Below are 72,089 nucleotides of genomic sequence, written 5' to 3' on the forward strand. Positions count from 1 at the left end.
CGTCAAGTCTTGTTCAACTTATTACTGTTATGCACCTGCATTCGTACTGAGGTTTCCTTCCTGTTGAGGTTTCTTTCCTTATATGGCTCTCTAGAAGGAGGGAGAAAGAGGGAGGGAGGGAAGAGAGAGTGTTATACCTGTGGTTCCTCTCAAAAGTTCAAACCTAAGAACTGTCTTCACACCATTGGATTATTCCTCGCTTCTAAACACTTCTATGTGGATATATTTTTGTCCCTGAAGGCATGGAGCATGTTAACTACATCTGAGAATGAAAATGATTCTGTTTATAACGGGACTAGATTATTGTTTAATTGCATTTATTCTTCTCACATGCAAGAGGAAATTATATATGCCTGTTGGAGACAACTTGATATGTGAAGAATGATTCATGAAGCAACTTTATTCTGTCTGCATTTATTGGTCTTGCGTGGTATGTGTTAAATATAATTTTCCTGTTCAGAGTAAAATAGAAATTGCATGTTAAAGGGGTCATATAATGGTACATGCACTTTTACAAGTTGATTGTACTGAAATGTGTGTTAGCAGTGCCTGTACACAACCATCATAAAATGATAAAAATCCATCCAGTGTTTTTTTTTAATCTCCTTATTTGTTTTACCCTGTCTCAAATCAAGCCGTTCGACCGTGTGACGCCACACGGTCGGACGCCCCTCCCACGATGGTTGATTGACAGCAGTGTTTCAACACAGACCCGCCCTTGCTCGTGAGCGAGCTGTCAATCATAGTCCGCGCGTCATTGTTGATATACGCTGGAGCTGTCTATGAGCAGAATGGCGTCTAGCGATTGTGGTGTTCTGTTCTCGGGTGCAATAATGAACACAGCAGTCATTTTGATGTTCCTAAGTCCGAACCGCTGAAGACACAGTGGCTGAGTTTTGCTTTTGAAGGAATATTCCCCACGAGCAACGTCAATGTTTTCATGTTTGCGAATCATTTTTCACCAGACTGCTTTATAAATGAAGGTCAGTATAAAGCTGGTTTTGCTAAGAAGCTGCTCCTGAAAAAGAATCGGTACCAACTATTCGTGTTCCTGCTGAACCTCCAGAAGAAGTGAGTGTAACGTTTAATTAACCTTTATATTAATCTTTATATTAATCTTTGCAAATCGCTAGCACGCTTCACGATGTATGTGGCTAATGTTTACATTCAGGGTACATGCATGTTTTCTATTCTGACGTTCTCAATATAATTAATAATCCCACGTTTATAATGAACAAAACGTTATGGTTATTGTGTTATTACAAACTGTGTACGCAGGTATTAAAGTTAACATGATAACACTACACTAAGCTTACTTTTGTAGATGGTTTATAACGGTGTCTGTTAAGAAGTAATGTAAAAATTTAAATAAATAAAAACAGTTATAACTGCATGAAAATGAATGGTAACACAATACCTGCAAAATACTGTTTACATCCTGCAAATGCATATGATCCAAGACTATAAATACTCTAATTGATGTCTTCTTCGGGCCGTCATCCTGTTCCGGGTCCGACTCGGTTCAATTGATAAGATTGCACAGTATCCTCAGAGACTCCGCTGCCATTCTTCAAAATATACCCTCAACTGTTGTCAAGGCAACACTCCACGTGTGTTGTGTCAAAACGCCCCACAGAACAGAGGCGGGCGAGCAAAGCTCATTAGCATTTAAAACACACGCACTAAAACTGTGTGCTGAAAACAGAGCTGTTTTTGAGCAGGTAAAATGAGTGTTTTCTTACAATACTAATGAGAATTTTTTATTAAAGTATATTACAAACTTTCAATTTAGACCCTAAAGAATCATATTAGCTTGTACAAAAATGGCATTATATGACCCCTTTAAAACTGCTTTCGTGTTTTTCCATCATATATTGTATTTGAATATTAAGTACAGTCTTGTTGAAATGATTAGAACCAATTTTATCCAAGACAGGTTTTTATTTACTGACTGGGACTTTGTTTACATTTCAGGTGTGTTTGGTTCTGATATAGATGAAATTGAGTCAGTATCAGCGACTGAAGGAGATTCTGTCACTCTAAACACTGATGTTACTGAAGTACAGAGAGATGATCATATACTGTGGATGTTTGGACCTAAAGAGACTCGAATAACTGAAATATATAACCAGTTTGTTAATATGTTTGACAGTACTGTGACATTTGGAGACAGACTCCAGATGGACAGTCAAACTGGATCTCTGACCATCAGAAACATCAGAACTGAACACACTGGACTTTATAAACTTGCTGTCATCAGTGGAAAAACCTCATTGAAGAGCTTCTGTGTTACTGTCTATGGTGAGTAACTGATGTCCAGCTCATGATGATCCAAATTGTGATGAAACAAAACACACAAAAAAAAATGAAACAGGGGTCTTCTTGCCAAGGCTGATTTTACTTTATTTATTGATAAGATGACCTGCATGTTTAATGATCTTTAAATATGTCTTAATTAGTAAAATGTCAACAATTGTTCCTGAAATAACATCGTTTTTTTTTCTCCCCCAGCTCATCTGTCCATTCCTGTCATCACCAGAAACTCTTCAAACTGTTTTTCATCATCTAAAAGACCATCAGGTCAGAATTGTTCACTGCTGTGTTCAGTGGTGAATGTGAGTCATGTGACTCTCTCCTGGTTCAAAGGAAACAGTTTATTGTCCAGCATCAGTGTATCTGATCTCAGCATCAGTCTCTCTACCTCTGGAGGTGGAATATCAGGATAAAAACACCTACAGCTGTGTGCTCAACAACCCCATCAGAAACCAGACTCAACATCTGGACAACAGTCAGTACTGTCACACATGTACAGGTACGTCAGCGGTGAAATTAGCGATTGAAATATTGTTCAGAATTATTTTTATGAGCTACTACCTATGTTTTTGTTTTAATGAACTCGTGATCTCTGTAATCTCAGTTTGAGCATTTTGGAGAGTTTTCCTGTTCTGTGTAGTTTAACACCTGCCATTAAAACTCTCTGAGCAAAGAGATAAATCAGTTGAGTGGAGAGATGTTTGATTTACATTTTATTTATATTGTCTCTCTTCACTCTCTAATGTATTGTGTCTTGGTTGATGAAGGTTGAAGTAAGACTCTTTTTCATGAAGTGCTGTTTTGTATTTGTTTATTACAGAACCAAGCCGCCATCTCATATCGCTGATAGTTGCTGCAGTGCTGCTAGCCATAATTGTAGTTTTTGGACTCGTGTTCTGCTGCAGAAGGAACTGTAATGAGGCCAGAGAACAGGGTAAGTATCATTACAAGTGATATGAGTCTTTAAATGTGTTGTGCTTTAATATAATTTTCACCAGTTCAGATTAATAATGTTTTATAGTTTGACTGTTACTAAGTCTTCAAGAAGGCATGCCAAAGGGGAAACGGTGGTGAAAGTTTTGGCAATGAATATCATAATTTGTACCTTCTTGGTGAATTTTCTGTCTGTAGTTTGTTATTCTCACAAAGATTTCTGACCTTCCCCAGTTTTAGTGTGTGTTGCTATAGCAAGCGAATCTTCCTTTTTTCCCTTTTCTAACTTGTACCTGTTTCTGATTCTTACAGAAGCCTGAAGGATCAGATTACTTATGCTGTGGTTATGCTTATGGTTGTCCTGAAAATGCAGTGGTCCTGAAAATCTGTTTTTAGATTTAAAATGCATTTATCAACCTCATTAATAACCAAGTTGTCTGTGATTGTAACACTTTAAATTGACAACTGGACTGAAAAATTAATTCTAGTACTGTGTGAATGTAGTCACAGTATAGACAAGTGTTATAATGAATTCAAAGTGTTTAATACTTTTAATGATCACTGTGGTAGTGTATTAAAATGAAACATGTTTTCTGTTCAACTTCAAAGCACTACCTTCTGCTTGGTGAAGCCACAGAGGCTTATTGTTTATACATGTTAATGTTAACTGAGGCTCAGATGAAATACAACACTTCCCTATTTCTCAGAAAGACTTTTACCTTTAAAGAATGCTAAATAATAACAACTGGAGTTAACAGCTTTTTGTTTGGATTATTGGTTTAATATAGCAGCATATGCTTTTAGTCTTTCTGTTTGCTAAGATTATATGAGCCTACTGTATACTGCAGTCTCCTTAAACAACAAGTGTCAACTGAACTTTCACATTTCAGCATTGATTATGTCATGGATATTGCACTGAATCAAAGCAGACAATCAAATAAACATTTTTTTTCACAAACTTTAAACTTACAAGTGTCAGAATTGTGTTAGTTCATCTAGTTAACACATTAAAACCGGCCGGTTGTTCAGCTTTAACTTTCCCAACACTTTCCTGCACAACTAGACATGTTTCCACGTGTCTGACTTTTCTTCAAAGCATGAACACTGGAATGTTTCTGCCCTCATTCCCTCTGGCAGGCACAGCTGAAAGCTATTCCTATAGGAATCTTGCCTGATTTACTTTGGATATTGTGTGTAAACATACAAAATAGTATGTCAATTTGGTCTTAAATTTGGTTTTAGTATTTACATTGTGATTTTAGTTCGTTAAATCTTTCTTAAAGGTGAAGTGTGCACTTCTCATGTCTCACAACAGTACAAGTAGAGGGATAAAAAGAAGATAAAAACCAATTTGATGAGATTATAAAATAAGCTGCTCATTTTCTTTTCTTTGGCCCTGTAATTTGCGGTCATGTATTGGCTGTTGTGAAAGTACTGATGTAATAGCTGTCATCATCCCAATTTAAAATCCTAAATATTAGGTTAGGTTAGGTTGACTTTATTTGTCTCCCATGGGAGAAATTGTGCTTGGACAAAGGGCGTGCTGCACAATATAACATAAAACATACAACATAGACATAAAGGACATTTTAAACCTATATAGAAAATACTCAAAATGCAATACAATTTAACCAGGTGAACTTAAGTAGATAACACCCCTGCCCTAATCCCCCCAAACCCTCAAAATACATTCCCTTTTGATCATTTAAAAATGTAGCTGACAACGGGATAAATTTATATTTATACCTATTGTACCTGCACAATTGGACCCTAAACCTCCTCTCAGGGTACAGCACATGTGTTTTCTCAGATAAAATACTTCTAGCTTGTCTGCATATAGCCTGCTCAAACAATTCCTGTGGATTAAGGGGACCGGGAGTACCCATAATTTTACCCGCTGTCCTAACTACGCTGGAGATCTGTGCTTTAGATTTAACTGTTAAATTACCAAACCAGCTAGTCATGCCATACCTCAATATCGATTCAATCGCTGCTCTGTAGAAAATCAACATAATATGTTTACAAACACCAAATAATCTAAATCTGCGCAAGAAATGAAGGTGCTGGTGAACTCTGGCACAGACACTTGCCACCTGTGTACGCCAGCCCAAATCGCTATCAATGTGGACTCCAAGATATTTAAATGAGCTCACCTGCTCGATCTCATGGCCATTAATGGCCACAGGGCCATAATCCCCTACTGAGCCAGGGTCCACCAGCATTTCCACAGTCTTTCTTATATTAATCTGCAATTTATGTACATCACACCAGGCCACAAGGTTTTCTACCGCTGCATAATGAGTGTTCAAGTTGGAGTTTTTTGTAAGTAGGCTAAGTAGAACAGTATCATCGGAAAATTTCACTATGTATTGATTTGGCTCCACACTGACACAGTCATTTGTATAGAATGCAAACAAGAATGGTGAAGATACACACCCCTGAGGGGCGCCAGTGCTACTGCTTTGTCAGATAAAGCAGAATTAAACCCCACTTGTTGTGGCCTATCATACAGAAAATAATGGTACCACTTAATTAGAAAAGGATTTACCTTTGCCTGAGCTAACTTTCTAAGAAGAATGTGTGGCTGTATTAAATTAAAAGCTGAACTAAAATCAATAAAAAGTAGTCTGGCATATGCAGTCGGTCATTCAAGATGCTTCAAAATATGATGCATTACTGTTGCAATAGCATCACTTGTACTTCAATTTTTTGTATAAGCAAACTGATATTTATCAAGCAATGGCTCCACATCTGTGCATAACTCTTCTATCATAAGCCTCTCAAATGATTTAAAAACATTTGAAGTGAGTGTCACCGGTCTGTAATCATTATCCTCCTGAGGGCACACCTTTTTGGGTACTGGGATGATAACAGATTTTTTCCACAGCACCGGCACAGTATGAGTGTCTATAGAAAACTGAAATAGTTTATGCCAGGCAGGTGACAACTCCTCAGCAAAGGTTCTTAACACGAACACAGACATATTATCTGGACCTGTGGCTTTGTTAGGGCGTATAGTTTTAAAGACCTTAGTAACAGCATGTGGTTCAATTAAAATTCTGTCCGAGTGTATATCACAAATCACATTATTTAAAACTGCCATACATTCCTTGGCATTGTCATTATCTGTATTAAAGCGCAAGTAGAAATTGTTCAGTTCATTGGCCCTGGCAATTTCATTTAGGGCAGACAGTGACTTCCTTTTTGTGTCCATTTTGGTCATCTGTCTAATTGAGTTACACAATTTCCTTGTATTCGATGTCGACAATTCCTGTTCTGCCCGCTCCTTAAACCAACGCCGAGCCTCTCTCATTTGGAAATTGAGGTCCTTTTGAGCATCACGAACACCTGCCAAGTCACCAGATATAAAGGCCGCTCTCTTTATATAAATATCAAATATCAAACTTGTTTGTTATGCTTGTGTTGATGACGCAATTCCTGCTAAAATGCTTATGGCCTGAAATGTCACCTGGAATAAAATGAATGAACTGTGTCGAGATTTGATCCCGGAACAGAAGGAATAAAAGTGAGGTGAGGTGTGCCTCATTTACATATGTCATGTTATTTACATTCCTGTATTCTGTGATGTATTTGACTGTGCCTTCCAGACTACAATGATAAACGGAAGTAGAACGCCTTATGAAAATCTGTTCATGTTTGTATCCAATCAATTTTGAAAATCTTTGTTCAGTGATAAATTAATATGGATGACAGGAAAAGTACATAAACTATGTATCTGTCCAGTAAACGTTGTGTGTGTATCGGTTCTTTCCCCAACCATGCATACCATTGATGATTGTGAGAGACTAAAAAAACAGTAGTTATTTAATAGAATAAGAAGAGAAAATTAAATATCACATGAATACAATTTCCTGTTGGTCTAGATATAACAAGGTGTTTATATTTGTATTAACATTATTAATTCATATTGAACAGTGAAACTCCAAGGAAAAAATATATTTCAGATTGGCCTTGGTGGATTCAGGGTTATCTCATAGTGTACTTTGTGTCTTACTAGAGAAAGACTGTTTGACACTGTTTTTTTTTTTTTTTTAATATACCATCCTTCCATCCTGCCGTTACTTAACTTGTCAGATCAGTCAGGCGCTTGCCCAATTTTTGACATTGTAACTTGAGCTCTGTGTGTGTTTTTTTTTTTTTGTGCCTTCAATTTATGAAATAATTACCATACAATTATACTATACCATACTAAATTTTTGTGTAGAGCTACTATCATAGACCAGAAAGAGCCATTTCCCAGTACTTGAGTGCATGTCCAAAAAACACTGTTATCCAACAATAGTCGCAGGTTTGGTCATTAGCAACAAAGTTAAACAGTTCAGTGTTTCTCAAAACCATAGTTAATTTTCAACATTTGCAAAGAGCATGCAAATTTGTGTGGTGGGAACTCTCCAGTTTCTTGCTACTATGATTTGAGTAGAAAAAAACAAAAAAAACGGGGAAAAAAACAAACATGGAGTACAACATATGCTATTTTTCTTTCCAAGTTTTCATAATTTTTATTTTACTTCTTTTAGGTTGTGCAGTATTTTTAAAGAGTGTGTATACATATTGTGATGGGCATATTGTTATGGCAGTGGTCGTTATGGAGATGGGAATCATCTGGAGCAGGAACTGTGGAGACTTGATTTCGGATCCTGTGCAGGACATATTATGTATTTGTTTATTATGTATAGTGACTAGATACTGCACTCGTGTGTTACGCACCCATCTAGGGATGAGGTGAAACAAGTAAGGACTTGCGTAGAATTGCATCATAATGAGTTTATTTTAAATTGTGAGTTTAGGTTTGGGAGCTGACCAAGCCAAAATAACAAACAAAACATTTTTGATTTTAAACCTCTACCTTACTTCATCAAAAGAAAAGGAAAGAAAATACAAGTCACTACCCTAACTGCCTAACCCCAAAACAGAGATCAAAAGTTCACAATAAAGAAAAATGGTGTCAGGCTCCCTAATATCCCAATTCTCAATATTTACAAAACTATTTACACATTTCAAAGGGCAATCCAAGGTCAGTGTAAAGGGGTCAAATAAACCAACGCATTCCTTCTGATACAAACACTCAAACAAATAGTACTCAGTCTATAATTCCCCCTTAACACATACAAACTCTCACTATACAATCAAACTCTGCTCATAACAAAAGATGTCTCCTGAGGAGGTGATGACATGATTTTTAAAGTGCTGTGCACCAATCAAGACAGAGCATCAGTGAGCTTGCAGTAACCAATCAGATGATGTTACTAGACAGACACATACAGACATTCACAAAACAACACAGATATAACATAACACAAACCAAAGGGTTGTGACACATGCACATAGCAGGATGCTAGTTTTGTGTTAAAGATGCTGCACGGTAACAATCAGCAGCATATACTAATAACAACATGTATTTTACAGAAAGTTAATTAAGTGCTTCTTGTACAAACTGTGTTGACATTTATAATGTACTGTAATAGAAAATAGCCTGTAGATCTGTGGAGTGCCCTCAGGAAGCAGCTCTATGTTGTAAAAATACACATTTAATCAGAAAATTATAGGCTATATTTTGTCAGAAAGCTATTTTATTAAAATGTTATTTTGTTTAATTTTCAGTATCTTTATGAATATATCTTTATGCATTTATAGAGTTATGTTTACATCTGCGATGTGATGCAAAATTCTCTTTGCAGTTGCACGGACTGTGATATATATTTTCCACAAGTGCTGATTTTTGTTTTTATGAAATATGAGATTGACAAAAGCTATATTACGGGCCAGTGTTTTCGCTAACTAAGTGGGTTAGCTAACTACAGAAGACAACCCAAAAGCTTACAGTGCCTGGTATTCCTATAAGCAGTCTCCCATCCTCCCAACAGTCATTTTGTTTATTATTATTATTATTTTTTTCTATCTTACTATAATCATTTGTCTTTATGAATATATCTTTATGTATCTACAGATTTATGCTTACATCAGCGATGTGATGTGAAATAGGTAATGTTCTCTTTGCAGTTGGACGGACTGCGATATAAATTGGCCACAAGTGCGCAAACTTGGGCCTGTTGATTTTTGTTTACATAAAACATTGTAGATTGACAAAAGATATAGGCTATTATTGTATTTTGCATTGCATTAACTTGATTTTCCAACCTGGTCTCATAAAAATACGTACCTCTGTGCACTTTTTGTGCGACACCATTTTACGTACCTTGCTGCACGTTTCACCGCAGTTTCAAATAGAAATGTCCACTGAGTGGCGCTAAAACACAGGTTCAATATGTGAACACTGGCACATTTTTATTACGTAGATATTGGTACGTATTGCTGTTTTTTCATTACGTTGCTTCAGATACGTATTGCGGCGGTTCAGAATTCAAATATCCGGGGACTGTCGCTAAAGGTTAATGCTCTATCGTGTTGGAAATATGCCCTACACCAACTCCAGCCCTAAACCTACCCGATAGTGTTAACAAATGCAAACCGATATAAAAGCGTTTTAGCTGATGCAACTGTGCCATTTGAACTTCCTTTTACACAGATTTTAACTGCTTTGTCGAACCGTAGTTACACGGGATTCGAACCGGTGCTTCTCTTCTCCTAAGTCCATCTCCGTACTTCGTGAGCTACCGAACAACCTAACACCTATGAAAACACCTTATCACCTGGATGTGTGCGACGCTAATGTTCAAAAACATCAGTTTTCAAATCTCCCAGCATATTAATATTGTTTGAAGTCATAGCATGATATTCTTCAAGTAATTGTGCGAAAATTACGCTTTATTAATCGCAACTCTGTAAATTTGTGTGAAAGTGTTCATTTATTTTGGAAACTGCAGTGATATGTACTTATTGGTACGTATTTCATGTCACGCTAAAAAGAGCACCCAGGTACGTAAATGACATGAGACCAGGTAGCGATTTTCTTGTGTAGGTGAGCTTAAACAGTAGTTTGTTTTTTAAATTTAGAAACACTGGCTCAATTTTGAGAATCATATTAATGAAACCAAAAAGAGCCATTTAAGTGCCATATAAGTTTTAAAACAGATTAACTTTAAATTTAAAATATTTATATTTAAATGTATTTATTTATTGAAAATAAGTGTTTGAATTTAATCACACCTTTTAAGTGTAAGTTTGTGTGTTTTAAGGCACTTCCACAGATAGTCAAATGGCCAGTCAAGGAACTGATGAAAGTCTTATCTCAGTAAATGAATGAATTACAGTAGTATACTGATAAATCAAATGCAGTTTGCTACTGTAAATCTTAATCTGTAAAAACCCTTTGAAATGTCTAACAGTGTATGAGGCTATGGTTGGGTCCTCTGATTTGATCAAAGGTGGCTTGAAATGTTGAGAACCGTTCATTTTCAGAGAACATCTGAAAAGTGTTATTAAACATAGATATTAAACATACAAAAATAAGTCCTTCATTTGCATCATGGCTCAGTGAAAGTGCTTGCTAAATCAGATGAAATGTAAAAACTATAGAGGTCTATAGTTGTTACAGCCCTGCTTACATATAAAAAAATACTTCATAAAACAACAACATAAAACAATACAATATATTTATATTCAAAATAAGTTCATTCCAAAATTAAGGAGCCCTTTACAGGACATTGTGGTGGGAAAAATTCGGGGTGAGTGGAAAAAATTCAGGGTGGGAGGAAAACATTTTTTTCAAATGTTTTGCGTTCTCTCGCAAAACTTTTGCGTTCTCTCGCAAAACCATTTGAGTTCGGACAAACGCTTCCTTTTTACTTTACAGCTTGCAGTGGTTACAGCTCGTATGTTCACAATGAGCGGTTCATAGAGTTTTATTTTGAACTTGGACTCAAATAAATTAATAAGTCAGTGCTTAGCTCAAGGCACGGTTTTTGGACATAATAAAACGCTTAATGTGGCTTAATGTTTTAAAACAGTGACTTGGAGGACCAAATTCGATAATAATAAAAGCTGATACAATTATTAGGCTAATATTAATAACCTTATTAATAATATTACTAAGCAGAATAGCCCAGAATATGAACGCAACGCCCTGCACGTAGCCTAAGCTTTTTCTCCCCCATAAAACGCTTAAGGTAGGCTATAATGAAAATATTATGAATAAGGTTATTAATATAAACCTAACAATTTTATTAGTATTTATTATTATCGAATTTGGTCCTAATGTCACTGTTTTAATACATTAAGCCACATTAAAGCGTTTTAGAATGTCCCAAAACCGTGCCTTGAACTAACCACTGACTGTATTTCTTTATACTTGAGTCAAAGTTCTAAATAAAAACTTTATGAACCGCTCCATTGTGAACATACGAGCTGCATGAACCTTTCTTTATACCCTACCTTAAGCGTTTTCTATGGGGAAGAAAAGGCTTAATGTGCAGGGCGTTGCGTTCATATTCTGCTTTATTAATAGCAATATTATTAATAAGGTTATTAATGTTAGCCTAATAATTTTTATAATTTATTATTATCGAATTTAGTCCTCCAATGTCACTATTTTGAAACATTAAGCCACATTAAGCGTTTTAGAATGTCCCAAAACCGTGCCTCGAAATAAGCACTGACTGTATTACTTTGAGTGCAAGTTCAAAATAAAACTCTGTGAACCGCTCCATTGTGAACATACGAGCTGTAACCACTTCAAGCTGCAAAGTAAACAGGGAGCGTTTGTCCGAACTCAAATATCTTTGCGAGAGAACGCAAAAGTTTTGCGAGGGAACGCAAAGTTTCTCGAGGGAACGCAAAACATTTGAAAAATTTTATTTCCTCCCACCCTGAATTTTTTCCACTCACCCCGAATTTTTCCCACCACAATGTCCTGTAAAGGGCTCCGTACAAAATATATATTTGATACTGAAATAATAAAATACTGTAACAAACATTAAAAATATTTATATGAGATTAAATTAATAAAACATATTGCACTGTTCTATACATTGTACAGAATAATACATTGGTATGACATCATATCCTTCAAAGAAAAAAAGCACTTAAATACGGAAAATTTAATAAAATCTTAACCTTCTGGTGTTGCACGTGTGGCAGTCAAAAATCAGTATTATTATTTTTGTTTGTTTGTTTCGAGTTAAATGAATGTAACATGTTTTAGTTCTTTAATGTTTTTTCTTTAAATTTAATATTTTGATATTTTGTATTTGTAGGGGATTTTACGCTACTAAATTATATGTTTGCAATCAGGTGTTAAATTGGGATTTGTAAATAGGGGCTCTGTGACTTCAGGCTTTCAAGGGGTGCACATATACAAAAGCTTATATCAATTGACAAACTGTAAAACATAAATTGAGAGAACTTCAATTAGTAAGAAAAGGAGAGGTTTTTTGAAAAAGCCTATATTGTTTAAAATGTATAAGGAAAATACACTCATAAGGGCCCTATGAACATTTTTATTTTTTTATTTTAATTTTTAATTTTAATTTTTCTGGACTCTGTTTAATGGTTAAATTAAATTTTATTAATAAAAAAGCAGGTCTAATTAATTGAAATCATAAAAATGTTATTACAAGTTAAACAAAAATCTAAATTTAAAATGTTAAAATGTTTTATTTTTTCTTAAATTCTGTTTCATTCATTCATTCCTTCATTCATTCAGATTCATTTTCCATTTTCCAAAACATTTTTTAAACAAAAATTGGACCATTTTATTTTTTTATTTATTTATTCATGTATTTATTTATTTATTTCAGAAATGATGTGCTATGTAAGCTACTTTAACTTTTCTGATAATCAAATGATGGCATAAAACATTTAATTTATATTTTGATCAAATTAAAATTAAACAAACAGTCGTAAATCTTGAATGCATTGGAGCACAGATTTAAATTTGGTGGTTTCCTGGCTTAGTCTATGCCCTGTCTATGAAACCAGGCCTATGCAATTAAAAGAGTGAAATTAAAAAAAGGTAAGTTTTAAGTTTATTGTCATGAAAAATGCATAAAAATAGTGTGTTCCAAATTTGAGGTCAATATCTCAAAAAAAAAAAATAATAATAAAAAAAAAAAAAAAAAAAAAAAAATATATATATATATATATATATATAATAAAAAATAAGCTTTCAATAAGATTTTGTTTGGGCGCAGTATCAAATGTTTCCACTACATGTTTTGAATCATGACCTTGATTTTGTGTGTGTGTTTATATAGCAAGGGGCAAAACTTTAGCCTAGTTTCCTACCATTCCGAGAAAGAAGAAAATTCTAAAAGAAAAACTAAATTTTGGGGGCAAAAATGAATGAAGAACACCAGAAGGTTAAAGAGATCCATACCACAGACATACCACATTCCACATTCCAGACAGACTGAATGATTGATCTCTCTCTCTCTCTCTCTGACAGAATGGTCTCTCTCTCCTATGGCTGCTCCCATTAGGAGAATGGCCTGTTATTTAATTCTCTTCGTTCATCAGAAGACACTGAGCTCTCTTCACTCAGCCTCCTGTAAGAGAACATAGAAATAATCTTAAAAGAGAAAAGGTCCCACTTTATATTAGGTGACCTTAACTATTATGTACTTACATTTAAATTAATCATTTGGTACAATGCGCTTATTGTGTACATACATGTTTTTACATTGTACTTATATTTTTAAAAATACATATATGTAATTACATCTGTAATTAATATCTGTAATTACATTTATAATTACACTGTTGACCCATCCCTTACACCTTAACCCACCCTTAAACCCATGCCACTAAACCATTCCATTCTGATAGTGTGTATGAATTCTGTAGCATGAATGAACACATTGAGTCATAGCACTTTATTAACATACAAAAAGCACAGGCATAAATATCACTTGAGCAAATAAACACTAATCTGAAAGGCATGGCTTCATATGTGAAGGAAGGATGAAGACCATTTGAAGAGTTCAGATGCAAAAGCCTCTAAGATAATTTCAGACGGCACTTAAAGGCTTTTGCATCTGAACTCTTCATTTGTAAATCTAAAAATAGTAATTAACAAAACAGCTGAGAAAAGAGATACTTGCCTTCCCTTTTCACGCTTTCTATACCAATTCAAACCCTCACGTCCTATAAACAGCAGCAGCAGCAGCAGCAGCAGCAGCACAACCACCACCACTGTCACGAGATATGAACGCTGAGGTATTTCTGTTATGGACAAATAGAAAATAGTAATTAGTGTAACTGGATCCTGCCAGTCCAACTTTCTGAATAAGGGAAAGAGATGAATTGTTCTGCATTTTAATCATCAACTTTAATCATCATCGAAAAAAAAAAAAAAAAAACATTCATTTGGTGCGATATAGTCATTTAAAACAGTAAATAATAAATAAAATACTGACTACTTGTGACATAAATTTTACTTTTAAGTCAATAACAGATCATTTCTGTAAATGATCAGTTGATATCAGCAGCACTGATGTACCTGCACATGTGTGACAGAGTCCACTGTTGTCCAGATGTGTGGTCTGGTTTCTGATGGGATTGTTGATCACACAGCTGTAGGTGTTTTCTCCTGATATTCCACCTCCAGAGGAAGAGAGAGACTGATGCTGAGATCAGACACACTGATGCTGGACAATAAACTGTTTCCTTTGTACCAGGAGAGAGTCACATGACTCAAATTCACAGCTGAACACAGCAGCGAACATCTGGACACGGATGATCCTGATGATGATGAAGAACACTTTGAAGAGTTTCTGGAGATGACAGGAACAGGCAGACGAGCTGGAAAATATGAGGGTATAAAATAAGAAAATAATATTTTAAATTAGATTAATTAAGATTTAAATTAATCTTCTACTTTTTCACTATCTTAAAGGTCACACTACAATGAGAGGCTGTTAATCTTGGTTCATCATAAAATATTGAAGGCTTTTTATTTTCCTTCCAAAACTCTAAATAACACTACCACCACTTTCCTAAACAAAATTGCAAAATGTTCCTGATTCATGAGTTCATCACATGCATTAACAAAAATGCCAATTATTTGATCAAACACTCGAGACAAAATACTTTTTCATGATTTCCCCTTTTTTTTAAGATGATCAGATCAGTGTGTCTTTTCCAGTAACTCTAACAAAAACACAGACAACTCTAACAAAAACAAAAACAAAAAAAAATCTATGTACTAAATATACAAAAATATAGTATTTGACATTTTGATATCAAAAACAGATCTAAAATCGGAAATGTAATAGTGAAATATGCCTGTGTTAACACTGCAACTCCAGATTTTTTTTAAAATAAAACCAGAATAATAAAGGTGTTGTGATTCAAGAAACGGTTGTCAGAACTGCACTATAAAAATTACAGTTATAATGTTTCAGGCACTATAAGATATTGGTATCTATATTTTACAGTTTATGTTATTAAGTAACATAATGATACAAAATCAAAACTCAGGGTAACACACACAACACTAGAATAATCATTACATATTTTCCCTTTTACTATATGTAAAGACAGTAACAGAAATAATTGTTTTACTGTAATCTGTAATGTTTGGCTAAAACTGATTATTTTCTATTTATTTTTTTGAGAAATGTGCACAAGGTAAAATATACTAAAATACTTTACTCACCATAGACAGTAACACTGAATCTCTTGTATGAAGTTCCTCTGTTGCTGATGATCTGTAGTGTATAAAGTCCAGTGTGATCAGTTCTGATGCTTCTGATGGTCAGAGATCCAGTTTGATTGTCCATCTGGAGTCTGTCTCTAAATATTTCATTGGTGTCAAACATACCAATGGTCTGATTTTTGATTTCAGCTATACGAATCTCTAGAGGTCCAAACATCCACAGTATCTGATCATCTCTCAGTACTTCAGTAACATCAGTGTTTAGAGTAACAGAATCTCCCTCAGTGACTGATACTCCTTCATCTGTATCAGTGCCAAACACACCTGAAACACATCAGGAAACAGTTTAAGTTTCTACTTCTACAAAAGACAAAAACCTCTTGCCAGTACCTGGCATAAAATCACCCTCTTGATGTGGGGCTAAAATGCGAACAAAAACTGAGAACACAGGAAAATAGTAAATCATGTCAAAAAGAATTTGCAAATCACCTGAACTACTATGAATGATTTTACAAACTGAGTCACTCAACATCAACACGAATCACTGGCATGATCTTTAAAAGGATTTTTAAAAACAAGGACTTTACTTGACAATTTGTATCCAAAGCCATGTAAAACAGCATAATCGTACACGAAAAAACATTGGAGTAGGATTTACTTGAAAAAAACTTCGAAACAATTTTTCACTCAGAAAAGGCTACTTAATTTACAAAAATTTGTAACATATTATTAAACATAATTATTAGCAGCTTTCTGAGAATTTACTGGGAATTCCCAGTAAATTTTATTGACTCTTTGTTTATAAATTTTACTTAAGTAACGCTCATCACTGTAAAAAAAAAAAAAAAAGATTTACTTCATCTTTCTTTTGCACACATATATTTTAAGTAAAATTTAAGTATTGAATTAAGTAAAATCTGCAAGTTAGTAGACAGTTTGTTATCCTTTTAAGATGATATGTCCACTTAATATAATTATTACCCCAATGAACACAGAGACCTCAATACTTGGTACACCATACACAATGACGGTAACAATTAGTGAATAGTGTATGAGTATGAATGGATCATTTTGAGTAGAAAATGAACTCCAGATGTCACAAAACAGCAAGTTACTTAACCTAACAACAAAAGCAACCATAAAACAATGTAAATACAACTCGAAAACCGAAAAATTTAACATTTTAATTATTCATGCCATAGGAAAAACGGGATCATAACTTTGATATCTACTTAAATACTCCTTGTAAACATAACAAACAATTCCAAGTAAAATATACTTATAAGTTATTATAAATTATGTACTTATACATTTCTACAGGCTTAAATTGAGTACTAATATAGAATTCTTACATTTTTTTTAAATTCTTTTCTGAACTAAATTATTTAATGTAGAAATTACATTTGTTTGTATTTACTTCACCACAAAATAGTTTTTACAGTGATATATAGAACACAAAACCATACACATTTGTGGGGTTCACTTGTCTTCTTGAAAAAAGAAGAGGACAAGGCTACTCAGTATGCAAAGCATTAAATATGCTGAGACATGCGCAGTCATTTTATGAAAATCAGTGAACTCTAATAGCCACATAACCAGAACTGTATATGTCCTTCCTTGTGCTCTTGTTTTGTAAATTTCACCATTTAGTTTGTAGTTCTGTTCCTGTTCTTTTGTTATTGGTTTAATACCAAATCTCATTATCCACCTAATTTTTACAGTGAGATTGGGTGCCATCGTTTGTAATTTGAATGTACGAGGCTTCCGGTGTAACTCGCTTCCAGTTATTTTTAGCTTCCCAAAACAGATCATTAAAATAAGTTGAATATGCTATTGTAAAAACAATTTCTTTTAACAGCCCAAAAACTACACTACCCAAAATCCTCAAAAGAGGAAGTAATGGCCACTGTTTGGACATGACTATGTATTTTTCATACACATTTAAAAAAACAAACAAACAAACAAAAAAACTCTGATGCTCTGATATCACAACATCATAACAAATCTTTCTGAATCAAAAAGTACATGAAAATCGAAAAAGAGACAAAAACAGATAGGTAGTCCAGCCAATCATATGATGACACGATTAGTGACGGTAAGCACGTTGGGGTGTATGTGAAACACGCTTTTGATGTATCACCATGTTGGTTTAAAGAAAAACATGTTCTTTTGTTTTAATTTTTATTATTTTAAGTAGTTTCACAAACTAAAGTATAACCATATCTATGTTGCTGTAACAGATTACAAAGCTGATTGGCATGCAAAATACTAACAAGTTATAACACCAACTTACTTGGTGACTTCGTATACTGCAAAACAAGGAAACAATCTTAACAGTGTTTACTTGTTCTTATAGTATTTTAGAAAAGTTAAGGTAAATGGGAAGAACTGTCAAAGGAGTGTGATTAAAAGCAGTTTGATGCTTTAAAGTAGCTAATAGCTGTATCTGCTACATTGCGGCGTTGTGATTGCATGCCATAAAACATTATACAGAGCTTCACATGTTTCCCTCATTCTATAATATGCTCACAGACACATCAAATTCAATATATGTTGAGTGTCTGGATCAAAAGACAGTTGAATAAGTAACAATGTACTGACTGTTGAAAATATTGCATGTTTTCAGAATCAAAGCTCTAATGTAGAATCATAAAAACAAAGCAAGGTCAACTTACCACCTAATAAGCACAGACTAAACAAAAGCCAATGCTTCATTTTCAGAGAAAGAGTGTCCAACGGAAAAGCAAGTCTGCTCTTCATCAAATCACGCATCGATCTACACAGCCCGTTATGCAACCTAGTAAAACAGGTTTTGAAGTGATACATAATATGCCCCACTGAAACAAATGAAGCAATTACTGTTTACATAGAAGACAAAGTGGGCTTTCAATGTTCTAGCAAGTCTGGTTGATCTGGTTGATATCAAAGATGCATATCAATATTTTCAGATTTTCAGATCAAAGTGATAACATTTTGTTGCAAAAATGAGTACACCTTCCTGAAAGTTAAAGCTTACCCCAAAAGGTGCATATAAGTACTTTATTGAGTGTACATATGTATTAATAACTAAATGGTACATATTTGTATCTTTTGAAAAGCACTGATCTATTTCTCTATTATAGATCAGTAGGTTGGAGGAAATAAGAGAAAAGTTTACAAACAAACTGAAGGCACAGTATAAAGATTTTCCTGTTAACACCATCTTAAAAATATATGAAAAGGACAGTGTTTTACAAGATGGACTGTAAAATCCCATTTTCAAAGTTGGAGGTTATTACTTTTTAAGAGTACCATAAAGACTGGTGGCTCAGGTCACAGCCAGGAATTATCTAAAATTATAATTATATGTTGAACGGCTACAACTAATAATGTCTCTTTGTAAAAGGAGGTGTAAATTGATATCATGCAATGGACAAAATACATGCATAATTAAAGGCACAGTATGAACATTTCTTGGCTAATGGTTGGATATTCAAAACAACAATGGCATAGCTTGATGACGCTGTGAAGGAGCGGGGAATTATGGCAGTTGTTGTCTTCACCACTACAGCCGATGGAAATCAATCAGACAGGAATCATAAATCATGTTCATGGATGAGATAAAGAAATGAAATAAAGTTGTATAACTGTTGTGTTTGATCACATGATTTTATTACGTTCTAATGAATTAGTCGAAAATAACGTAAGGATGGAAATTTACAGGGAAACCATTAAAAATGGAATTGTTTGCCCTATTACCATGCTTTGTGTTTGTGAACTGTGTTTATGAAGTGACAAAACATGATTGTTTATCCACACAAGAATGTACTGTAGAAACTACTGTAGTTAAAGCGCAATAAACTAATTTAGCCTTTTCCAAGCACCATTTTTATAAAATATAGATTTCTGGCAACAGATACTCTGGTCTCATGAGGCCAAGTCAATCATTTTCGATCTAACTGCATCAAAAAAAGTATAATTCTAAAGGAGAATGAGAACAGTGAGTATGTGATAGGCTGTGAATTAAAAGGTCTTGTTTAGTCCCGGTTTTCACCCAGTTCTTTCCCTTTATTCTGTATAGACTTCATTTCCCATTATTCCATTCATACACCTGTTAACTGTTATTATAATGCACATTGACGGTATCACCAGCTCATCAAGGATTTTGTTTAATCACAGCACAGCACACACCACGTCTTTGCATAGACTTGTCTTTAACTCTATAAGCACTGACTCATTTAAATGTATTGGAATCCTTAACTGTTGTTTGCTATTAGAAACCTGTCGTCATCTTCTGTCTGCTCGTCCTGTTCATCACCCCGCTACTCATCCATCAGCATCTGCAATGCAAAAACTGGTATTTTAAATGAATTAACATACTAAATAATATACTAACATATACAATGGCGGCTTCTTTTTAATTTAAAATTTAACTTTTAATTTAACTTTTATTTATTTATTCATTCATTCATTTATTTATTTATTAAGCATTCTATACACAATTTAATGTTGTTTGCATGTACTTAATATAGCTGATAGACCCTGATTTCAAAGGAAAGACTCGACTTGATATTCATTGTATTGCATTAACAGAAAGTCCTTTACTATATGTCATTCTAGTATTTAAAGGTGCTGTATGTAGGATTTTGACTCTACTAAAGCATAAAAATACCATAATATGTTTGCAGATATTTAAGAAACATGCTAAATTAACATACTTGTTTATCTGAAAAACAATTCTACACTCAGTTATTCTCCTTTGAAAATGTGCATTCCGGCCCCGGCATGTCTGTGTTTGTTATGGTTTGTGAAACTCGCCCACTGCCAGTTTACCCAAATGTATTTTGGCACCCCGGGTTGCCAGTTGGCGGAAAACACAGCGTATTTAATTTAATTAATCGGCATGTGCGCTCGTTTCTGTTGGTGTCCTTAATCTGGCAACCTGCATGTGCGTCAAGTCTGTGGAGGAAAGGCCGGGTGAAAAAAAACCTCTCCAATATTATGAATTTGGACCGCAATCCTGTCAATCCTACATACAGCACCTTTAATTATGAGGAGGAGTCTAGCCTACTATGAAGGATTGGTATGAAGGACACAGCCTTGCTAGATGCAGCCGTCCAGCTGAGAAACACCCCATAATAACTCACTCCAGCTAAAACACATTTAACAAACCAATTGCAAATATTTGTTACTGAAAGTGTAATCTATTAAATGCAATGAACAAATTATCATATAACATTAAATATTAATTTCCTGTGTGATATTTTGTAATATATATATATATATATATATAGACAAGACCAAAGTTTGGTTGAGCCTCCTCTTTCTACTTTGGAAAAATATTACACTTAACTGTTTGAAAGGTAGAGGCCAGGTATCGGTGTTATACAGTATAAACAGTTTGTGGCCAAATCTAAAGAATCATTTAATGACAGACTTCAAGCATGGGGTTTCTGACCTGCAGGCTGATATAACTGAGAAAGAGTGGCAAATAGCATGTTTAAAAGCCCAAACTCAGATAATGACTATACCATTTGAGACTGCTTCAGTATAAATGGTTGAGTAGACAATATATCACTTCAGTTAAGTTACATCACTTCAACCCGAATATTCCTGATAATGTAAACAAGAAAAGGGAAATTTATTCCATTATATGTGGGAATGTACTAAAGTTAATTGTTTTTGGGTTAAAATATTGAATATTATAAGTCAAATCATTGGTAAAGTAATTCCTCTTGATCCCAGGTGTATATTACATATTAGTCCTCTGAACTTTAAAATTGCCAAACATGAAAGATTGTTGTTAATTCTTTGTTTGCTGGAAGCTAAACGTGTAATTGCATGTTCTGACGTGTCTCAATGGATAAAGGGGATGACCTCATGCCTTGCCTTAGAAAAGATTACATACTTTTTGAAAAACTGTATTTTGGTCCATCTGGAAAGTGTTCTATGACTTTTTGGAGAGTCTAGATGGAGACTCTTTTGTGGAATTGATGGACATCGAAAGTATATAGACAAGTATGTGTCACGGATCAGTCAGGCCCTACACCCCACCAATCACAGTGTTCCACATCACCAGAATATTAATCATGCTCACCTGCACACAATCACATCAGCAATCAACACCAGTATTTATACCCTCACGTCACACACACCTATGTCCGGTCTTGTTTATACAAGGTGGACTCCTTCCTTGGAAGACCTGCTCTTCAAGATATCCTTTGTATGAGCATACTTACCGTTTGTGCCTCACCTTTTGTCTCTGCATCCTTGTGTTGTCCACTCCTCCCAGAACTTCTGTCGTCTGAGTGTGTGTGTGCCGTTGTGGAACCCCTCGTCTCGTCATCCCGACTGCCCTGTGTAAGAGAACGCAGTTACTATCATCCTCATTCGCCCGGAGGCATTCTCAAGATCAACTACTCACCTCAGATCACCTACTCACTTCTCTGCTTGGCTCAACCTGTTCAATAAACACCATTTCTGATTACAACTTACCTCAGTGTGCGGCCCTAACTGTAACAGTATGTTATTGCTGTATTAATTTTTTTTTAATTATTACTTATTTTAAGGCTATTGAGTTATTGTTGAGTTCATTTATGAATTATTATTTATTTTTTAATTCAGTTATAATGAAATATTGAACTGTTGTCTTAACCTTTATGATTGAAAATTGTTGTTAAATATATAAATGTTTTTTTTATGAAATATGTTTGTCGGAACTTATGTTTTTTTTTTTCTTGAAGATTTGTGACTTTTTCTCATTTAGGGTCATGAACATGCATGGAAAGTTTCAACAAGCTGATGTGTTTTGACATGTCCACAATTTTTGTTACGTTCGTACTGTTCCCGGGTCAATTTGACTCGCCTGTTTTAATGTTCTAAGGCAACTCTATAGACCCAAAATAATATTTATTGGTTATATTTCATTGTTTTAGTTTTTTACTATCCTATGAAGCTAAAAAAAAAAAAAAAAAGCTTTTCCCCGCTCATTTCAATACAGAAAAATATTTTGTCAGCCACAGATGGTAAAAATTAGCTATCTTTTTTTTTTTTCAATCTATCTGAAATACTATTTAACTCATGTTGTTTTTCTTGAAATTTTGTTACTTTTTCATTTAGGATCATGAACATACATACACAGTTTCAACACACTGGTGTTGTGAAATGTACATACAGAAATTTGTATACGTTTGTGATGCTATTATTTTATCAATTTGACCCGCATAGACAGCCATTCAAAAGCAACTTACAGACACAAAATAACAAATTCCTTTGTTGTATGTCAGAGCTCCTCAACTCTAGTCCTGAAGTGCCTCCTAGTGTCAGTGTCTAGATCAGTTCAACAACTTTTTCATTTAAAAGTTTGTGAAAACAAAACTGTTTAGCCTTTTAACTGTAAGTCCTACTTTTTGAGCATAGACATAAAAATGACTTTTCCAGCTAAAATTGTTATAAAACTTGAATACTTCGGAGCACAGACTTAAGATTGGTATCTTTTTAAAGGTGAAACATGACAAATTATTGTAGAAAAAAAAAAAAACAGTTATAAAAGTAAGTTTATAAAAAGTTATAGAAGTTTAAATGAATGAAAATGTAAAATATAAAAATATATATTTTATATAAAATATAAATTTTACAAAACATGTTTACCTCCAAATCTTCAAGAAAATCAACGCCAATCATCTGAACAAGTTTTGTGCCAAATTTTAGGTTGATATCTGAAAATAAAATGAACTTTTAAGTACGATTTTGTGGCTGCAATTTCCACTAGATGATGCAGGGACACTTGATTTCCATTTATTTTTTGAGTGTTCTGAGCCATATATTTCCATAATTTTCTAAATATTTATGAAGTAGACATCCTATTCAGAAATAGTTTGGGCAGTAACTTTAATATTTGATTTGAATTCAATCTCTAAAACACATAAAAAACATACGTATAGAATAAGAGTGTGTTTGGCACCATATCAAAAATGGAGAATCAATATTTATCTATTGCTCTGTCATTTTTTGTTTTGTTTTGAAAAACAGTCATGAAAATGAAAACTAGAGTCCGAAACCTTTCAAATGATATATAGTTTGTCAAGATTACTTTACGTTTAGACTAAGATATTATCATTGAAAAATGTGTAATTGCAAACATCTCACAGATGTGGGGGAGGGGGGCAGTCAGAAATAGTGGTTAAAAACATTTTTATAAATCATAAAATTAAGATATTCTTTCTCTTTTTAATGTGTGAAAAGTATTGATGTTAAAAGTTTATTGATTGTATGTTTTTTTTTTTTTTTTCATATCGTAATTTTTGTGGAATTATTGAATCCAATACAGGTCAATTTGAGTGCGGAATCGGCTATAATAGTATGCCTAGCCTATATTAAATGATGGTTTAGGTTATTTTATTAATCAATTTAACATAAACGTGCGACTAGTTGACTAGAAGAATCTTTAGTCGGGCACAGGCCTAAGTGACCAGACTTGTGGTTTTTGCCCTGGATAGTTAAATGGATAAAAAATCCCATAGAAGGAACAGATCAATTTTTAAAATAAAATGCTATGACATTAGGAAAAGTGCGACTGCAAATCATGTCATGTTGTATTGCTTTGCATGTTATGCATGCGTAATGAGTCAAATGTTTTTGTTTGTTTGTTTTTTATATTTTGTTTATTTCATCTTCTTTATTTTTGGGGGTGCTTTGGTCTTATTATTATTATTATTATTATTATTATTAATAATATTAATTATTAATATTAATATTATAATTTACTTACTATTATTTCTGTAAAGGCTAGGGACAGAAAAATTGACATTTCCATAGAATGACCCATTAGCAAGAAATCCATCAAAAACAAAACAAAAAAAAAAAAACACGTACTTACGATGATGATCTGGTGGGATAGTGATGAAACCGAAAGATCTGGGTAGTCACCCTAAAGGTTGTACTAGGGCACAATATTTGTTATTATTTCCTCTTTCCTACTACTTGTTTCACTTCTTTTGGAATGCACACTGGGCATGCGCACATCAATATAGCGTTATTTTTGTCACACTGTACAACAATAATTACTGTTTTTGCATTATTGTAAGGGGTAGGTTTAGAGTTGGGGTAGGTGTAGAAAACTTAATTTATTGTTAGTTTCCGGTCGGAGCTGTATCCCTTCTAGCCACAACCCCTTAACCGAACAGCGGTTTGAAAAATAAATGGATGGATGATTCAGCTTCTGGCGCCATCTTCTGGTGAGATTGCCTGGTGAATTTGCCTTTTCATATGACTGGACAACACTCATTCACTACGGTTACAGTCTTTATATATCAAACACATTGAATAGAACTATTTTGTTTAGATATTGTTAGCAAATATCCCATATCAGCCCCACAGTGAAAACTCATGTTTTCTGTCCGTGTGTGTTTGGCTTGAAGAAATACACGACATTAAAAGGCTACTTTCGGTAGATGTTTGGAACGAAAAACATCTACCGAAGTGTGTGGCCTACTGTTGTTGCAACTTAATGGCCCGTTTTCATTACGTTAACAATATCAACTTACCTGACATACCTAGAATAAAAACGTGTGGTAACACATGTAGAAATAAGGCATAAACTATTGTAGGCTACAAAGTAAAACTTTCTACGGAGTGTGTGAGCTGCTCATCCCACAGAGCTTCACATGCTTTTGGCTGCTTTATTTTTTACTAACCTACCAGATGGCGCTGTTTCGACACTCTAGAAACGTTGAACCTTTTCCCGGAATAATCAGAGGAACTCTCAGTGCTTTGAGGCTTCACTTCCCCATCCCTACTAACCGCTAATGCTGTTTCGCGTACACAACACCAGTCTAACGCAAACCACAGTGAACAGGTTAAAAATGAATACATTCAAATGTTGCTTTATTTCTAATGTTTTTAAAAGGTAAACAGACAACATAAATAGTTAATTTGTATGAAGAAAGCTTGCTTACAATGAAAACAAAACAAAACAAAACACTGTTTTCTGCTAGTAGGCCTATACTCAGTAATAATCGAGCCACAGTCATCTGATACACATGAATGTACACAATGCATAAGCCCAGTTGTTCTCTTAAATGTATTCATGCTTAACAAAACCTAGCTAAAAATTATGTCTGGCTGAGTTTCATCTCAGACTGAATCCACCCCATAGCAGTAGCAGTAATGACGTCACCAGTCATTGCCTAAATTTCACTCCACTTCACTGAAACCACTACAGAGACTCACAGCAATACAAGTCAATCAGACCTTAACCAACATGTGGCTTTACATCATGTTTTTCATTTGTTTGGGGGGTAAGATAATTCTTATTATTTATATTGCTTTTTGTCTAGTTAGTTTACAGAAAAGTAACTTTTAATGATTTGTAAATCAGTCCAAATAAGCATTAAACGACATGCTGTTGTTGCTTATATACCTACACTTGTTACATGTTACCAATACACTAAATAATAAACCCTTCATATTAATTTGCTCCAGTTATTAAGATGCGGTTTTATTTTAGGTGTGGATACAAATGCAGTTAAGTCAGTATCAGTGACTGAGGGAGATTCTGTCACTCTACACACTGATGTTACTGAAATACAGAGAGATGATCAGATACTGTGGATGTTTGGACCTCGAGACACTCGTATAGCAGAAATCTATAAGCAGATCATTTCTGTATATGACAACAAAGATAAATTCAGAGATAGACTCAGTGTGGACAGTCAAACTGGATCTATGACCATCAGAAACATCAGAACTGAACACACTGGACTTTATAAACTACAGTTCTTCAGTCACAGAGGAACTTCATACAAGAGGTTCAATCTTACTGTCTATGGTGAGAACTGTTCATTAACTTATGTCATGACTATACACTTCATTTTGCTTTTGAACTGAAAATCTCATATAACAATAATATTTCTCATAAAAAAACATAGCAATTTTGCCCTTTTTTAGCCCATTTGCCCATTCCAGTCATCGCCAGAAGTACTTCAAATTGTTCTTCTTCATCATCATCATCTTCAAACCAGTATTGTTCGCTGCTGTGTTCAGTGTTGAATGTGAGTCATGTGACTCTCTCCTGGTTCAAAGGAAACAGTTTATTGTCCAGCATCAGTGTGTCTGATCTCAGCATCAGTCTCTCTCTTCCTCTGGAGGTGGAATATCAGGAGAAAAACACCTACAGCTGTGTGATCAACAATCCCATCAGAAACCAGACTCAACATCTGGACATCAGTGAAGTCTGTCACATGTGTGAAGGTACATCAGCAGTGATGTAAATACAGGCTATGCTGATTATATTAGAGATTATCTGTGGCCCTTACAGGTTTATTCATGAAAAATGTTTTGTTAAATTTACTTTATTAATGAAAATGATAAGATTAATTACAGATTTCTGGATTCTGTACTTTCTAGATATCTAGTTATTAAAAAAATAAAATTAATTATTGATTTATAACCTGAGTTGTATTTATGCAGGTATCCAGCATAAAATATATTATTATTTTAACTTGCACTCAAAAAAGATTCAGCCAGTATCTGTTTAAAAGAGTTAGTTAAACTGCACTAATGTTTCCGTGTTCTTCAAGTTCCTCCCTCAGAATCTGTCCAGTGTTGTGGTTTCACTGAAGCTGTGATCCGATTGGTCCTCTCTGCTGTGGTGGGCGTGGCTACTGTTGCTTCAGTGATTTATGACATCAGATCCTGAGCTAAACAGAAGAGGAGAGCACAGGTATATGAGGACTCTAACAGACAGTGTTTTTGAAAAAGGAAAAAGGTTCTAATGTTACGTTTTAGATGAATATTATATGAAAAGTATCTGAAAACATTACAATGAAAATGTGTCTATGGCCAATGAAAATAGGCATAGACGTATAGCAGTTCAATATTTCTATGCATATTCAACTCAGTTATTTTTATTTATTATGGTCTAAATATAAAAGAAAGTAACTTTAAGATAAACGAATGTAATTTTTCACAAAACTAAAAATATTTGTACACTTTTTTTTTTTTTTTTTTTGTAGTTCTAAATGGGTTTTGTATAACGTATTATTAAATAAAAATTGGGCCTAGAAGCGTGCTACTTATCATGATTTTAGTACAGTTGTGATGCATTTCTGTTATCCAATAAATATATAATATTTGCATCTCTCACAGGCCAATCATAGACTCTCTTTTACCCTGATGTATCACTAAGTATTATAGCGTCTCTAATTAAAAAGTGAGATATGAAAAGAACCGGTGGTGAGTTGAAAAAATTTGTTTGTTTAAATGAGTTGGATTTCTTATCCTTTTCCCTTTATACACCTTTCATATTTTATAAGAAAATGAAACTCATTAAGCTTATCAGTCTAAGAAAGGTAAATATGGGTAGATAAACCAACTTGTTATAGTCTTGCAATGTTCAGATATGATATAATGTAAATAATGGTGTTGCAGTTTCATTTAAAAAACATAGTATGTGGTTTGTGTATTTTCTGTGCCTTCACTTTTACACATTATCTCTGTTGTTTGTTTGTTTGAGAGGGATATTTAGAAGCATTGTCTGGGGAGCCTGGATGACAATGATTGAAGGTAAGGTGGATTTGATACAAATTTGATTTGGTGCAGAGCCAGTGGTGGTTTTGTAGGCAAACAATATTGATTTTGATTTTTTTTTATATTTGTGTCCATCTCATTGGATTCTTTCATTTCTCTGTCAGCTTGGCATTGTAGTTCAACTGTTGATGGTTTCACAGGATGTGGTTTGTAAAGTGAGGGCTGTGACACAAAGACAAAGTCAAGGACCCATAAATAACAAAGCAGATGTTTGTATGTGATTAAAACTGTACATACATCAATGTATGCTAAAGGAAAATTGCATATTTTTGGAGCTATAAATGGTCGTCAGACTGCTAAAGTCTGTAGCCTAAATATTGGTGTGACAAATGAATTATATCGATGTGGTATCGGTTTATGAAAGGGACAGTTGAGATTACAAAAGAGTCTACTTTGCATTGCCAGTGGTTTGTTTAAATTTATTTGCATTGCACGGTGCTGCTTTGGTAAATTCTGTGTGTGAGTTCAACCAGTATGACGAGCAATTAAGATACAGTGATGCATATCTGCACAACGCAGTTAAATGATATAGAACACCAGATGGAACTCTTTTAAATTATGTCTATCAGGAGTATCTAATCAATTTTTAAAGTCTGGTGTAGGAAAAAAATTGCTAATGGAGGGAATACTATTGTAAAACAAAAACTCAGAGTAGTGTAAAAACTGTGCTTACATGTTTTCTCTCTCTCTCTCTCTCTCTCTCTCTCTTAAAAGTAAATCTTTGCATCAGCATTTCTGTATACATGTCTGTGTACCACTACTGTAACATGTATGCAACCCATGACTTCAGATTTGCAATATAGAGCTTAAGCTTGAGTGTAAACTGTATGAACTAATCTTTTTAAAGAATATAATGTTATTGTTTTTATATGCATTATTGAGGGCAACTGTAGACACAACAAATTATATTTAAATAGACAGTTCACCTAAAAATTAAGCTTGTGTCATTGACATGTTGTTCATGGAAAAAAGAAAGTCATCAGGTTTGGAACAACATGAGGGTGTGTAAATTATGATGGAGTTTACATTTTTAAGTGAACTGATATTTTAAGAAAGAGAAGCTTTTGGACAAAAAGAGAATGCTGAAAATAATATGACTCATAAACTAGAACTAAAAAATATGTGAGAATCTTTTTACACATCAGTCCACAAGAAGCTAGCACGTCCTCCTTTCTAATAACACCACTGGAGAAAACACATCCTTGAGTTAATAATAAATGATAAATTGTTACATTTATATAGCGCTTTTTTTGTTGCTGCTTTGTTTATATTTATTATTAATAAAAATTATATGTAGGATTTTAAAAGCTATTTATGTATTCACAACATGGAGCCAGTACTGACTTTAAGAAGCTTTTTCAAATATTAATCCAGCAACAGTGTGATGAAAACATTCAAAGATGCCAGAGAGATGTTGTCTTGTCACTGCCGTTTACTTCTGTATGACTTCGTATTCTGTACAGGATCAGAGTGACATACTTTATCATCAGTACTAAAGTTATTGATAGAGTTTTTTGGGGTTGCTAAAATGGATCGTTAGGTTGATCAAAGTGTAATATGTAAAGTAAAATAAAGTATATAATTTTTATATAAAGTTACATAATTTTTGAATCAGGCCTTCACAAGGCCTGTGCTGTTCTTTTTTAACAGAGGAAAAATATGCACTGTGTCACAGAATCAGCTCGGTTTGTGTGTCAACGTGATACTTGTTGTGGTCTGGGGTTTTTTCTTTGGTATAGGGCAGTGGTTCCCAACCTTTTTTTCATGGGCCCCCCATACGTACACATGGTAATCACACAGTGCTTTTCTGCTGTTTGTCAGCGCTGTTTTATCTGGATTTAAACTAGTTTATATCAGTTGACTGATATCGACTGATACTAGTTTATAGCAGTCATTTGTGTTATTTGCTGAATTCAAGTGCTTCTCACTGGATCTCACAGCGCTGTTTAGTGGTTGCGTGATCTGCTCTAGTCAGCTCGCTCTGCGCTGTGCCACTGTTTGAACCGAGCAGATATGGTCCTTGTGGCGTGGTTCAAATGAGTAGCGCTGTTTTGTTCCGCTTTTCCCGCATAAACATTGCATTTAATGTTTATCAAATTTGTTTTATAGAGGAAAATTATATCACTATAATTGTAGTTATCGTTTTATCGCCCAGCCCTACTCAAAGTATATCTGCTCCCGCGCCCCCGCTGTGAACTCTGGCGCCCCCCCCAGGTTGGGAACCACTGGTATAGGGTATGGGGTCTTTACTACAACATGGTATATGTAGTTGGGGGAAAGCAGGTGTATGCAGGTTTTTTGGACATTCGAGATAGAAATGCATGTGCAGCACATGTTATTGTGGTGTTTGTGTGTGGGTGGATTTATGAAGAGCTGCCTTTTTTTTTTTTTATTCTCAGAACCCCCTGGCCTGACCTCAACACAGAGTAAATAACTTCACTGGAAAATTAAGTTTACAGGCCCACTTAGGGCTACTCTAAGGGCCCCCAGTGGGCTGCCAGCACAGGGCCTCTGAGAATTTGGTCATTGGCAAAACGTTGGCCCCTTAGTGCTGGCCCTGCATGGGCAGCCCTCACTTAGCCCACTATTAATCTACAACCCAATCCTGGTCCTGATCAAACACACCTGAACCAACTAATTAGGATCTGAAGGTTAGGGTAAGTCTTAGGTTAGGGTTATCTCCAGGAACAGGATGCACCCCTGATCTATAACAATACATGCGTTTCACTTTAAATACTTTTCAGCTACTATAACTTAAGTCTTTGGGAAAAACAGTTACTATACATCTGAAATGGATAACTAATGTCTGTATTGTCAAAAATATACAGTAGTCAAAGGGATTTCAAATCAATTTATTAAATACAAAATAGAAAACATTCAATTCAGGTTAATACAGATACATATAGGCAAAAATGTAAATACACAAAAGTCCCCCAAAAAAAAAAAAAAAAAACAAAGCAATGTAAGATTGTAGGATTTCATCATGTGAAAGTTGATGTGTGCAACAGTCTTATCTGTAGTACATCAATGTCCAAACACTTTCCATAGCTGAAGTTGGCTGATAGTAATGAAAACACGCCACAGCTCTCAAACACCAGACTCTTCCTAACAGTCAAAAATAGTCCAGACTGGTCTCACGTCGAAAAGAACTTTAAATCCATATTCAAACTGAACCATGTTGTGGTGACCTCAAGTCCTAGAAATATAATAGAATAGAATAATATTAAAAAAAAATAGTAATAGAATAAAAAAAAAAAAATACTCCTTTAAACTGGGCTTGAAATGACACATTTCCCAACCAGGAGACAGGACAATGTGTTCAGCAGGTGAGTACGGTGACTGCGAGGGGACGTCTTCGGTTCACTTAGTTTTGTCGTGGCCACAACTTCTTATGTTGAGGGAATTACATATTTTTCTCGTGGCCACGACTTTAATGTGTAAACAAAGCTACGTGACCATAGCAACCCCGGATTATCAGAGATTGATTCATTAATATTTTATTTTGAATTAAGAAATGATTATATCAATTATTATATTAATTATTATATTAATTATTATAGAAATTATTACATAATTAAATTATTAAATTATATTAACCATAGGCTACCGGACTGTAGGCTATTGCATGCGATGTAAACAGCATTCGAATTAAGTTTATCATGAATAAATGTTACATAAAGTACATCAAATAAAATACGAGAAAACATTTTTATCCATCCCACAGTCTTGCTAACTGTGTCCATTAACTGATCGCTTTTTTCTGTAATATTTGTATATTATTACTAGCTATTATTATCATCATCATCATCATTATTATTAGCCTACTATAATATTTTATATTTGTTTATTCCCTTCATTTCGATCTCTTTACATAACGTTTTGACTACTTTTGTACTGTAAATAAACCTACTGTAAATGCTCGACATGCCAATAAAGCTTAGATTATGCTGACTGGAATTTATAGCCTACTGGAAATGCAGTTTAAAGATTGAATTTAATAAATAAATATTCATATGCATGTATATAGGCTTGAGTCATAGAATAATGTTTACAGATTAATCTCTTTTAATGGCATTCAATTATTCCATGAAATAATCAAAACAACATGTTAAATAGAATAGCTGATATAGTATTTTACATAAATGTTTTTTTTTGGTTTTTTTTTAAATACTGAAATATTAAAAAGAATATGTATTTTTTCCCTGTAAGAGCAGACACTGCCATTTGTAAATTGTATGAGTCTGGCTTCATGTCATTGCTTCCAGTTATTTTTAGCTGTACAAATCAGCTCATTTCGCTCCATGATATTGCAAAGTGGTGTCTTACCATATTATTTTAATGCATTAGCTTAATTATAAACACACTGGTTTGTGCAAACAGTTGTAATGAAACAGAAGTCTCGTACATTCACAGAAAACGACTTACTTCCCTGTTGAAAAATAAGGTGGATAGCAAAAGTCATCTATAAATTCTATAAAAGTTTATCCAGAGGAGGCATCCCTAAAACGTCATCAAAAAAAGTCAATGACGGGGTCACAAAGATATAACATAAATAAATATTGTAATTTATTTTACTTTAATTTTAAAATAGGTCCTACATATAAAATGCATATATAATTAGCATATGTATTTAATAAATATAGTCAAAATTTGTATGCTTAGACTATTGTAGAGTGGTCTCATCTCGAGCGCTTTATTTTCTTGTAAACAAAGTAAAATAAAAAATGACAGAGCCTCAGCTGTTTATTTTCCCTCTCCACTTCCTGTGAAGCATATCAATGTTCAGTCTACTTACGGTCGAATGGAACGCACCTGAAGTGTGGAATGTTGGACCAAGGATATTGTAGATTTCTTATGCACCACAGGACCAAACCCACCAAAAAGGACCAATACCAGTAGACTCTTTTAAGGTGTTTACTGCAAGCACAGAATGGGACAGTATTACAACAATTGTCTCTGTTCTGCTTACATTCTCTCCTCAGAGTGCCTCCCGTGGACTCGTTACAGAATGTATTTTTTTTTTCTTTTATATCTTAAATTGTTCCATTCAATAAAATGCATAACAACACCAAAGACATGTTTTATATAGAACAAGAAAATTGTGAACTTTGAAAATTAATGTAACAATAATAAAACAATATAAATACAATAATGCATACCTGCAAGCACAGAATGGGACAGTATTACAACAATTGTCTCTGTTCTGCTTTTACAATCTGCAAATACATCTTTGAGTTAGTACATGAGTTGAACAATGCGGTGGTCGTGCCAGTGCGACCACACACAAAATTTAGTTGCACAGGCAGAAAAAATGGTCGCATTTGGTCGCAGTCTGGAGCCCTGAACATACATATTTACATACATAATTATTCAGGGGCATGTGTAATAACTGCGTTAAAATGCCCAGTGAGGTAGAAAACATCTGCTGCAAGTAAATTCAAAAGGCACGGGGGTGAAAAAAAAACAGCTTTTCTTCGACATGGCAAAAACATGACGCTACAGCAGCACTTCTTCATCGTCATCTTGTCTGATGCACTCAACCAAGCATTTACCACCACGACCTCCCCACACATTCGAATTTCCATAGGCGGGAATTACTTTAATGATATTCTAAAGTCTAATGTGACATCACAAAACCCGGAAAACAACACTGTAGTCCAAACGAGCCGTCTGTTGTAGTTCTTGAAAAGGGATTATTTTTAAATTATCTCTCTTTGGAGTGGACTTTGAGATTTGTAACTTTGTAGATCTTTTTTATGCCCAAACATACACACTACACACTGACTAAAATTCAAAAAGTAAAAAAGCATAATATGACAACTTTAATGTGACATCAAAACTTGTTAGGCTACAACATTAAAATGGTGTTTTTCCTTAGATTGAGATGTCAATGTTTTATCCGTTTTAAATGAATAATTTAAACACATTTCTACTGAGGCCATTACAGACAGATATGAGGACAGAGTCACATTTTGGCTGCGTTCCACTCCACTTTTAAACACACACTCGCGAACTTGCCTAAGCACTTCCCCTCGGGGAATCCCTGCTGCCATTTTGAAGTGCGTTCCACTTCGTGAAGTGAACGAGGGAAGTTTATATGGACAGACCATAGACTGTAAAAAAGATGGACGATGCACCTTCATTCACTTCCATTAAAGAAAAGTGAAGCCGCCATTGTCCCAATAGGGCACGGCCATATTGCGCTGATTTGGGACCAGAGTCTGCGAAGCAGAGAGCCAAGTGGAGCCACATCCCGCCCACACTCAGTCACCCAGTCGACTGCTTTGATGAACTTTTAAAAGGTAAGAACATTTATAGAACAAAATTGCATATTATCAGCACAGCTAATCAAATTGCCTTGTGCATTAAAATTGATCATTATTAGATTATTCCTCACTTAATTAGTAGATTTACGGGATGTTATTCATTCTCTACATGCAGTTTCATACATCGTTGTGTAATCAAGGCTTTTAAACGTGATTTCTGCTGCTGGGAAGTTATTTAATAGATTTAGATGTATTGCAAAGGATGCTGATGGACCTAAGTGAGAATGAAAAGGTTAAAATAGGTGAGCAGTTTTCATTTCAGAATTATGCTAGACTAAATTTCCAAAAATGTATTATATACCACTACTATTTTATAGAAGTAATCACAGTAAACCTGTACGTTATTACTGCATTTTATACTTAAATGTCTTAGCAACTATATAAGTACTGTGTTGAAGGAGCAGATGCAGGACTGAAATGTGATGGAGCATCACTTAACCATTTCTCTTGTGTTTTTCTCCTTCTCTATCTGGCTCAGAACAAGAACCACCTGAAGACTCCCTGTAATGATGAGATATCACCCTCACAATGAGTGTAATCTATAGATTGCTCCTGCTGACTATATCCAGCCTCTTATGAAGACTTCAGATGACCAGCACCTGTGAAGAGATGACGCCAGCCCTTGAGAGGACTTCAGATGAACCTGACTCTGACTCTGAATAAACATGCAAAACTGCTCAATTTTCCTTGCATTGTAATGATCACATCATGTTACCATTGCTTTAATTTGTTCATGGTTTCTGTATACATGTTTCATTGTTTCTGAATAGCCTACATGACATTACTTAACTGCATGATTTGTATAGCCTAATTTTAGAACATTTCTGCCATATGTTACATAACATACAACATACAAGTTGTAAGAACACACACACACTCATACTCATACATATATATATATATATATATATATATATATATATATATATATATATATATATATATTCAGAGTCTGAAGTTACCTTGGTAAAAGACCACAATGTCCTTTATATAACATGGACTTTTACAATGGTAACTTAAGCCTAAAATATGTTAACAAGGCAGGTAAGGATAGCTGACCACATTAATCCTCAAATATTAGCGGATTTGATCTTTTAAAAACAACACTGATACAGCTACATATGCTACGTATACATTATTTAATAAATAATGTAAATAAATTATTTTATTGTCTACTAATTACCAAAAATCACAGTTCTGTCTCTCTAACTCAATGCATTCCAATTGCCTGCTATGAACTTCCTGGAACTATTCGAGGTCTACGTAAATCACGTGACGATCGAGCGTTTTGAACTTCCGTTGTCGCAACTCTGTTTCTCAACGGCTCTGGATAGCATATGTTGCATTATCAGCTATTTTTAAAATGCTTGTTTTTGTTACTAAAGGTATGTTTCAACCCATGCAACAATTATAATGTTTTAATAACATATCCTAGATTACTCTTAACCTGATTTTAATACATTTCTTGAACAAATTGATATAAAACAAGTTACAAAGATATTGTGGTGACACATATGTCACATCGGGCTCTTAACCTTATGAAAGTATTTGGAACATTAAGAAAAATGGTAAAAATGGTAATGAGCTGCTCAATTAATTTAGCTGATTCAATTATTTTAGTGTTATATATTTCCTGCTGCTCATTTCAAAGCATATTTTAACACATCTACACATCTATGTTTAACATGTTTACCTCCAGTGTGAGGTAGCTATTTATTTTTATTCAGTTTACACATTTTCGAGATGTGAAAAAAAAAAAAAACAATCAAAAAATCTAAAAATTAATTTCTGGTTAAACCGTATACCTGAAAAGGTTGAATTTTGATATGTTACAAAAGAGTTGTTGTAACATTTAATGGTCACAGTTATGTGGTTTTGAAATATGTTGTGGCAAAGCAAATAAAATGCAAAAACTGTATTACTTCTGAAAAAGGTTTTTGTTTTATCTTACCAAAAAAGTAATCATTTTGATATATGTTGTGGAAAAGCAAATAAACAGAAAAAAAACCCCTGTTATTTAGCAAAAAAAAAAGATACAATTATTTTATTTTTTTCAATTGAGAAATAAACGCCCAATGTGACACATATGTAACATGAAAAATGTATCATAAACGCCCAATGTGACATATGTGTAACATTACAGATCTTTCACAAGGAGGGGTTGTATTTTAAAAACAACTGCAGAAACATGTTATAAGTGGTCCATTTGGTCTGTATAATATGTCCCATAATTTTCCTATAAGGAGAAATTGGTCCGGGTTCTTATGGGTTAACATGTACAATTTTATTCAATTATTTTTAAAAATAAGCTACATATTTAAGAAAAAAGTTGTGTCCCCCAAATTCATGTCTGTGGTGTTACAACAATGGATGTCGCCCCTTTAAGAAAAAGGGAGAATTCTATTTGGACTACCTGCCTGTAAAGGTTGATCTGAGGGGTACATGGGGAGTACATTCTTTCTTATTAATTTTCTTAAGTTTAGCTAAATTTCTGACAATTCCATGTGCCACACTTTATTAATGTCTGTGGTTTTATGTTGATAACTCGCAGATTTTACATATTTTAATCAAAATGTTGATGAATACATAGGCTACTTATTAATATTTCCAAAATGTCCCCTGATCTTGAAATCATCATGATAGCAGCCTCCATTTTAGAGAAGTCTGGATTTAGGCCGATTTGTCTGTGGTGTTACTGTCTGTGGTTTTACTGTCTTTTCTGCTAACAGCACAGAGCTTACAGTAACTTGCAATATGAAGTCTGTGGTGTTATATTATGTCTGTGGTGTTACTTCAAAATGACATAGACATAAGTGGCTGTGTCATCAGTGTTTGATTGAAATTATTTAAAAATCAAAATGTTCTTAAGCTTTCATTTTAACGGATATGGCATGTTAAATTAATTTTAAATGCATAGCAATATATTTTATTCGAGAAAAAAACAAAAACAAACAAGCATTTTTACAAATTCTGCCTCTCATTTGCCACCCCAATTGAAGAATGACCCATTTATTAAGAACATTAAGAATGTACAAACCTGTTTTCGTTACAGCTGTGTAATCGCATATCGGACGAATCTGCCAGAAAGGAAAGTAAAATAGCTCACTTGCACGCGCACAACCCCAGTTAACCGCAGTTGTTCCGTAACCCCGCTGTTTTACAAAGACACTTGATGATGCAGAGTATGAATTTCCCTCATGCTTTGTTCAGTTTTAATCTACTTCATGAGCAAGGTGAGTGCGACATGTTTTTGTTTTTATTTTACAATAATCTTTAGTGATGGGAAACCGAAGCTTTCTGAACCGTTTGGGTCTTTCATCAAATTTAATCAAAAACGGTTCATTACTCGAAACTTTTAAACTCAGTTGCGCATTAGCGACGACTGGCGGTCAGACTTGGTTTCTCCACCACACCCAACAAAACATCGAGGAGCGGAGGATGGTTTGAAAAAGTTTTTAATCTGTGCCAAGTCATAGTCCTGTCAACGGATTCACATATTGATCAATTATATAAAATATACAAGTGTGTGATTAGAATTAAAAATTGGTGTGAGCAGTAGCAAAAATATTTTGTGTGAGTTGAGACTCCAGCCCAGCTATAGAACATGCAATGAATGTGTGAAGTGCTTTCAGTTTCTGTCTGGTGTTGAGATTATTCTACTGAATCCCAAATCAGTACACACACACACACAAACAAACAAAACCAAGTCTTTAGGCGCTGCGCAGAACGATCACTGTAAGACATCAAAGTACCGCGAGAGCGATTCGAATGCACAGGATCGTCTGCTCTCTTATCGCTCTCGCGGTACTTTGATGTCTTACAGTGATCGTTCTGCGCAGCGCTGCTTCAAGTCGAACACACCTAATGTAAAGTCAAACACAAGAGTCATGCGAAGTGCCTATTTTTTCAAACCAGCTGTGCCGACCTTCCAATACTGCCTTCAAACGTGATCAGTCACGTGGTATTGTCATTTCGATACAAGCATCGGTTCAGTGTGTGATACAACAACAGTGGTTTGAAAACTGTGTCAGAGCATCGGTATCAATCATCCCATCACTAAAAATCTTCTAGTCTCTTTACCTTCAACTCGTGATAAGATTTCTTTCAGCATGTCTTCATAAGTTCTAACTCTGTAACATTATAGGTTACAGTTTTATCATTTTGCTCCTGGTGGAATTGCCACAAATCTTATCCAGTACATGTGAGTAGGGTGACTTAACGTCTGACCATATTAACAAAGCTCTCCAATAAAACTTACACAAAGACTATTTTTAAGTGTCATAATAGTTTCTACTGGAATTGTGTGTTCTGCAGGTCCGAGATTTACTGAGTCAGTTTCAGGCATGGAGGGAGATTCTGTGACTTTTTACCCTGATTCTACTGCACTACAGGTAGATGATGTGATATATTGGACGTTTAGTCATTTAGATCTATGTGTAGCTAAAATCACTGATGCGAAAACGATTACATGTGGTGATGAGAGATTCGAGGAGAGATTTAAGCTTGATCATCGTACTGGAAGTCTCACCATCAGAAATATCAGCACAAAAGACACTGGACATTACGAATTTACCATCATCAGAAGTGGACACTTGGAAGCATTCAAATGTTTTGGTGCTATTGTCTACAGTAAGCAAGTTATAAATCAGACAACGGTAAATAATCTGAATTATTGTTGTAGTTGTGTTTTAAATGTATTTGTTTTCAGGTTCTTTAACTGCTCCTGTCATCACCAATAGCTCTTCACAATGTTCCTCATCAAACCAGAATTGTTCGCTGCTGTGTTCAGCTGTGAATGTGAGTCACGTGACTCTCTCCTGGTTCAAAGGAAACAGTTTATTGTCCAGCATCAGTGTGTCTGATCTCAGCATCAGTCTCTCTCTTCCTCTGGAGGTGGAATATCAGGATAACAACACCTACAGCTGTGTGCTCAAGAATCCCATCAGAAACCAGACTACACATCTGGACATCAGTGAACTCTGTCGACCATGTCCAGGTACGGTCAGCTGTGATTTAATTTTGTTTCATTTATTTATTTATTTGATCAGGGACAATGCACATTAATAGTACATAAATATGTAAAATGCACCAGATTTAGCCAGCACTGCCTTTTGGCAGGTTTTTACACTAGGTGATCTGTTTAATTTTGTGTGAATTGCCTTCATTTACATTGTAATGTTTATAAATAACAGTCATGAGACAGCATGAACATCACAAATACAACATTTTCAGATGCAGCTTACATATACAGATATTTTCACATACTGTGTCTTTTCTGTAACTGTTACATAAAAACACCTGTGATTTACACTTTTGTTTGGTTCTGAAAGGACCCAGATATGTTAATTTCAAATTCGTCTTTGTCCTTTACAGAACTCTACCAACATTCACATACTGTGCTCATGATACCACTTAGTTTAGTGTTTTTGGTCGTGACTGCAGTAGGTGTGATGATCTATTGCAGAATGAAATCCAGACGAGCAAGATGAGGAGAGGTTAGTATTGAAACTGATCTTGGTGTAAAAAAAAATAGAAAATGTGCACCAGTAAGTGGTGATATAATTTGATAATAAAATTACCTTGCTTGCAAAAAGAATGAAATGAAATTCATTTTGGCAATCTCCTTAATTAGAAGTAAATTAATCAAGACCAAAATCTCACTAGATCCTCACTGGATAATGGTTGGAGTGAGGAAAGGAGATATTTTATAGAATGATCATCACTTTTGTGAAAAGTGAAGTTAAAAGTAAAACTCAAAGTAATGTTGAACATTTTACTCTTATTCTTATTTTACGTTATTCTCAAGATATTCCTTCCACCTCCTTCAGGTTTCACGGTGTGTGTAGATCTCATCAACACTGTTCCTTTGTGTTTTTCTTTTTTTGATTGTTTCTCCATTTTCTTACAGTAATCTGATGGAGCAGAAAGCATTATGCACTGAAATGATGATCTGACAATCCAACAGACTGCAGTCGCTGTACGACAGATCTCTGATACAGCCATTCCATATGATGCTGCATTTCAACACTAAAATCATTTAATGGCGTATGGATAAAAACTGAAAAAGCTAGTGACTGCATTGAATTAATGTGCATTAAGTATGAAAAGTATTGATAACAAAAGTACAGGAGTAATATTGTTTTATGTAACAAGTGTTAAGCTTTTTGTTCCTGGACCCTGATATTTTTATTTGCCTTTATACATATCTATATTTACCATTATTTGGTGCTTTTTCTTAATCATTAAACTAAATAATTTAAACGCAATCCTACTGAGACCATTTCAGACAGATATCAGGACACAGACACATTTACTCAGAAATTTTCATAATATTTCTTGTGGCACTGTCAATTCATTTTCCTCTAGTTAATTGTCCTGCCTAGATTTGAGAAAAATCTGATTCATCTGTTCACAACAGAGCTGCCAACAAAACCAAGCACCATCTTGTCTAGACTTGTGATTTTCTTGGGACAGAACAAATTAATTTGTATAACGGTGTTAAGACACGGTGCTCAGTTGGTGTTTATTTTGAACATTTGAAAATTACGCTTATAGTATCAGTGTTTCTGCATCTTCATTTTTCTTTTTTTTTCTTTTTTTTTATTACGTGGCCCTGTTCCTGGAGAACGTCCTGCTGAGATTTTGAACCAGTTCATCAATTATGGCTGATTTGACTCAAAAACCTGTATGTTGCACTTGCCTGTGTTTAGTAAATAAACTTGATTGTGGACACATAGGTTGCCTTAAAAGTTTTACTATTATTTGTAGGACAGTGTTTGACACAACATCAAAAACATCAATATTTAAATATATTTTAATTAAACTAAATTATCTTAATTATATTTTAATTTAACACTGGCATGATCAATATTCCATCATACAGAAAACTGACCAACTCTGATTGAAAGCTATTCTGCCCCCTACCTTCAGGTAAGATGCACTGCACTGTGAATGTACAGACAGTGAAGGTACATCAGTGGTGGTAATAAAGTCTGTATAAGCTTCTCTATTGCTCTTTGAAGGATAGGACTGATAATCCATTTGCCTGCATTGGTTGCAAATACTGACATAAGAATTACTGTATCTTTATAATCTGTAAGTAGACTGTATTACTACTACTTTCGCTTTCATTGAATTTACTCAATGTTTTAAGGTAAGTGGTTGCAATCACTTTATTTATTTTAGCTACATTTAAATAAACAAATTTAATTGACTAACTTTCAACATATATATATTTTTTTTAATTAAATGTAGCTCAAATAAATTGTTTGCGACCACTTACCTTAATTTTAATTTAAATTTATTATTATTATTTTTTACAGTGTAGGTATTAGATGGGAGGACAGTAAAGCTCAGTAAATAAAGTAATAAATAAAATAATAGTAAAAAATAAAATAAAAGCAAAACAAATAAAGGCACTGAATTAAATATGAAGACGTTTTCTGTTCTGATCGCCAATACGAAGACACGATAATTAATGACCACAAGATGGCAGAATCAGTTTTAAATATTTAACCGATCAGAAAACCTTTAGCAGAAACACTTTGAGATGAGTCACCGTGGCCACTCGGTGCCAAGACGTTTGAAATGAACAGAAATCAACGAAACATATGTATATATTTAAATTTATTATAAATTTATATATTAAGACGTCCAGCACAAATTTTCGATCTCGATCAAAGTGACAGATTTAATCACTCCATTAATATGATGAAGTAGCCTACATATCCTCCACATATCTTGTGTTACGATCGCGATAATGAGGTAAAACAGACATGACAAAAGAGTCAGCTCAACTAATATAATTTATTAACTAATGTTATTTATTAAGTGTCTCTAGCAGGCTTTTTTCACAGGGAAACAGAGCAGCTGCACTTAAAGGGCCAGTACACAATTTTACCTGTTACAAGTGCATATGCTCAAATAAGTTCTGTTTCTTCAATGAATAAATTTTTAATAGCGAAACTTATGTAATAATGATATTATATTTTTTACATCATAATCATTATGTGATATGGAGTGGTCATTTCTCAGTATTAAGTCGGTTAAAAACTGCATAGCCACTGTTTTCAGTTTTGTTTTGTTTAAACAAATGTGAAAAGGTTAAAACAGAAGAGGTCGCATTAATTCTAAGTAATGTTTAATTTATTCTTATTTACATACTGCATATTGATAATACTGTTTATTGTTTGATGAAACTATCATAGTTGGTTAAATGAAGCTCACCTACAGGCCTATTATGTGAAGTGAAAGCAGCCAGTTCAAGAACACGCAAAATGGTGGTGACGCGAAAGGACTTTATCACATTGCCACTTTTGATAATTACTACATAATAATAAAGTGTGTGTGTGTTTGTGTTTGCCCCGTAGTGATAGATGCCTTTTTTGAGACCCTGCCCTTGACCCTGCACATCCCTGGCAGAAATAGTAGTAGTTTTTTAGTACAGTGGTTCTGGCCTACTACTAATAGCACAAAATGTACATCTTTGTTTGTTTTTATTGATGCTGAAACGTACAATTTGGATGTATTTCAACATTTAAAACATAACAATTTGCTACGTAGTTTTAGATAAAAAAGGTAAATAATTAAGGTATATGTATCAGTGCATTTGTATCATTTTATCGATAAGTGATTTAGATTTTTAGACATCTTAACCTACCCCAAACCTAAACCTACCCATTTTATAGCGAATATATATATATATATATATATATATATATATATATATATATAAAAAAGATTTTTCTTAACAATATAGTATTAAAATATTTATTTATAGTCGCTAATCTCACTCCTACCCTTAAACCTACTATTTCTGTACAGTATAAAGAAAAACATGACAGACAGAAAATTGCAATCACAATAATTTACTTTTTGCCAAAATGTCAAAAGCAGTACCAAAAGTAAACCAAATGACGATGCGTTGCAGCTGCAGTCCTCTCTGGTGGAATACAAAAGTTTTTTATGAGGTGTAAAGCAGGTGCGTATACATAATTAATTTACATTTTAGGTGTTACCAATACGTTTAAATTCTGAAAATTTGTCAGTATTGTACATTAATATGCTGTAAATACGTCAGGTTTCCGTTGGTTTCCGTTTACCTCCAGGGCGCAACAGGATGCACAAAGGTGGCAGGCCGGGGGGCATTTCTTGGTAGTTTGTCAGATAACACAAGCAAATTGGTAAAGCTTTTAAACATTCACATGTGAATGTATTTGTGCAGTTTGCTGTTGTCTGAGTGCAACGGAGCATCTACATGGCACATACCTTCCCTCTACAACACAGCCTCTCATGATGCCACAATATAATTTAATAGCAATTCCAGCACTGAAAGTTTGTTATTGTGTTCAGTCTCTCACAGCATAGAGCAGTGGTTCGCAACTGCTGGGTCATGTCCAAAATATGGGTAACAGGTGTGTTTGGGAGTATTGGGCTCCTAGGCTACTAATGCATGCTATTTGTTCACTTGTATACTAAGAGAGCTGAGTTAAGCTAATTACCTTCAAATAGGGCAAATTCAGAACATAAGGAAGTAGCCTACTCCATAAAATGGGTGTTTCTTTTTATCAAGCTCTTGACTGAAGTGCAGTCATCTAGTGGAATATTAAACCAGAATATATTCTATACAGGAAAAAAGCAGGCATAAAGCTGATGAAGATTATTGAAGTTTTATAATTTGATGTTATTGACTAAAATGTCTAGCTTAGAAAGAATTAATAAGGTCCAGTAGGTTTTAGATACTTTATTAATAAAGAACAATATCTTAGTTAATCTTTAATCTCAACTGTAATCTCAAAAAGACTGATCCAAAACCCAGATCATTCTGCCCTTGCTTGTTAATAGTGAAAGTAGGTCAGAGTTACACCAATTTTTAACAGGATGTGATGTGACTTTGGGCTGCATCACATGATCAAATATGTTAGTTGATAAAACAAAACACATTATTTTTATTGTCTGCTTACTTCAAAATTCCATGAATTGGTGTGTTGCTTTTTTTCAGCACAGCCCAGAGCGAGGCAGATTGATGAGACTGTGATGCAAGTTACTTAAATCAGAAAAAGGTCAAAGTTGAGAGCTGTGCAACTGTGCCTGCTTGCATTGACATCCGCTATGAAAACAGAGTTACATCCATTCTTTGCTGTGGTTATTATATCGCTTGCTATTTATTTTATGGCTCTTGGGAGGTAAATTCTACATTTACTTGTATAAATTTATTTAAAAAATTTCTCTACAGTATATGATTTTCCTGTACTTTCTCTTTGTTGTAACATACCTAATTGAATTACTTATTTATGTCTGAAAGGATAACGGCAACTGCAGCTGTGTGGTCAACAATTCACTGATTGGTAAGACTAAACATCTCATCATCATTGAACTTTGTTTAGGTATGCCATCATCTGCCTTTACTTGATCTCTCAGGATGTCTCTTTATATGATTATATCATACATTACAATTCAAAGGGTTGGATACAAGTGTGACCAAGCCTTTGCAATGTCTGACATTTTGGATTTTCATTTTTTAAATCTTTTTTTTATTTTACACAGTTTTTCATCTGATATTCACCAATTTTTGGTCAAATGATCTTAAGACCTTGATGATTAGAACATCTTTGAAATGTTTTGAAAATTGGGATCGCGAACATAGTCCGGGGGTGGTGGTGGGGGTTTTGAGGCTTTTCCCCCTCCATACAGATCACGTTCCCCTCGGTAAATCGCGTTCCGGGCGCCCCTGACTGCAGTTCATGTTCTGCCTTTTCACATTCAATAAACAACATTTAATAACATTTTAATGGTGCATTTTATTTTATTTATTTATTTGAAGGGGGTGATGAACAGCCTTTGTTTTTTTTTGCTTTTTTATTTTGTACTGTTCTCTGGGATCCATTTATAATGTTATCAAGATTTTTACATCAAAAAAGCATATTAATAGTATATTAATAATTTAGAAGTAATTTTCTGGTTATTTTCTTTCCTGTTTTTAACCCCCCTCATCAGAACGCTCTGTTTGAATAGGTGGCGGATTGTAGACTCGGAAGTAAACAGCCACTGCTATGATTGGCCAATAGTTTTGTATATTTGACAGCAACATTCCTCATAGATGGACGCTGCTGTGATTTAGGTCAAAAACACATAAATAACTCACTAAATATCAAAAGATCTGTAAGAATAGACAAAGCAATAGTGACCACCTGAAAACAGTTACTCACACTTGTGGTGCAAAATTACTGTCAGATCCAATATAGTCAGCACAGCATTAACTTTGAACATTGCATTGACAATGAGTTTCATATATATATAGTACAGTGACCTCTTATTTGTCAAAAGATCAAGGGAATTTTGGTTTCTCAGTTCATGATCCCATTAATGTAACGGCGGCACCTGACTCCACAAACAGCAATTCAGAGCATGACCATGCAGATTTGATTACCAGGTCAACCTCCACAGATACATCATGGCAATCCATCCATTTATCCAAGTTGGGCTTTAATAAATAATGTCAGTGACATGCCAGTGTTAATGTGCACAAATTTTAAGGGGAAAAAATTGAGTAACAGAGGCACATAAATAACCAGACATCATCTTCCCAGGTGATAAAAATCATAACAACAAACTCTGCAAAGGAAAGATTGTAATTGATGCGCATTTAAGATTTTTATGTTTGTTTTGTTTCCCAAATATGTACTGTATGAATCACTTGTAAATAAAATCAAAATGAGTACATATCACTGCAGTTTCCAAAATAAATGAAAACTTTCACACAGATTTACAGAGTTGCGATCAATAAAGCGTAATTTTGGCACAATTACTCGAATAATATGATGCTATGACTTCAAAACAATATTAATATGCTCGGAGATTTGAAAACTGATGCTTTCAAACGTTAAAATCGCACACATCCAGCTTCATATGTATGGGTTTTCATAGCTGATAAGTTTGTTTGGTGGCTCATGGAGTACGGAAACGGACTTAAGAGACGAGAAGCACTGGTTTGAATCCCGTGACACTATACGGTACCACAAAGCAATTAAAATCAGCATAAAAGCCCACTGCGCCATGTGACGTCGGAGTGACGTCTTTTCCATGTTATTTTTGGACGTCCAATTTAGGTCCACTGAAGGGGTTGTTTTGTAACGCCAGGCGACGTCTTTTTTCGACGTCTACAGCACGTCATATATTGACGTCCGTGGGACTTCCGTGTAAGGGCTATTTATAGTCCAAATGTGGTCATTTGTGGACGTCTTTTCAACGTCAAATTTAGACTTATTTTATATATAATTTTTACTTAACTTCTATAACTGTAGTCCTGTGTTTTGTTTGGCTCAGCAGCTAGATTCAACAGGAAAATGTAAAAAAAAAAAAAAAAAAACATGGCCTATTTGGCATACACATAATAAATCGTGACTGTTTATTAAAAAAAATCTGTATTCATATGTATCAATCATGTTGATAACAACAATGTTGATATTTGTAAATAAAAAAAACATTACATACAATCATGTAAATTTCCTGCACCTAGACGTCCAAATGACGTCCAAAAAAATACCCAGTTCAAAGGTCAAATGTCGAACGTCAATCTGACGTCCAATTTGGGTCATGGTTAGACGTCCAAATAGAGGACCTAGTTTGGACGTCGGAATAGATGTCCAGAATTGGTCATGGACCGACGGACCCAATATAGACATGATCTGCACGTCTATCCGACGTCCAATGTTTAGTGGGAGGAAGTTCAAATGGCACAGTTGCATCAGCTAATATGTTTTTATATCAGTTTTGCATTTGTTAACACTATCGGGTAGGTTTAGGGCTGGATTTGGTGTAGGGCGTATTTTCAACACGATAGAGCATTAAGTTTTAGCGACAGTCCCCGGATATTTGAATTCTGAACCGCCGCAATACGTATCTGAAGCAACGTAATAAAAAAACAGCAATACGTATCTACGTAATAAAAACGTGCCAGGGTTCACATATTGAACCTGTGTTTTAGCGCCACTCAGTGGACATTTCTATTTGAAACTGCGGCGAAACGTGCAGCAAGGTACGTAAAACGGTGTCGCACAAAAAGTGTGCAGAGGTACGAATTTCTAGACCAGGTTGCAACATCATGCATGTGTTTGTGCTTTAGGAGGTTGTAATATGCTATACTGTTGAAAATGCCTTAAACTGTATCTTTAAACAGAACTTTTAAGAAATCATATCCATCCACTCTATTAGCCAAACTTTTATTGTGTTAGGGTGCTGGATCCTAACCAGCATCTTGAGCCACAGGCAGGGAAACACCCCAGAGGCTCACACCTAGATTTTAAGAATAATTTTTTATTGAATTTCTCTTTTTTATATATATCATGAGGTGAAAATATTCAATACTTCAACATAATCAATGGCGCAGTTTACCTCCATGTGACTTAACTTACCCTCTCGCTAGGCTCAGTTACCTCTCACTCGGGGCAAGTTGAGCCAAGAGGGCACTTTTTTTTCTTTTCTTTTTTCATTATTGTTTTTTGAAAGCCATATTTTGAAAGCAGTTTATTTTAGACCCGAAGTGACACCCAAGGATGCACCACATTCTGTAATTAATGTACATATTTAAGTTGGATCATTACTGTCATAAGCTCACTTTAAACACAACGCAAGTCAAAAAAACTCACCCCGCTCTCCCCCAATGACTTTGTGATTTTAAAAAATATATACATTTAGGATTTCTGTATATTTGTATGTGCGTTTTCATCACACAGTTTACAGATTTATGCAAATATGTTTTATTTGGTCATCAAAATTTTTGGATGGGAGAGGGGGATCGGGGCAACACTCAAATACATTTTCTCCGTAAAAAAAATAAATAAAAATGAAAGCAATGCATTCTCAAACGTCTATCTGTGGTCTCTATATAGGCTACCCTTTCATCAGAACGTACTGTTTTTCATTTTCTCTGATCTATCGCCTAATTAATCATACAGTACTGCGGGAAGCCTTGCGTTTTCGTTTCGACGCCCATATATTACTCAAGCAGGTTCTAGGAGTGTGCTGTGTGGTTTCTCATAAGTTTGTCTGTTCAACCGGAATGAAACTGCTTCGCATATGGATGTGTGAATCCGCTACTTTGCAGCCGTTGGCAAACAAAACAGGAAAGGGGCAGAGTCTAGACGAGTTTGTAAGTTTTGTTTTCCGTTAAAATCCTCACAAATCTATGTAGCTAGGCCTATATACAGTGCTAAACAAATTGATTAGACCACCTGTCAAACCACCTGTTTAAAACCAAAAATCGTATTGTCATTTATTAGGCAAACAACAAACTAAAACAACTAATCTTTATTAACACATCATAACCAAAAAAAAAATATATATTTTATTTTTACTTTGAATATGGCCTCCCTTGTCCTTGATAACAGCTTGCATTCTTGCTGGCATAGTTTTTATGCACTTTTACACACGCTCTGTTGTTAGTAGGCAAGTTGTTCCCAAAGACTTCCTTTTGGCTGGTAGACCCACTTTGCTTCCTGTCATTACTCAAAGGTTGCGAAATGAAGGCAAACATGCCACAAATAAATATATATATATAAAAAAGAAAAGAAAAAGTGGTAACCTGATTTTCTATGGAGTTTACTTGACATAACACTTAAAATGACTGTAGCCTCCTGTTATACGTGTATTATTTTGTTTAAAAAAACATAATAAATAATATTAATAATAATAATAATAAAATAACAGTTAATGGAAATTATCACATGAAGCACATTTAATTTATATATTTATTTATAGATAGATAGATATATAGATATATAGATAGATCTATCTATATCTATATCTATATCTATCTATCTATATCTATCTATCTATCTATCTATCTATCTATCTATCTATCTATATATATATACTGTATATATATATCAACGTGATCTCACAGAATTCCGTGTAATGTTCACGGACTTAATTAACCCCGAATCTGTGGTGGCATCACGGAATCGCCGAAAATTCCGTGATGGGCTCACAGAAAAAAATCCGTGATGGGCTCACAGAAGTGATACCAATGTAAGTCAGTGACAGGCATCAGCCGTGAACCACGCACGGAAACCCTTAGCATCAATATGCCGACGCGATACTGGGAAATTTATCGTCATCATTATTGTTCAGAACTGGGTAGGTTTAGGGTAGGGGTGGGTCAGGTACTCCAGTGAAAGTGTAACTGCATCGGAGTCACTCTTTTTACGTGGTCCGATGCAGCGCTGGTGTTGAACCAGTGAATCCGTGCATGGACCACGGCTGATGCCTTCTGTGAGCCCAGCACGGAATTTTCGGCGATTCCGTGATACCACCACAGATTCGGGGTTAATTAAGTCCGTGAACATTACACGGAATTCTGTGAGATCAGGTTGATATATATATAATCCAAAGGTTGCGAGCTCGAGTCTCGGGCCAGCAGGGATTTTAGGTGAATGTACAGCGCTCTCTCCACCTCAATACCACGACTGAGGTGCCAACTGCTCCCCCGGGCGCCGCAGCATAAATGGTGTGTGTGTTCACACTGCTGTGTGTGTGCACTTTGGATGGGTTAAATGCAGAGCACAAATTCCGAGTATGGATCATACTTGGCCGTATGTCACGTCACTTTCACTTTCGTTTACTTATCAGAGCCTTATTTCGACCTCACGCTCGCCACCTAATATCCACTTCAGTCGCACGCGCGCTTTTTACAGTTTAGGTTCAAGACACGGAAATATACACGCAAACGAATGCTCAGTGATGCAACGCGAAAACACAATCAACTTGAAGGACACGACTGAGGAGAAGAGCCCTTTATTACAGAAGAAACCGATCAAGCGCCACTAGCCTACAGGTAGATGTGCCGGTATATTTCCGTTCTGGACTGTTAAGAAAAAGGGAAGTGATCATTGAGGTGTGCAGTCAGGCTTGTGATGTTATAATATCGCCAATTTAAAACTTTTAAAGTATTTACACCCCATATATAAGATAACAGTGATTGTGTAGAATATCCGATGGTAAAAATTAATGATGAGAGAAACTTTTTCTGATTTATTTATTTAAGATGCAAGATATTATGCCCTTTGTTGTCTAAGATTCCATTTCATTTTTGTCTTTGTATCTTTTTTATTTTTTTATTTTATTTTTTTAGATGTTGTATTAGGCAGAGGAAAGATGCACCAAGTACCTCAGCAATAAGTATTAAATCCTTTTATTCTAAAAAAAAAAAAAAAAAATAGACAAGCACAAAATAGGATGAAATAGGATGTCAGAAATACTTTCATCCAGATTTTAACAATATTGTTCCTGTACATTTTTTTTCTGTGACAGAAAATATATCTGTCCACTCCTGTGGACGTCATGCACCAAAATGTATATTTTGCCTATTGGGCCTATAGATTCTGTCTTATTTTGCATGTTTTATCAAAATTATAATACAATTTACACTTGAATAGATTTATTGAACAGCAATAATAGTCTTCAGATTTTATCATTGATTTAAATGCTTACAGTCTATATTTATTTCTTAGGTCATATAAAAGTATAGGCATGTATACTGTATGAGTGCATGTATATATGTGCACTGATTGTGTTCGAGTGTGTGGTGGAAGGGTGTGTGTGCTCACCTGTGTATGAATAGCCCACCGCCAAAAAGTTATTGGAATGATTTTTCACTTGTTTAAAAGTCAAAACAAACATGTGAAAAATATTACTTTGTGATTTAATAATTCATGCATGGAAGGGTTTTAAAGTAAATGCTGTTCTTTTGAACTTTCTATGCATTAAAGAATTTAGAAAAAAAAATATATATATAACAGTTTCCATAATAATATTTATATTTATATTTAATATAATAATAATATCTGCATTTAGATAAAATAGGTTAAATGCAGCCTTGGTAAGGATAAAAGACTTAATTCAAAAACATTAAAAGTTTCAAAAACATTAAAAGATCCCAAACATTGATTTCAAATGTAAACCTTAATTATAAAGCATAACAATTAATCATAAACTGTTTATCCTAACACAGCAGAACAACTAGGAGGTTGGAAGACCCTCTGAAAGAGAATGAATATGGAAAGAAAAAACAGATGTATCGAAAGTAGGAAAATATTTCTCATTTATTTTGTTATAAGAAAATGCTCAGTCTTTAATACGCTTTACTGCAACATTTGCACTGTGTTGGTTATGTATTTTTGAAACAGATGGTAACAGCATTGAAACACAGTTTGGAAACATGGCACTTCAACAGCAGGACGACATTCCACAACATGCATCACTCAGACAACCAACAATTCAAAATTCAGACCAGTATCTTCAAGATTTCAGAATTGACCAGAAAAATGGTGGCACAGTAGTTTCTCCAAACATACTAGGATCCAAAATAGCTGGTGATGTTACAGTGAACGTCAATGTGGTGAGTGTTTGATCATTAAAATACTGTAATATTGCTCATTTTGCTGAATTGCTCATTTAAGAAATGGCTTAAGTGTATATTCTTATATATACTTTTTATATTGATTTGTATGTTTGTTTGTTTTTTAGCAACAGGTGTCAAACTTTACCTCAATAAACAACAATGGTAAGAGTGAGAAAAGATGTCAAAACTCTTGCTCAATAAAACTGTTCATTCATAAATGCAATACTTCTGGTAATCACATGACTTTGTCCTGATTTTTAGAAACTCTTCAGAGCGTAAAGAATAAGATGAAATCAAGAATGATGAAGGATTCTGAGAGGATTTTGGAGGGAAGCTTACAACAGTCAGTCTCTCTAAATAAGATCTACACACAGCTGTTCATCATCAATGATGAGTCAGACCCCATCACTAAAGAACAGGAGATCTGGCAGATTGAGACGACGAATGATTTAAGCACATCAGCGCAGACAGTCATAAACTACAATGACATTCTTAAACCACCCCTGGAAGAAAATAGAACCATGAAGATTGTTTTAACGAAAGGAATTGCCGGAATCGGGAAAACGGTCACTGTGCAGAAGTTTGTCCACGACTGGGCGAGCGGAAAAGCCAATCAAGATCTAGAGCTTGTTTTTCTGCTCCCATTCCGAGAGCTGAACTTGCGTGAGGGGGAAAACCAGAGTCTTTTTGACCTGCTTTGTGCCTTTTACCCAGAATTCAAAGAGGCGAGGCCGATCTCTGACTGGATCTGTGATAGAAAAGTTCTGTTCCTCTTAGATGGTCTGGATGAATATAAAAATGAACTGAGCTTTCAAACCAGCATTTTGTCAGATGTTACTAAAAAAGCCACACTGGATGTCCTCCTAGCAAACCTTCTAAGAGGAAAACTGCTTCCATCCGCACACCTGTGGATCACCAGCCGGCCCGTGGCAGCTGAACAGCTTCCATCTGAGATCTTCAGACAAGGATATGTCACGCAGATCAGAGGATTCACAGATGAACAAAAGGAGAAGTACTTCACGAGGCAGTTTGAGGATCCAGATCTAACCCAAAAAGTAATCTGTCACCTAAAGTCTCATAAGAGCCTGTGGATATTGTGTCAAATACCCCTCTTTTGTTGGATTTCATCGGTTGTTCTGAAAACCATCATTAAAAGTCAAACTAAAGACATGGACATGCCCTCAAATCAGACAGAAATGTATATCCACTATCTGCTCATTCAGACTAGGTTAAGCCACAACAAATATCAAGGGAAAAGTGTGTCACAAGAAGAAGCTCTCATACAGCACAAAGAACTGATTAAGAAACTGGCAGCGTTGGCATACTGGAAGCTGAAGGAACAGAATACCATGTTCAGTAAAGAAGACTTGAGGAAATATTTCATCACTCCTGATGAAGCTCTTCGATATCTTGGCCTCATTACCTGTGTCTCTGAGTGCAAGTTTGGATATAACAGGACTAAACATTTCAGCTTTATCCATCGCAGTGTCCAGGAATTCTTTGCAGCCTTGTATGTTTTTCATGAATTTCTATCAGGAAATCAAGACTCACTGGGATTAACTAAAGCGAAAAAGGGACAAATGTCTAATTTGTCTGATTTTCTCAAAAGCGTGATTGATGTGGCCGTGGAAAGCAAAAATGAACACTTGGATCTTTTTAACTGTTTTCTCTTCGGAATTTCTTGTGATTCCAGCAGACATTTACTCGAAGGATTCCTGCCTCGATTGGAAGACAGTAGTTTAGAAGATCACAAAAAAGTGACCAAGTACATTAAGTGTTTGAGGAGGAAAGATCTGTTCCCTGAGAGATGCTTTAGTCTTGTTCGTTGCATCGTGGAGCTCAAGGACAGGTCTTTTTTGCAGACGCCAGATCTTGAATGCTCACGGACCAAAAAGCCCCTCACGCTGTTCCAGTGCACGCTTCTGGCTTTCCGGTTTGTGATGTCAGATACAGACCATGTTGAGTTTGTCCTCAGGAAATTCAACATCACTTTAGAAGGATTTCAGAGATTCTCTCCAGCCATTATATGCTTCAGAAAGGCTATGTAAGTATTATGAAAACATCTGTAAACAGTGTTGGGGGTAATACATTACAAGGGTCCTCACAGTTGCCAAAAAATATAACTTGTGGGTTTTTTGTTATTAAAAAACAAATAAAAAAGCCCAGCTCAGGTGACAAAAAGTAACGCAAAAGTTACATAATGTATTACTTTAAACCATAATGCATACTGTAACACATTACTTTTAAAAGTAATTTTTCCCGACACTGTCTGTAAACATCTTCATAATGTATCATTAAATATTCCCAATCAAAGTTTAGTCGAACAGAGTTTACATGCAAAATTGTAACAATTTAAATGCAATACTGACAGGCTCAAAGGAAGCGGCTTTACAGAGAAACACTGTGATATCCTGGTGCCTTTCCTGACCTCACTAAACTCTCACCTGACTCATCTTGATCTGAGCCACAATAGTCTGGGATTGTCTGCACTGAAGCAACTTTCTCAGGCCTTCTGTGATCCCAAATGCCAGATTCAGATGCTGAACCTCAGCCACAACAACCTCCATAGTCAGGACATGGAGCCGATCAAGGATGTGCTTTCAGGATCAAATGAGAATCTGAAAATCCTGGACCTCAGTGACAATCATCTAGAAGACGAAGGAGTAAAAATCCTCTCGGCTGGGCTGCGAAGCACTAAGTGTCATCTTGAAGTTCTGAAGTAAGTAAAACTAACTGCAAACATTAGAGCCCAGACAGGTGAGTTAAATAGATGTTGTAAGGACATCTATGGTAAGTTTGAAAATATGCTAAAGTGTTTGAAGCACATAATGTTGATTTTCAAAAATCTGATTTTGCTTTATAGACTTTCAGGCTGTCAGATTCAAGAAGGAGTTTTGAAGTTGCTGTCATCTTTGAAACCCAGTCTGAGAGAACTGGACCTGCAGTATAATGAACTTGGAAATATCATGGAAAAGAAAGTTCATCTATTGAAGGATAAGCTGCCCTCACTGAGGTATGTAGCTTTTATCTGGTATTGGTTCAAGTGGAAGGTTGGAATGAACATCGCTGGATCCCATGTAACATGTAGTGAGGACTTTGATTCTTCCTAGCCATTCAGTGAATTGTTCACTTTTGTGTTCAAGTATACTTCCTTTAGGCAACTTTGATACACAAGCACTGTAGGTGGAGACTAAAGTGAAGTTAAAAATGAGAATGCTTTGTCGAAGAAGAGACTACACTGTGAAAAAAAAAAAAAAGTTGAGCCAACTTAAAATTTTAAGGCAACCAGCTTCAGCAGATTTTTGAGTTCTCTCAACTTATTTTTGTAGGAGATTCTCAACTTTTTGTTGTATAAACTCAAAACAACAAGTTGAGTAAACTAAAAAATCTGCTGAAGCTTGTTGCCTTAATTTTAAGTTGGCTGAACTTTTTTTTTTTTTTTACAGTGTATCCATTCATGTTTAAAATGTGCTTCAATAAATGTGCAATGGTGCAATTCTTGTCTTAACATATTAACCCATACTAACCCTAACTCTAACTCTAACTCTAACTAGAATTTACACTGGAGGAGTCTGTAATCACCAACCAGGACTGTACAAATGTGAGTTTAAACATGGGTCAACATAAAGACTGTAGGTTAAAATGTAGATTAATGTGTATTTGTAGACACTGTAACTGCTTCACCATTTTTAACACCTTTTTCCATTTCATTTTAAAAGTACTTGCAGTGTGACAGATGCGTTATTGAAGTGCGAAAACTGTGTATCTCTAATTTACATGAGCTTATAAAAACATGTCCACATTAAAATAATGAAAGAATTACCAAAATGCTGTTTAAAGTAGCTTTAAATGGAATATGGCATGTGATTTACATCAAGTGTTTTACATCATTTACACTCAATATGCTGCTAATGCTAATTGTAGATATTTAATCTGACATTTTCTGAAAAATCTCACTTTGTTTTAGATGCTGTCATGCTCACCTTTGACCCTCAGACGGCTAACGAATACCTCTATCTGAACGAGGACAACACAGTAGCTGTTCGTAAGAGAGAGAAGCAACAGCTTCCTGCTAATGATGAAAGATTTGACAAGTGCAACCAGGTCCTGTGCTGCCAGCCGCTGTCAGGACGCTGCTTCTTTACGGCGGATGTGATCGGGACAGGTGTGCACATGGGTGTGGCCTGTAAGGGAATCAAGAGGAAGGGTGCGAATGACACCGTACGTCTGGGACACAATAAGATGTCATGGTGTTTATGCTGCTCAAAAAATGTATGTGTGGCTCATGACAAAAAGACTGAATCACTAACTAAACCACTTGAAACAGAGTCCACCAGAAAACTCGGTGTGTTCCTGGACCGGGAGGCTGGTTCTGTTTTCTTCTATAGGTTGAACCCAGACTCAGAGCCTGAACTCTTGTACATGTTTGATGCAGAGTTTCCTCAGGACGAGGAACTTTATGCTGCGTTCAGTATTCAGGACCCAGACAGCTCAGTCCATTTAAGGCAACCATCACTATAACTATATGTAGTTACTAGTTACCTTTACAGTTATGGTTTGTGCTCCAAACATGAATGATGCCTCAAATTAGGAGAGTGTGATCATACATACAGTATACACTTGGCAGACCTACTGAAAGCAACCAGCTAGTAAAACCACCGAGAAGATCAGCAAGTGTTGAAACATGACTTCATCATCATTATTGTGTGCTTTATAAACACTAAACAACAGTACTAGGGCATTCTTGTGTTACATTTAAGTTAAAATGTCTTTAGTTATATGTATATCTCAGTGTAACTGGTTTCATTTCATCAAAAATAAAGTTTCTATGTACTGGACTGATTTTTTAAATCTGCCATCCCAAACCTATGACTTACTTTCTTCTGGGGAGCAATAAAAGAAGATACTTTAAAGATACTTTTTTTCCCCTACAGTGGAAGTTAATGGGGTCCAATATTTTTTGGCTCCCAAGATTTCTTAAAAGTATTTTCTTATATGCCCCCTAGAATAAATAACCACCTGCTTAGTTGAAACCTAAATGTTAAAATCACATTTCCATAATCATGATGATTTATTTTAAATTTTACACTGTATTTGATAACTATTTTCTGTGTATTACAAGTGTTCATGTCTCATAATGGCAATAGCTGTTACTCTATAGGTGTTACTGTAGCTGTAGTTGTAGGTTTTTATTTACCACAGAAGATGTAAACAACCATGGGGAAAAAGGCAAGAACTGGCATGCCAATAAATAAATAAATAAACTTTCAAGTAGATTCAACTGTATTTGTTTATTTAATGTATGCTTTTTTTTTTTATTAAAATGGTTCAGATTCAGGATGTAGAGATGTATTATGTTGATACAACATTCTTTACTCTTTTCAGAGTATGGTAAGATATATTGTGTAACTGTGAACTGTCTTTTTTCAGTATGCAAACACCCTCAGCTTCCTTACATTTTTATGGTGTATGTGAACTTGTGCTTCCACGATCACACTGCTGGGCTCCTTTCTGGTATTATGACAAAAAGTTTTAAATCAATTATTTTTGGGAATTAGAGCACTTAAAATGCTCTATTTTCACGCACTATTTTTTTACTTAATATACAAAAAAATTATTTAGTACTTCTTAAGATAATCTTAAGAAAATCTAGGCTAAGTGTACTCTGTTGTGGGACACCATGCATATGAACTAAAATATGCTTTTAAGATACTCTCTTTGTTTTTAAAATATGTATTTAATTACCACCTGTAGCACACTTTGATCAAGATCTAAAACAATGATGATTGCACATAATGACAACAATGTAACAACTGACACATAATGACAACAATTGTAAGCTGAAATGCCACTGTACAGCACTGTAGCAATTCAGAATATGCCACTTTCCATAATTACAGCTGTTGTAATGTGCATTGAGCTCTAGTGAGATTCCCAGAGGAGCAATTCACTGTACATGTACATATGAATAAAGTCCTCTTCTGGACTCTGCTGATAGATGAAATGATGTGAAGGAAGTTAAATGCTGACCCCTAGAGCACAGAGTGCAACTGTCCCAGTAAATGACAGCAATGTGTGTATGGATTTAACATCATTTCTAAAAGGTGCCCACTGCAAAATCAGTCATGTTTCAGAGGGGAAAAATACAATTTAAAAAAGATGAACCACAAAAAATACAATTTACATGTCTTGCCACGAAATGAATGTTTGCAACCACTGAGGTTTTTGATGAGCCTGCTAGTATCTTAACTTACAACCTTTAAAGCAGCATTCAGGGAAATTTCCAGTCCACTACATTCTCCGGTTCAGCCCCGCTGCAACGTTTCTTACTTTGAATTCTGACATTTGGTGGTCACATAGATGTTCTCATTTAGTATTTCAACTGACATTTCAACAGTCCTTCCCATCTAACAAAAATATACCGAATGTTATGCTAATGTTCATGTTGAGTTATGAAAAATGTATTTCTGAATGTTTAAAATGTTCAAAACATCCAGTTTTCTAAATGTTTTAGAAACATTTTTTTTTTCTTGGTTATGGAACATTTTGGAAACATTCCTCTCTATCATTTTGCAAACACTGGGGGGACATTGTTCTCTGAACATTCTGAAACAAGCAGTTACATTTTAAAAATGTTACATGAGCATCCAACTAAAACATTTCACAGAAAACATTCCATGAAAAATGTATAATGTATAATCATTATTAAAGACCACAGAACTTTGAACAAACATTATATTAAAGTTACTGGAAGAATGTTTGTTCTTAACATTGAGAGAAGCTTGCCAGAACATTAGCCAGTTCTTAACATAAGTTCTGAGAATGTTAGCTGGATTAGTTTCTCTTTTGCTGTTGAAACAGGTTAAACTCGACTGAATTAATTTGACTGCTGTCTTTTGTGTATCCAAATACTCCTGCGACAAACAAAGACACGTGAAACATGGGGAAACAAGCTTATAAATCATACAGAAGTTTAGGTGAAGGGTTGGTGTAGGGCAATAGAGTAAATGGTTTGTACAGTATAAAAACCATTACGTCTATGGAGAGTCCCCACAAGGATAGCAAACCAGCGCGCTCGCGTGTGTGTGTGTGTGTGTTTATATATACAGTTTCTTTGTTACTTTCTTTGAAGAAAATGTTTTAGAATCTTTCTTCTGTCATGTGCTTCATATGGAACCTTTTAGGAGTTCCCACTATGAGATCATTTTATGGATTTATTTTTAAGTAATTAGTTTTCATCCATTTTTATTTTAATTACATTTTATGAATTATGCAGCTCGTAAACACACTTTATAACTAGAAAAATTGAAACAACGCATTAAACATGAAATAATTATGCAATCGTTTAAGACAATGGTTTTCAAACCTGTCCTGGACGACCCCCATATTACCTGGAAATATATTACCATTTTGGCATAAAATGTTCTTTAAAGTTACACTTTTATTTTAAGGTGTCCTTGTTACAGTGTAATTATACATTTAGGTACTGAGTAATTTTAATGAACAATATGTACTTACTATATGGTTAGTGTTACTTTAGGGTTACTTGCATGTAATTATGCATAATTTATTATTATAATAATAGTAAGTACATGTAACATGTAACAAGGACACCTTAAAATAAAGTGTTACCTTCTTTCAAATTGAGTCAGGATACTAGGGTTCCCACTAATAACCTGCTTTTCTAAAGTGTGTGTGGTGTTTGATTTAGAAGCACTGACACATCTGTCAACGTCACAACTCACGTGTCACGCAGGTGCATTTTCGTTTTCTTTTGGGCTTGTCTTGTAGTAGAAGTCTAGAAGATGACTTATGACACTTAGATGAAATTAATGCAGTTAGTTTGTTGGTAGGATCTTTACAATGAGCAGAACAGCCGATGAGAGCACGTTTACTCTTCATCTATTCAAACTGCTGAAGAATTTACATTTTTTTCTTGCTTTGTTCTGTTTTAATCTGTGTATGGATGGTGAGTTTATTATTATTATTATTATTATTATTATTTAGCTCTATCTTCTAGTACTCTAATCCAAGGATTCTTAAAGTGGGGCGTGTTTTATAGTCAGGGGATCCGCGAAATAACTTCAGCGCGTCATGATTTCAGCGATGCGCTTAACGCGGACGAAATCGACTGGAATTTACTGTATAACGAGGAATGTCACGAAATTAAGCAAGTTTTGGATAAATAAATTAAAAGCATGTCAGTACGCTTAATCAAATTGCGATATGGACTCGTGTCTGTGAATATTAAACCGTAAAATACTATTTAAATACGTTTATGTGTAAATCAATGACGACGCGCGGTTTCATCTCAAATTCCAGTAACGCGCTCTGTTTTCAGTGTCTTGTTGTCTCATTATATGACATTGAACACATGAACTTAACTCATCTCCAGAGCTGCCCTTAGTCACTTAATGAGCATTTTACCGTTTCATTTGACAAAAACTATATGCCTGAATGTATGCAAAACTCTTGGTGACCAAAAGAATAACTGAGATTTGTCTTTTTTGAATAATGAATAGATTATCATACACACACACACACACACAAAGGCTGCAACTTTGCATGCAGTGGCTAAGATTAATTTTCAGATGCTTTAACAGTTTTCATCACAGACCATATTATAGCTATTGCTTTAATTCAACTTTTTACCAGATGTGAATGATTTTGCGAGGGATGAAATGATGACACGAGTGACTGAGAGAGATTTCATCATTCTTCACAATGATATTAATGAAACGCAGCGAGGCGATTATGTTGTATGGATGTTTGGGTCTCCAAATATTCACACCCCTGAGGTCTATGAAAGGATCATCTCTACCTCTGACAGTTATGAGGGGTTTAAGAACAAGGAGAGCAGGTCACACATTATCTGGAGCTTCAGCGACAGATACACAGCCACTCAAACTCAACGACAATTCTTTTCCAGATCGTGTGAGTAGAATTTATAATTCTATATAATGAAAACCTCTGAAATTCTGACCTAATAATGCTAACAGGATGAGAAGAATTTTCAATTTATAATGATTATCAAGATTAAACTGGATAATTGTGTTTTACAGATGTAAGAGTTGAAAAGAATTGTTCAGTGATGGAGGGAGATTCTGTGACATTTTTCCCCGATGTTACTGAAATACAAAGTGATGATCTGATACGGTGGCAATCTGGTGATGCAGATCATCTATGTGTAGCTCAACACAAAGAAACGAAAATGACCAAATGTGATGATGACAGATTCAGAGACAGATTTCAGCTTGATAATCAGACTGGATCTCTCACCATCAGGAACATCAGCATAAAAGACTCTGGACGTTATGAATTTGCCATCATCAGAAATGGAAACATAGAAACATTCAAGCGTTTTAATATTAAAGTCTATGGTATGCAATTTTCTGCTTCAATACTTTCATTCTGGTTATATATTAATTTGTCTTAAATGCAGAGTTAATTAAAAAATTAGCATTCTGTCATTTTGCCATAATTTAACATCCTGTTGTTTTCGCACCTCGATTTTTGATATTGTGAGAGTTGACTGACGTTGGGAGAAATACATCAGACAATCCCATCAGAAACCAGACTCAACATCTCAACATCAGTCAAGGTATCACATTGTCTCTTTTCCTCTAATTGTGTTTTAATTAATCAAAATTGTGTTTTATAATATTTAGTCCATAAGGTGAACTATTTGCGTTCTCTCATCTGTAATGTTATCTGACATATTGACAGTTCATTGTTATCATGCACAGATATTATCACATACAAATGTTTGTTTAGCCAATCAAAATGTGAAGTTTGTCTTAATTAAATTAAAGCTTATTGATGGTTTAAATGATGACACACCTTTAGTCCCACCCAACATCCTGTTTCAAAGGGAAATACTTTAACAAAGTTAAAAACAACGTTCATCAAATAATTTCTGTAATGATTGAAGATACTGCAGAATATCAGACATGTTGTGAGCTATGAAGTAAAGACCCAGTTTAAACATCTAAATATTCAAGTACTTTACCTGAATACCTGTTTAGGTGAAGTGTAATATGTTCAATGAAATATTGCATCACAATAATATTGTTCTTTAAAGTTTAAAGTGTATTGTATTCAGATTACACTAATGACTGTTTTCTCTGTGTATTACAGCACTGGATGGCCGTTCACGTCTCGTGAAGTCAATAGCTGTTATTCTAGCGCTGCTGGTGTTAATAGCTGTAGTTGCAGGTTTGATTTACCACAAAAAGTGTAAACAACTAAGAAATGAAGGCAAGTATTGGCATGCAAAAATTAAACAAGCAAACAAACAAAACGCAGTCAAGTCTATTAAATGCAGTTAGGTTTATTAAATGTCTGATTGTTATTAAAACAGTTCAGGATGGAGAGAGAGATACTTTATGCTGATCCAACATTCGGTGCACATGGGTTTCAGTGTACGGTAAGATATATTGTATTACTGTGTGAGAAGTGCCTTATTTCTATCTGTAAACACCCTCAGCTTCTATACACTCCTGTAGTCTACAGTGTGTCTGAGCATGTGCTTACATGATCACACTGCTGTGCTTCGAAAATAAAGATGTTGTTTTATATGATCCTGTCCTTTGTTTTCATAATTCAGTACGACTTGTGTGTTTAAACCTACTAGATTTTATTTCTGATTGTGATTTTGTTTTCTTGCAGGACATCGTTGCAGCAGATCACGCATAGTATGTAATTGTTAAAATGTGAATTTAGGATCCAGCAGACTTTTTTATTTATTGTTACACTGTAGGTCAATGCCATGACTTGTAGTTCATGAATAGTTCTGAATACTGAACACCTGTCTTCAATCAAGCACCTCATTACCAGCAGCATATAAGCACACACCTCAGACACCTTCACTGTCTGATCTCGTTCATACGTTGAGGACTCTCTGACTTGCTATACCTACATTGAGAGTTCTCCCGTCTCTCCCAGGCTCCGGAAGACTGAGGTGTGTGCTTCCTCTCATGTCCGTTCCAGTTCCTGAAACGATCAGATACAAAGATCAACCACTCATCCAAGCTCAAGAACTTCTCTACAACATTACTACTCCCCGTATTATTGCCTGGATTCATCACCCGAACTCTCTGTGCTTAAAATAAACACCTTTGCTTTTACTAACCTGTTGTGTCCAGTCCTCTTCTGTTACAGTGAGGTAGTTTTTGTAAATAAATATGTATTCTTTTCATTTCACTACATCTTTCACAGTATTATTTTATTATGTTTTTACATAAATTAGCGCCCTGTCAATTCACGGTGCAAAGTTTTCTTGTGTGATGGACTAGACTGGTAAATATTTTGATGTTCAGTGTTGTAGTCACAGTCGGCTTCGTTTGAATACTGTATACTTCTGTCATTTCCTTCACCGTTTTTGATGTTATCATAAGAGTAAGGCCGAGGCCAGAGCATTTCAACTGAGACACAATGTGTAAAAGCCTGACTGGAATCACATTTCAAATCACCTACATTTGAGGTTTGAATCATATTTGAAAATATCAGATTTTTTTTGACAGTTTGAACAAGGGCTGTGTGTGTGTGTGTGTGTGTATATGTATATATATATATATATATATATATTAAGGGTGTCAACATTAACGTGTTAATGCATGCGATTAATCTAAAAATTTTAATGCGTTAAAATTTTTTAATGCAAATGAATCGAGATGTTGACATATTTTGTGCTGTTTGAGCGGGTAGCAACGACTTTAAAGTGGCCTACAGAGGTGTGGCCTCTCCTTCTGCAGTGTGTGTTTACGGGTAAAGCCCAGGAGGCGTATGCTTCTCTCTCACCTGAGGAGAGCTTAGATTATGACCAGATGAAGTCTGCAGTTCTAGGGTCTTACGAGTTGGTTCCTGAGGCCTATAGGCAAAAGTTTCGACGATACAAGAAAGCCGAGGGCCAGCGTTATGTTGAATTTGGTCGTGAGAAAATGGTACTGTTTGATCGCTGGTGTTCTGAACCAGTTCTAAAGAACTTTGAGCAGCTTCATGATTGAATTCTCATGGAGGAATTTAAAAATTGTCTACCTGACAAAATTGCAACATACTTAAATGAACAAAAAGTCACTAATGTGTCTGCTGCTGCGATATTAGCTGATGAATATATTCTGATCCACTGAGAGAGCTTTGAAAAGCCTTCTTTTCCTCTGTCGTAGCGTGGTCTCTCTAGCGAGCATGTAAGTCCTAAAGACGGTACAGCTAAGGTGAGGCCTGTATGCGCTTACTGTAAAAAGCGTGGCCATCTAATCAATAGCTGTTTTCTGTTGAATAAAAAGAAACCTAAGGCAGTTGCGTTGGTCAAAACATCTACAGCACCACAGCCCCCTCCGAACTAATTGCACTGTATTTTATGTATAATCATTTTCTATTCTTAAGTGTTTTAAATTCATTTTAAATCAATATAATTTCCTTGTTTTTATTGTTATTATTTTTTTTAATTCCTTGTTTTTATTGTTGTGATTTTTTTTTTTAATGACTATTTCGCTTCCTTTTATGTAAAGCACTTTGAATTACCACTGTGTATGAAATGTGCTATATAAATAAACTTGCCTTGCCATGCACTCTATTCAGCTCGATTCAGACCTGGTGTCTGGTCCAGATGCGTTGGCTGCGTGCACCGTTTTTTCCCATTAAAGGAGTGGATTTCCTTTTAGGCAAGGATTTGGCTGGAGGTAAAATTCTATTAAATCCTGAGGTTACTACTGTGCCCCTTGTCTCTGAAGGCCCAGATGAATTGCAGATGAAATATCCCTCAGTGTTTCCCGTGTGTGCTGTCATGCGTGCTATGGCTAAAGCTAATGTTTTAGAGAATGACGGTTTAGAGGGTAGCTTTATGATAGATCCTGACATAGAGTCTAAGTTATCCCCTGATATTAACCCTGCTGCTTGTCTTCCATCTACAGCCTCTGATCCCACAGTGTCATGTGAAGGTGGCATGTACAGTTCGCTCCATACTGGGCTAGAGCAGAAGAAGCGATTGGAGAGCTTTGGTGGCACACACATGTCCCGGAAACACTAGATTTCTGAGCAGAAGTGTGATTAGTCACTCTTCTCTTTATTTGAACAGGATAGGTTAGCATTTTACATGAAGTGCTCTTCTCTTCCCTGTTAATATATGAACTAATGCAAGGGTGTCCGATCCTGCTCCTGAAGGGCCAAGTTAAATGCATCATTTAATTAAATGCCGCACCCTGCAGCACACAAAGTGTAACTGTCCCAGTAATGAAAGCAGTATGCTATTATATGAATATTGATGCCAGATAATTTGTGAAAATTATCTGCTGCAAAATCTGAAGTTTACATGAAACAAAACAAAGCGACCTACATTAAACAATGTCCATAAAAACATTCACAAACACACACACACACACACACACACACATATGTATGTATGTGTATATAAAAGAAAAACACTTATGATTTTTAAATATGCCAAGAAAATGTAATGCTAAAGTGGCATGTGTGTGTTTTTAGACATTAAGTGCTTGCACAGCTCTGCAAAGAGCCAGTCGAGAGACTGATGAACTACAATTCAAGTTTATTTGGCTAATTGTCCTTAAACTTGCACTCAAAAAGATTATTTTCTACTGGCCTTGATAAGCACTGATCTAAGTGAAATTTGTTCGTTTCAGAGAACATTTGAGCCTATCAGGGCAGCTATTTTAAATAACAAACAAGGTACCACTCTTCCATGAACACAAATCACATGAGCACTTTCTATGTATATATATTCTGTCCTTTTTTCCAGTTTCACTTCTGCTGAAGTTCACTTGTGAATCCTGCCACGACAGTACTGTGGGATTTGTTGATCTTATTTGATAAATTGACAACTGATACATAGTTGTTCTCATTAAGGGTTTCCAGCTAACAGTCCTAACAATCTAACAAAATTATGCTCCAAGAACATTTTGCTAATGTTATTATTAAGTTATGAAAATAAGTTATGAATACATTATGTGAACATATATTTAAAAAATGTTGCATGCACATCCAACTGACCCATGGGAGGTGTATGGTGTTTGATTTAGAAGCACTCTGTCAACGTCACAACTCACGTGTTACGCAGGTGCATTTCTCTGCTTTAGTTTTCATTTGGGATTGTCTTGTCGTAGAAGATGACCTAAGTTATGACACTTATATTAAAATGTAGTACAGCTTTCCTGTTAATTTACTTTTATGATCTTTAGAATGAGAAACAGCAGAACAGCCGATGGGAGCATGTTAACTCTTTATCAATTCAAACTCCTGAGGAATATGAATTTTTTTCTTGCTTTGTTCTGTCTTAATCTGTGTATAGAAGGTGAGTGATGCATTTTTATAAAACTCAACTCTAACGCGTGACGCTGGCTGTGTTTTCAGGGTCTTGTCGTCTGACACTTGGCTATGTAGGCTGATCCTATCGGGATTTTACACTATATGTGTAATGTTGTTCTGTTTATATTGTTTGTTGAGGAATAAAAGCAAAAGCTGAGTTGTTTTACACTTTACAAAACGGCGGCACTAATATGCATTAGTTCATGCTTAACTAATGCACAGATAATCATGAGTTAATGTGTAACTCATGAAGAACTAAATTATTAATAATTACTGCATCAGCAACAAATGAACATTCTATTTGATTCATAGATTAAGTAATCAACAAATTGTTATTAGTTAAATAGTTAATTGGTTAAATTAGTGTCATAATGTATTAATTCCCTTATAACATATTATATTAACTAATGATTATATTCCACAATGGTCAAAGCCATGCATCTCAACTTCCACTTTTTTCCACGTCTGCTTTAATTAATCATTTTGATTTCCATAGGTATCATTATATCATACTTGTTGAGGCATGATTAACTAACTAATTCAAAATCCATAACCACAATAACATGTTACTTAACAATTAGTAAATAGTCCTGTGCCTCAACAAGTAAAGTCATAACATAATGATACCTTTGCAAATCATTAGCTAATGGTTACTTAAAGCAGACAACTGGAAGTTGAGATGCATGGCTTTGACCATTGTGGTAATTAGCACATTAATTTACATCATATAATATGTTAAAAGGGAATTAATACATTATGACACATTTAACTAATAGCAGTTTATTGATTAGGCTACTTAATCTATGAATTGTATAGAATGTTCATTTGTTGCTGATGCAGTAATTATATATCTGTGCATTAGTTATGTTTGTACCCCCGTATTGCAAAGTGTTACCATTAACCTCATTCTTTTCTTTTTGATACATTTGCATAGATGGACAAACACGATTTTGTAAATGTAAAACAATTTAAATGTAAATGTAAATGACCATTACATTTGCATTAAGCACGCAGTTTGTGCTTGTCTATAAATTACATTTACAAAGCGAGCCTACAATAGCAGAAATGAGCTTTTTTTAGTGAAAGTAGGTCCCTGGGTAATGAAATTGATAATGAAAGGATTAATGAGAAAACATATTTTATTGATATTCAATTTAGTTTTATTAGTTTCATACATATTATTTCCATAGTATTTTGTACAAATATTCTCAAGTTTTACATGATTCTTTGATTCTTTTGTAGTGTGGGTATGGTGAAGTGTACTAAAAACAGATATTTTCACATGTCCTCCAAATGAACCTAAAACCTAATAAGTTTACATAAAGAAATGAATAAATGAATTCATCAACTCTTAGCAAGATGCAAAGTTCTTCTCACCATGATTTCTACTGAAGAGGACAAACCCAACACCCCCAAACCCCCACCCACCAAACCGCGGGGGTCCGAGTCAATATCAGAATCAGAATGAGCTTTATTGCCAGGTATGTTTACACATACGAGGAATTTGTTTTCGTGACAGAAGCTTCCACAGTGCAACAGAATGACAACGACAGAACAAAAAACACAGATTAAAAAAAAAAAAGAAGAAGAAGAATTAAATAAGTAAATAAGGAATAAAAATATACAAATTGACAATTGTATGTACAGGTATATTATTTGCAAATTGAAATGTAGACTAAGTATGTGTGTTATAAATAAGAGTATAAATAGTGTTTGTTCCACAAATATTGTCAGGTGTTCATGAGATGGATTGCCTGAGCGAAGAAACTGTTCCTGTGCTGGTCGTTCTGGTGCTCAGAGCTCTGTAGCATCAACCAGATGGCAACAGTTCAGAGAGGGAGTGTGCTGGATGTGAGGGGTCCAGAGTGATTTTGCCAGCCGTTTTGCTCACTCTGGATGAGTACAGTTCTTGGAGAGTGGGGAGGGTTGTACCAGTGATTCACTCAGCAGTCCGGACTACCCTCTGTAGTCTTCTGAGGTCAGATTTGGTAGCTGAGCTGAACCTGACAGTTATTGAAGTGCAGAGGACGGATTCAATGATGGTGGAGTAGAACTGTTTCAGCAGCTCCTGTGGCAGGTTGAATTTCCTCAGCTGGCAAAGGAAGTACTGTGAGTCTATGTGAGTGTCCCACTTCAGGTCCTGGGAGATGGTGGTGCTCAGGAACCTGAATGACTCCACTGTCATTACAGTGCTGTTCATGATGGTGAGTGGGGGGAGAGTAGGGGGGTTTCTCCTGAAGTCCACTTTCATATCCACGGTTTTGAGCGTGTTGAGCTCCAGGTTGTTAAAACTGCACCAGACAGCCAGCTCCTTAACCTCCTGTCTGTAAGCAGACTCGTCACCGTCCTGAATGAGGCCGACGAGTGTGGTGTTGTCTGCAAACATCAGGAGCTTGACAGAGGGGTCTTTAGATGTGCAGTCATTGGTGTACAGGGAGAAGAGCAGACGCAACCCTGGGGGGTGCTAGTGCTGATTGTACGGGTGTTGAATGTGTATTTTCCCAGCCTCACTAGCTGCTGCCTGTCTGTCAGGAAGCTGGTGATCCACTGACAGACGGAGGTGGGCACGGAGAGATGTTAGTTTGGGCAGGAGGAGGTTTGGGATGATAGTGTTAAAAGCTGAGCTGAAGTCCACAAACAGGATCCTTATGTAAGTCCCTGGTCTGTCTAGATGATGCAGAACATAATGCAGTCCCATGTTGACTGCATCGTCCACAGACCTGTTTGCTCTGTAGGCAGACTGAAGAGGATCCAGCAAGGGTCCAGTAATGTCCTTCAGGTGGGCCAGCACCCACTTTTTCAAAAGGCTACAGACGTTAGAGCCACAGGCCTGTAGTCATTTAGTCTTGTAACTTTGGATTTCTGGGGATGATGGTGGAGCATTTGAAGCATGAAGGGACTTAGCAGAGCTCCAGTGATCTGTTGAAGATCTGTGTGGAGATGGGGGCCAGCAGGTCAGCACAGGATTTCAGACAGACTGGTGTAACACAATCTGGGCCTGGTGGTTTTTTCCTTTTCTGCTTCCGGAAGATCTGGCACACCTCATCTTTGCTGATCTGAATTGCAGGTGTGGGGGAGAGGGGGGTTGCAGGAGGTGTTAATGGTTGTGTGGAAAGGTGTTCAGGGCATGTGTGGGGTGTTTTTTTCAAACCTGCAGTAGAACTCATTCAGATCGTCTGCCAGTTGTTGATTCTCTTTCAGACCTTTCCACACTGATGCTGAGTCACTGGAAGAGAACTGAATCCTTATTTTTTCAGAATAACTCCTCTTTGCCACTCTGATCTCCTTTTCCAGTGTGTATTTGGCCTGTTTATACAAGACTTTGTTTTCCTTCCTGTAAGCATCTTCTTTGGCCTGACAGAGCTGTCTGAGTTTTACAGTGAACCACGGTTTGTCATTGTTGTAGGTTAAATGAGTCCTGGTAGGAATGCACATATCTTCACTGAAACTGACATAAGATGTTACAGTCTCTGTGAGCTCGTCCAGATCGGTGGCAGCAGCTTCAAAAACTCTCCAATCAGTGAGGTGGACACAGGCTTGTAAATGCTTCATTAGTCCATCTTTTTACAGTCCTTAAAACAGGTTTAGCTGATTTCAGTATAAGATGAACCAAACAGTGGTTAGAGAGTCCTAAAGCTGCCCGTGGTACAGAGTGATATGCCTCCTTTATTGTTGTGTAACAGTGATCCAATATATCACTGTCTCTGGTGGGACATGTGATGTGCTGTCTGTATTTTGGCTCACGGGAGAGATTGGCTTTATTAAAGTCCCTGAGAATGATTAAAACAGAGTCCGGGTGTTGTTGTTCTGTGTCTGTGATCAGATCAGCTAGTTTCTGTAAAGCTGAGCTCACGTGTGCTTGCGGTGGAATGTAAACACTCATGAGAATGAACGAGCAAAACTCCCGTGGCGAGTAGAAAGGCTTGCAATTAATGAAGAGCGCTTCTAGATCTGAACAGCACATCTTCTTTAACACTGTTACATCTGTACACCACCTTTCGTTGATGTAAAAGCATGTCCCGCTGCCACACGATTTCCCTGAATATTCTGTTCAGGGGGCCCAGAATCCATGGTGGTGCCCCTGACGACTGAGAGAGATTTCATCACTCTTCATAATATATACTGAAACTTAGCGAGAGATGCTCATCTGAACTTTTTGGGTTTAGTCTCTAATATAACTTTAATTTTTTTTAGAGAACTTGTAAGCTTTTTTTTTGCGAGTTCTCAATTTCTGCATTTCAACACTGAAAATTGCAATTCCTCAGTGCTTTTTTGTGTGGTCAAACAAAATCTAGATTTACAGGATGTCAGAAAAGGGACATTGTTTTTTTTTTTGCAGTATGTGCTATTTTTCAATTGTTATTTTTCAATTTCAAAGACCGAGGCGGAGACGGAGCTGGAGGATGGCAGTCCCGTGGGGCTCACACCGCATCGATGGTGGGCTGAGGGCGAGCAGAGGAGCTGCCAGACGACAGCGGTGGAGGAGGCAGGAGCGGGTGGGAGGGTGGGCATTTTCGAGGAGCAGGTACTGGAGGGCATTTTCGAGGAGCGGGCACTGGAAGGCATTTTCGAGGAGCGGGCACTGGAGGATCTGAAGCCCCCTCAGGGCTGAACAAGGGAACCCAGGACGAAGGAGGGCTGGACGGGACCAGCGGTGACGACGGAGAGAGGAGAGGGGGCAGTTCGAATTCCAGTTCCGTTTCCCAGTCAATTAAATCCTCCTCCATGTCCAGCAGATGGATAATCAGCTCACCCTCAGCCACGGTGCAGGGGGCAGAGCTCCACTCCGCGCTCACACCGTCAACGGCTGGCTCCCTCGTGGTGGGCACTGACGCAGGCACTCGCACCTGATCTGACGGGTTGGGCTCAACTTCCTGGGCTCTTCCGCTCAGTCGCTCGGCTTCGCGCTGGCTCGCAGATCACGGCGGGTAATGGCTCTCCATCATCGGTGGGCTCGGGCTGATGCTCCGCACCGCGTGGAGTTGGTGGGCTGGGCTCTGGGTCTGGAGTGGATCTGGCGAGATCATCCTCGGGAGAGATGGTGAGGGGCGATCCATTTCTCACCAGAATCCACTCCATGAAGGCGGCGAAATCCTCTCGATGACCATCCTCAGACGACAGTGCTCTGCACACGGTGTTCAAGCTTGCGTTGTAGAAAGAGCAGAGCGTGCCGTCCGGGTAGCTGGTGGCATTAGCTATCATCAGGAACAGTCTGGTGTGGTCCTCGAGAGATCGCTCCCCCTGCTCCAGCAGGAGGAGGAGAAATTCGGGCCGGACGAGGGGATCCATGGGGCACAACGGAAAGAAAAAACACTGGGTAAAAACGGAAACAAAACGGAGGGTATAAACACGGAGCTTACTATTTGGGTCGGTCTTTCTGTCACAGCTCACGGGGAGCACGGGAACCAGGAACGAGGAGACGAGGAATTCACAACACGGGGGTTTAATATTCAAAATAGGAACACAGATCACAGGCAGGGTAGACACTTAAAGACCGACAAACACTAACTGAAAGAACTGGGGTTTTTAAAGACAGGACAATCAAGGAACTAAGGAGACACACCTGGAATCAAATTAACACAATCAGGCTGGGAAGAAACAGGGTCACAGGGAACACATGGGGAGCAAAAACACAACAAAACAGTCCAGGGGCGTG

At 35.7% G+C, this 72,089-nt stretch overlaps 4 protein-coding genes and 2 pseudogenes across 11 annotated transcripts; 5 read left to right on the forward strand and 1 right to left on the reverse strand.

The window, feature by feature from the left end:
• The first annotated feature begins 201 nt into the window (after positions 1-201).
• On the forward strand, positions 202-4,190 carry LOC131529930 (SLAM family member 6-like; annotated as a pseudogene).
• Positions 4,191-13,334: 9,144 nt separating this feature from the next.
• LOC131529927 (SLAM family member 9-like) lies at positions 13,335-18,591 on the reverse strand (annotated as a pseudogene).
• A 6,348-nt stretch (positions 18,592-24,939) lies between these two features.
• Positions 24,940-27,985, forward strand: LOC131529931 (SLAM family member 5-like). 2 transcript variants are annotated; one of them, XM_058759937.1, is made up of 4 exons: positions 24,940-25,035; positions 26,307-26,627; positions 26,747-27,049; positions 27,379-27,985. In XM_058759937.1, the coding sequence occupies exons 1-4, from the start codon at positions 25,008-25,010 to the stop codon at positions 27,495-27,497; spliced, it is 771 nt and encodes a 256-aa protein (XP_058615920.1). In that variant the 5' UTR covers positions 24,940-25,007; the 3' UTR covers positions 27,498-27,985. The 2 variants fall into 2 exon arrangements, with proteins under 2 accessions (XP_058615920.1, XP_058615919.1); XM_058759936.1 differs by lacking the exon at positions 24,940-25,035 and adding an exon at positions 25,922-26,097.
• An 8,846-nt stretch (positions 27,986-36,831) lies between these two features.
• On the forward strand, positions 36,832-40,979 carry LOC131529913 (hepatic and glial cell adhesion molecule-like). Of its 2 annotated transcripts, XM_058759916.1 has the most exons (7): positions 36,832-37,946; positions 38,858-38,914; positions 39,028-39,342; positions 39,422-39,510; positions 39,607-39,709; positions 40,087-40,208; positions 40,622-40,979. In XM_058759916.1, the coding sequence occupies exons 1-6, from the start codon at positions 37,886-37,888 to the stop codon at positions 40,200-40,202; spliced, it is 741 nt and encodes a 246-aa protein (XP_058615899.1). In that variant the 5' UTR covers positions 36,832-37,885; the 3' UTR covers positions 40,203-40,208; positions 40,622-40,979. The 2 variants fall into 2 exon arrangements, with proteins under 2 accessions (XP_058615899.1, XP_058615898.1); XM_058759915.1 differs by having other exon boundaries at positions 36,836-37,946; positions 39,422-39,709.
• A 3,880-nt stretch (positions 40,980-44,859) lies between these two features.
• On the forward strand, positions 44,860-57,350 carry LOC131529901 (NACHT, LRR and PYD domains-containing protein 3-like). Of its 4 annotated transcripts, XM_058759897.1 has the most exons (10): positions 44,860-44,897; positions 45,017-45,059; positions 51,722-51,793; positions 51,897-52,108; positions 52,237-52,273; positions 52,373-54,155; positions 54,483-54,830; positions 54,975-55,124; positions 55,666-55,712; positions 56,079-57,350. In XM_058759897.1, the coding sequence occupies exons 3-10, from the start codon at positions 51,760-51,762 to the stop codon at positions 56,630-56,632; spliced, it is 3,165 nt and encodes a 1,054-aa protein (XP_058615880.1). In that variant the 5' UTR covers positions 44,860-44,897; positions 45,017-45,059; positions 51,722-51,759; the 3' UTR covers positions 56,633-57,350. The 4 variants fall into 4 exon arrangements, with proteins under 4 accessions (XP_058615880.1, XP_058615881.1, XP_058615879.1 ...); XM_058759898.1 differs by lacking the exons at positions 44,860-44,897; positions 45,017-45,059 and adding an exon at positions 50,135-51,063 and having other exon boundaries at positions 51,725-51,793; XM_058759896.1 differs by lacking the exons at positions 44,860-44,897; positions 45,017-45,059 and adding an exon at positions 50,135-50,889 and having other exon boundaries at positions 51,022-51,793.
• Positions 57,351-59,912: 2,562 nt separating this feature from the next.
• On the forward strand, positions 59,913-63,218 carry LOC131529908 (uncharacterized). 3 transcript variants are annotated; one of them, XM_058759909.1, is made up of 7 exons: positions 59,913-60,080; positions 60,767-61,045; positions 61,174-61,491; positions 61,638-61,712; positions 62,249-62,368; positions 62,472-62,537; positions 62,780-63,218. In XM_058759909.1, exons 1-6 carry the CDS (start codon positions 59,975-59,977, stop codon positions 62,501-62,503), a joined length of 930 nt encoding a protein of 309 aa, XP_058615892.1. In that variant the 5' UTR covers positions 59,913-59,974; the 3' UTR covers positions 62,504-62,537; positions 62,780-63,218. The 3 variants fall into 3 exon arrangements, 2 of the variants coding, with proteins under 2 accessions (XP_058615892.1, XP_058615891.1); XR_009268249.1 differs by having other exon boundaries at positions 62,249-62,537; XM_058759908.1 differs by having other exon boundaries at positions 62,249-63,218.
• Positions 63,219-72,089: the final 8,871 nt, after the last annotated feature.

Source organism: Onychostoma macrolepis, chromosome 22 (genome assembly GCF_012432095.1).
Source record: "Onychostoma macrolepis isolate SWU-2019 chromosome 22, ASM1243209v1, whole genome shotgun sequence".
Taxonomy (NCBI): Eukaryota; Metazoa; Chordata; class Actinopteri; order Cypriniformes; family Cyprinidae; genus Onychostoma; species Onychostoma macrolepis.

Coding starts and splice junctions, on each gene's coding strand:
- LOC131529908 (XM_058759908.1), top strand. CDS start 59,975: ATGAGCAGAACAGCCGATGAGAGCACGTTTACTCTTCATCTATTCAAA. Junction 60,081..60,766: donor TTTTAATCTGTGTATGGATG/GTGAGTTTATTA, acceptor ACTTTTTACCAG/ATGTGAATGATTTTGCGAGG. Junction 61,492..61,637: donor TTTTAATATTAAAGTCTATG/GTATGCAATTTT, acceptor TGATATTGTGAG/AGTTGACTGACGTTGGGAGA.
- LOC131529901 (XM_058759897.1), top strand. CDS start 51,760: ATGAATATGGAAAGAAAAAACAGATGTATCGAAA. Junction 51,794..51,896: donor AAAAAACAGATGTATCGAAA/GTAGGAAAATAT, acceptor TTTTTGAAACAG/ATGGTAACAGCATTGAAACA. Junction 52,274..52,372: donor TACCTCAATAAACAACAATG/GTAAGAGTGAGA, acceptor CCTGATTTTTAG/AAACTCTTCAGAGCGTAAAG.
- LOC131529913 (XM_058759915.1), top strand. CDS start 37,886: ATGATGCAGAGTATGAATTTCCCTCATGCTTTGTTCAGTTTTAATCTA. Junction 38,915..39,027: donor ACAAATCTTATCCAGTACAT/GTGAGTAGGGTG, acceptor TGTGTTCTGCAG/GTCCGAGATTTACTGAGTCA. Junction 39,343..39,421: donor TTTTGGTGCTATTGTCTACA/GTAAGCAAGTTA, acceptor ATTTGTTTTCAG/GTTCTTTAACTGCTCCTGTC.
- LOC131529931 (XM_058759936.1), top strand. CDS start 26,061: ATGTGGCTTTACATCATGTTTTTCATTTGTTTGGGGG. Junction 26,628..26,746: donor GTTCAATCTTACTGTCTATG/GTGAGAACTGTT, acceptor GCCCTTTTTTAG/CCCATTTGCCCATTCCAGTC. Junction 27,050..27,378: donor AGTCTGTCACATGTGTGAAG/GTACATCAGCAG, acceptor GTGTTCTTCAAG/TTCCTCCCTCAGAATCTGTC.